The 72,089-nt window shown below is 44.6% G+C and overlaps 2 long non-coding RNA genes across 3 annotated transcripts; one reads left to right on the top strand and one right to left on the bottom strand.

Annotated features, from left to right (window-relative positions):
* Positions 1–12,333: 12,333 nt before the first annotated feature.
* LOC110743658 lies at positions 12,334–24,606 on the bottom strand. 2 transcript variants are annotated; one of them, XR_004185234.1, is made up of 3 exons: positions 24,272–24,606; positions 19,989–20,089; positions 12,334–12,416 (listed from the first exon to the last, which is right to left on the bottom strand). It is a non-coding gene; the product is annotated as an uncharacterized LOC110743658 (long non-coding RNA). The 2 variants fall into 2 exon arrangements; XR_002522981.2 differs by lacking the exon at positions 12,334–12,416 and having other exon boundaries at positions 19,902–20,089.
* On the top strand, positions 22,608–71,574 carry LOC108586660. Its single transcript, XR_001904225.3, has 2 exons — positions 22,608–23,069; positions 69,492–71,574. It is a non-coding gene; the product is annotated as an uncharacterized LOC108586660 (long non-coding RNA).
* Positions 71,575–72,089: the final 515 nt, after the last annotated feature.

Genomic DNA, 72,089 nt, shown 5'->3' with positions numbered 1-72,089 from the left:
ACAGAATTTGGAAATTTAGAAAATGAATGCTGCCTCAGCAGATCAGATCACAGCCAGACGGATTGGACAGCGGTAATCATAGTGAACCAAAGGCACTGGTGGAGGGAGAATTGACTCAGCATTGGCAGAATTTTAAAAATATTAATAAAAGACTGTAGAATGTTGGGGGAAAAAAAGGCTGGCCAGAAGGACAGGTATTTCAAGAACAGTCAGTTTCTGCTGCATGAAGGACCCCCCAAAGCTGCCTCATTGGCGAGTCCCCCATGCACAAGGCCAGACCTCAGCCTCGTGTGCTGTCAGGAGCCAGTTACCCAGCTGCACCCACAAAGGTCTCCAGGAGGGGAAGCAAAATGTTCGACACCATTTCCCTTATTTTAGCAGAGACACTTAATGGCAAGAGTAGTGGATTTCTTGTCTCTTCTTGTCAGTGTTTTCAAATTGACTCAATACTTCAGTGGGAACATTGCAGTCCCACCCAAACCGTTTAGAGAGCCTGTCCAGGTTTGGGACCTCCACTTGAAGCACAGTTGGTCTGTCTGAGCGTGGCTTTCAACTCGGTTTCCTCAGTCCCTGGCTCTACCTCCTTGCCAAGGCTCTTCACTGTGAGGTTTTAAGAGCTGAGTTGTATTCGTTCTGGATTTTGGACAGAGCCTTTTTAGTTCTCCCTTTCTTTCTCAATTGTTTTTCTCAGCTATGTTTCAGGGAACCAAGTCTCTCTACCCATCTAAAGGGTGATTTAGATAATATCCCACTGTGGGCTAGTGGCTGGAAGCCACACTGCAGAGAGGATACAGATGTTGGATAGCAGATAAAGTGGGTGGCCCATATGCCCTGAGCTTCAGTGAATCCGTATTTCTATTTCAGTAAAGAAATAAGCAACCTGACCTGCAAGGAGAAAGTCATGAGACCTACCCTAATTGGCAGGGAATATGTGGGATAGATGAACAATTAAGTATTCCTATAAGGGAGTTCTTTCTCAAATCTAGGACAGAGTGGGGAGAGAGAATTCCAGAGACCAGGTTCAGCCACAGATCCCAGATCTAGAGAAAAGGGGATGGAGACTCACAGACAAAAGAAACAAGGTAAAAAAATCAAAAGCAGTATGTAAACCTATTTGGTGCCTGATATAAAATAAACCAACTGTGAAATGATATTTTGAGACAATTGGGAACCTTCACATATGGACTGGGCATTAGATGAAGTTAAGAGATTAATGTTAAATCTGTGAAATGTAATTATGTCATGGTGGTAACAATAAAATAGTCATTAGCAGTTAGAGACAATTGAATGAAATGTTTATGGGATGAAATGATATGTCCTTAAAATTCTCTAGCAAGTGATCCAGTACAAAACCAGTCAAAGAAAAAAATGGGGGTGAATGTGATAGGTGATGCAAAGTTAAACACAGTATTGATAATTGTTGAAGCTGGGACATGGGCATATGGGACATTTATTCTATTCTGTTCTTTTGCTTATTTGAAATACCCGTAACAGTTTTTAAAAAAATAGTCCATCTAGAAAGAAAAGGATTGTTACTGTGATCTTCCCTATTAACAGATTTTTATGTTTTCAAATGAATTATTCTTTATATATTGCTCATTGCATTGAGTTCCTACACCATCTCATATTAGGATCGGGCTGACAGAACAAGTAAGGAATCCAATAAGGGCTGACAGTTTGGAAATGCCTGGGGTGAGGGGGCCAAGAGCTAGTGTCTCCTCTGAGAATGGAAATGTTCTCTTTCCTTCCAAAGGCACACCATCGGGAGAGACTATTAACTAAACTACTGGGTTAAATTCAATTCACAGAGAAATAGGGCTTTCCAGAATATCCTCAAATCAATACTGAAAGACTTCTTGGAAAGGGCAACCAACAGCAAATCATAAGAAGCATAGACCCAAGCAGAAATCACATACAGTTAAATGGCTAGGGAAACATGTTTACTCAAAAGGCAATGAGATTTGGAGTTGTGTCCTAAGTGTTGTACTGTGAAATTTCAATTAGGAGCTAAGTGCTGTGAAATGGGCTGTGCTCAAGGACTTTGGCCGACCGTTAGATGTGCACTACAGTTTTCCAAAATATCAGGGTGAGCACTGGTATTTTGTTTGGGTTACATGGAAACGTTTTGATGCCTTTCGAGATGTGTGTTTTCTACCATGGGAGGCGAGATGGGTGCACTTATTCATACACGTGCACAAAATGTACAAGATGTTGGTGTAAAGTGTCACACTGGAAGTAAAACAAGATGTGAGGAAGTTCCCAGCAACTCGGCACACTCAAATTCCCTTAATGAGAAGAAAGAAAAAGACTTCATTATGGTCCCTTCCAGTAGGTTTATCATCTGAAACACAAAGTGAAGGCAGGTTGGAAGAGCACATTGTTTTCCTGTAGATAACTACACTCCTCAAAGCAGCTGCTCAGAACGGAATGTTTCTTTGGCTCCATCTCTGGGAGAGACAGGGGGGAGAGAGTAGTTTTGTTCGAATAGCGTTCTCAGAGTTGGTGAATTTAGTCAAGATTACAGATTTGTCTTTCTGCTTTAGGGTCCCAAAACGGGATTGCAGGAAAGGAGTTAATTTTGTCATCTCACATGGAAACCATTAAAATCCTCTTGCTGGAAAAATCATGGAAGATTGTCAAGTATCGCCAAGACCTCCTTCCATCAATATTCACGAGCCCAGCTTAAACCTGCTCTCAGGGTTCGTGCAGAAAACAGGTGTAGTCAGCATTTTTTTGCCAGGATTTAGAGAGTGTTGGTAAAACAAAAATGATTAACACATTTCCAGGAGAGAGCATGGCACTCACAGAAACATGAGATACGAAATTCAAGTCATCAGAGTCTAGTTCTGTGGTTCAAGAGCTGTGTGGCTCTGTGCAGCTTAATTACTCTTAGCTTCAGTTTTGTAATGCGAAAATAAGAATTATCTGGTTAAATTTGGTGGAAATTAAATAAAATAATAAATACTAGGTCTTTTCTAAGGGAACACTTAATACAAAGAAGACATGTTATAGAATCAGGGAACATTAATGCCTTGTACTGTATGATAGCGACATAAATGAGGTGCGATGGGAGTGAGGGTGACAGCTGAGGTGGTTTTCCAGGCAATGAGTGTTTGTTTTGGGGGACTGAGGTACGGAAGGAGGGCGGCATCCTGCAGGGGGTCTGCAGGGGACGTCGGGGCAGCCAGGTGAGGCTGAATATCCCTTTGTGACTGTCTTGGAGTTGTGAGGCCTCAGATGGGTACTTAATTTCCTGAATCTTCAGCTTCCTCACACAATATTAATGAAGGTTTAGAATTCTGAACTTAATATTTGGTAGTGGCACATTAGCATGGTTCATGCATCAAGAATGCGAGCAGGTGGCCTGGGAAGCTCCCGTTTGCTGGGGTCCCATTGTAGCAGGACGAGCCGCTCAGACACCAAGTTAAAGAAGAAAGAGCTTTATTTGACTGGAAGCATCAGCAAGACTCACGTCTCAAAAACCGAGCTCCCCCAGTGAGCAATTCCTGTTCCTCTTAAGGGCTTACAGCTCTAAGGGGGTCTGTGTGAGAGGGCGGTGATCGATTGAGCAAGCAGCGGGTACGTGACTGGGGGCTGCATGGGCCGGTAATCAGAAGGGAACAGAACAGGACAGGGATCTTCACAGTGCTTTTCCATACGATGTCTGTAATCTAGATAACATCACCAGTTAGGTCAGGGGTTGATCTTTAACCACCAGGCCCAGGTTGTAGTGCCGGGCTGTCTGCCTGTGGATTTCATTTCTGCCTTTTAGGGTTTTTTTCTTCTTTCTTTGGAGGCAGTAATTGGGCATAAGACAATATGAGGGGTGGTCTCCTCCCTTACCATCTTCGCCCTCCACTAGCTGTTGTCCTCCCAGAGGTACTTGTTTTGTTTTCTGTGTTTGTGTTTGCTATTTTTTAAAAAATTTATGAGCCACATATATTTTTTTATTTTCTCACTTTCTTATTTAAACAAAATGGTTGCATAGAGCACATTCCATTGTTCTCCAAACTGCTTATTTCCCTTCACATCTTTTGTGAGAATATTTTAGAGGGAGTTGTTGAAAGCTGATCTCCAAATTCCTCTATGGAGACTTAATGATGAAATTATCTAAAAGTGCTGGTGCTAACCTGGTTTCAGGTTACAAAGCCCCAGGATGGACCTCATCACAACGCTCTGCAACTTGAACATCTCCATTTACCACCTGTTTGCTGTGGAATGTGATCTACACGTGTGTCCAAATACCCACAGTCTGTCCCTGGTCCTACCCCAGCATTCCATCCCAGGGGACCCACGAGGGCTGCACAGTGCCTGGCCATTTCTCACAGGCCCAGGTCTGGAAGGACAACCCAACCACACCTGGTGCTCAGGACCTGCCCAAGGGCATGCACCCCGCTGGGTCTGACATGAGTGATCGAAAAGAGGACTACATGTGGAGGCTTTCTCAGGCCTCCCCAAACAGAATTATTTGCCAGAGTGCTTTGTTCAATGTCTAAGGTAGTGTTGCTAGTGATAGCTATTGTGACTTGTCACGAATGCACCTGCCTCTGTGTTAGACTGTGAGGTTTGTTGATGAAAAAATTTGAAGAGATTGATTCTGAGCCAAGAATGAGGACCATGACCTGTGAGGCAGCCCCAGGAGGTCCTGATGGCATGTGCCCAAGGTAGTCAGGCTACAGCTTGCTTTTATACACTTTAGGGAGACATGAGACATCAATCAATACATGTCAAATGTGCATTGGTTTGGTCTGGAAAGGTGGGACAACTTGAGGGGTGGAAGCTTCCAAGTCATAGGTGGATTCAAAGATTTTCTGATTGGCAATTGATTGAAAGAGGTAAGTTATTATCCAAAGTCCTGGACTCAATAGAAAGAAATGTCTGGGTTAAGATAAGGGGTTGACAAGGGGTTGTAGAGACCAAGGTTTTTTATCATGCAGATGAAGCCACCAGGTAGCAGACTTGGGAGCTCTTATCAGACCTAAAAGGTGCCAAACTCTTAGTTAATTCTCTCCTGGATCAGGGAAAAGATCTGGAAAGGGAAGGTAATTCTCTACAGACCATAGATTTTTCCCCATGACAAAGCTTTGCAGGGCCATTTCACAATACGTCAAAGGAATATTTCTAGGTAAAATACTTTGACTTCTTTTAGGGCCTGCTGTCTGTCATGTGATGCTGTCTCTTACTGCTATGAAGAGTCTGCTCTGTCAGTCTTAAAATCGCTATTTTAATGTTAATGCTGGTCAGTCGTGCCTCAATCCCAAAAGGAGAAGGGTACCATGAGACATGCCTGACTCAACTTTCACTCGTGGTCTGAGCTAGTTTTTCACGTTTCTTTGGAATGCCCTTGGCCAAGAGAAGGGTTCATCAGTCGATTTGGGAGCTTAGAATTTTATTTTTCATTTACAGGTGGTTGAAAGTGGGGCTTACCTGTCTTGTCTCTGGGGAGGTGATGAAGGTGGAAATCAAAGGTATCTTTCAAAGACTCCCCTGGGGTAGGCCAGCACACTCTCAGAAAATAAGCCCTTAACCTCCTATGGTGGGGGACACTCTGCAAAGAGGAATTCAAAGTCCTTTTGGCTCCTCGGGGGTCTCATTCAGCACTAGTTGAATCAATGAATGAATGGCAAGTTCCTTTGGTACACCTGTGGAGTCTGACACAACTTAGGTGTGTGATGATGGCAGAGCAACAAAATACCCCTACAGCAAATACAATGGCTTATGGATACCTGATTAAAGAGATTAGCAAAGGACCTCACATGTTTAGTTGGCTCTGAAGTTTGAATAGTGTGCTCATGGAAAAGGATCTTCTCTTCTGAGTTGGGTAGATCTTCAATATGGCCACAGATCTGGCTTGTTTTTCATTCTCCCTGAGTAATGCATTTATGCCTTCATTATCTGTAGGAAAAGCTTTTGCGTTATAAATCTGGGTCATTTCACAATACATTCTTGACACAAACCCCTGATGCTGCACTTGCACCATACTTTCTGTAGAAGCATCGTGACAACTGACGTGATGTTAAGTTAATCCTGTGTCTGCTTCATGGTCTACCCATCCTTTACACATGCTGGCTACTCAATGCATGCTTCTGAATAAATGAATGAGTGAACTAATGAATTAATGAATAAATGAAAGCTGAAGAAGTGCCTACACCCTGCCAGTCAATTGTGGATACAGAAAATTAGGGAGAAGAGGCAGTCACTGTCTACCCTACCCTGTAATTCAGATTCAGGAGACAGATCGCCCCCAGGACTCCCTCCCATCCACTGCCTCAAGTGATTTTCACTCTGGCTAACATGGCTTGGATTTGAATATCACAGCTGACAAGCACAGGCCAATAGGATGTTCTTCTATATCTATCTAACATGAAGAAGCACGACTGTATTTTCTACCATTTGGTTTTATAAAACAAGAAGCATTCCTTACTGATGATGGTGTGCGGTGTTTATAATGTTCTGGGTGATTAATTTGTTTTCATAAAGTGACAGTCCTACAAATGAAAGGAAAATCTAACTGAAGGCAAATGCTAAAGATCATGTGAAGCAGGCTTTAATTTTTGATATAAATAAATAATCCACAGACCATAAACACATCTCTAGCCTTGAAAAACCATCAGGAAAACATTGCTTACGGCAACCAGAAGACCCTGCCCTTTCAGAACCAGAGCTTCTCTCCTCCGTTTCCATGGTGACTGAAGCTCTGCCATCCAAACACACCGTGGTCCCCAGGAGCTGATGAACAAAGGCTGCAGAGGGATTACTAGGGAAAGACAAAAGTTCCTTCTCTCTCCTTTACTCTCACATTTAAATTCAACCTAATCCAAGAGGAGAATAGGAATAAACTGAATTGGAAACGTCCTTTGAACTGCAAATCATAGTCTACTGTGATTTTTATTTATTTTTTAAAAGTTTGAGGTTTTGTCTCCAATTTATACATTTAGTCTTTACGATTCCATGATAGGTTTTGGAGATAAATGGTGGCTACTTGGGGAGATAAATTCAGGTCTTCCTGGTGGCTGCAGGAGGAGGCTGTCAGCGAGGCCGGGAGACTGTGGCCCGGTAACTGTGCTGGTTCACTCTGTGTTTGTTCGCCTGAGAGCTGTGCCACATCAGTGCTGAAACCCACCTCTCAGAGGGGCTGCATTCTGGTGTTGCATCTGGGGGAAAGAATAAAGCTCTGTTTTACCAGCACAAAGATATGCTTAAATTGCAACAGATTTTTATATATATGTATAATTTAAAAACTTTTTTATAGAGATGGGGTCTCACTATGCCACCTGGCTGGTCTTGAACTCCTGGGTTCAAGTGATCCGACCACCTTGGTCTCCCAAAGTGCTGGGATGACAGCGTGAGTCACCACACCCAGTCCAGAGCAGCATTTTTAAGCTGTATACATGTGTGGTCAATAATAAATGTTTTCTGCTTAGGTAATAATGATGACCACGTGGAACACAGGACACCAGGCATTTCCCTGAGTGCTTTGTACGTGCCACGCCTCATTTAATCCTTACAACAACCTCGCAATAACCCCGAGACGGCCCTAAGACAGACGTATGATTAGCCTTGAAGAACAGAGATGATGAAAGTTAGAAAATCTGGCAGGAGTCACTCCAAAAGACCCTGGTTTCTATGCCTAAGCCGATGCTCTGCTCTGAGATGTGCCACCTCCCACATCATGACTATCCTTTGAAACACTCTAAATGTCAGGAGAATGTACAGTACAGAAAACGTATTCATGGGCCCTGGATGCCAAGGGACCCTCTCACACCAACCACAGAGCAGCTTCTGTAATTTCCAGGTAGGAGTGAGATTTCCTTCTCATTGGAGTGCCAGATAAGGCAATGATGTAACCAAAGTCTGTCTTGGACCTTGATGCCTTGCTTACCAGAAGGCCAGGAAAGATTACCTTGTAATCATAAAATGTAGTTGTACATTCACAGCACATGGTTGCCAGAGGAGCTATCGCTGGTCCCAAGATCGAAGTGTCTTCCTCCAGCTTCTAGGATTGTAACCATAATAGGTCCACTGCCCGATGTGTGCAGCAACTCGGTACGCCAAGACACTGCGTTGCAATAGAGAAGGTTTAACATCGGGCTGCCGAATAAGGAAATGGGAGGAAACCTCAAATCTGGTTCCCCAAGTGTCAGGCCTCTGAACCCAAGCTAAGCCGTCATATCCCCTGTGACCGGCACGTATACGTCCAGATGGCCCGAAGCAACTGAAGATCCACAAAAGAAGTGAAAATAGCCTTAATTGATGACATTCCATCATTGTGATTTGTTCCTGCCCCACCCTAACTGATACAATATATTCTCCCCCACCCTTAAGAAGGTACTTTGTAATATTCTCCCCCTCCCTTAAGAAGGTACTTTGTACGCCTATCCCACGCTTATAAGAACTAATGATAATCCCACCATCCTTTGCTCTCTTTTCAGACTCAGCCCGCCTGCACCCAGGTGAAATAAACAGCCTTGTTGCTCACGCAAAGCCTGTTTGGTGGTCTCTTCACATGGACGCGCGTGACGCCAAGGGGGTAGCGATCTTCAGGATTTTGTAGTGGGTGAAATGAGGAGGTGGTTGATTGGTGGAAGAGTGCAAGGTGAAGTCATGGGTCAGGGAGATGAAGAAGCTGTGTTCCTCCGCCTATTCTGTTCCCCTGCAAGGGTCTTCAAACTGGTTGGCCTCAGCTGTTTCATTGGAATTCAGAATCTGGAAAACATCTTAAGCAATTCTTAAACAAAAGCCTTATGATTCTAATGTCAGGATCCTACCTGTGGGAACAATGGGGTGGCAAATGGTCAATAACTAATGCTGTTTGACTTTCAGCAACAAGGAAGTGGGTCCAAGTGCACCAGATTCCTGCTTAATTATAACTGGCATGATATTCCTGTCAACCCTTGTGGGGATGGTTTCAGGATTACAGATGAAGACCCTCTCTCTTGAAGATAGATGGAAAGTCAGCGACACATGGTCAGTTTGGAAGCACGGACTCAAGAAGCCATCAATCATTTCAGCTCTCCCTTTCCACTAGTCCTTAGAATCCATAGCTTGGGAACATCTGGGTCATTGGGCAGGTGTGCAGGGAGTGTGCAGTCACTGATACTCGGAATGCCTTAGCCAGATGCACAGAGAAGCCAGGAGTGGGTGGCCTGCAGGGAAATTCAGCTTCCAGAGTTTCTGTCACTGAAGTGCAGCATGGCCCACTCAGCCATCGAACTCCTACCTGTTTGTTTCATTTGCATTCACGTTGTCTTCCCAACCAGACTGAAAGGTCAACCACACAGACGCAGCTCCTCCCACCCAGCCCTCCCGGGGCCCACCCCAAAGCTGAGTGTGCTTCAGTTCAGTATGTGCAGTTTGGCTGCATGAGCATGGAAATTTGCAGAATGGTATTCTCAAACGTCCTTGAAACATCTCAGTGAGAAAGGTGTGTGCTCCCTTCACTCATTAAAGTGATACATAATGCTTGAGGACCTAGCTTAGACATGGTCCTATTTGTGAAAGAAATAGACATTTTGTGATATAATTATCAAAACACAACATTGGGGCTAGAAGTGGCTTTCAAAATCATTTAAATGAATTTCATAATTTCACAGATAAGTTCACAGTTAGCTCATGGTATTTGGATATATTACAAATAACGTGCCATCTAACAGCTGGGCTCTGGGGCAGCCAAATCGGACAAGTTTTTGTAGTGACCACATAAACCAGTCTGCTGGCCAGCTGCCTACCCATGTCCATGGAGCCCAGGGTTGCATGGAGTAAATTTCCTTGGGCTTTCAAGCATGCTTTTCCTCTTTATAAGGTCGATAAGTGGGAGTAGTTTAAAGGACATACAGCTGAATCTCATTATTTGAGGTGTTTATGTTCTGCAGAGTTGTTGTGAATACTGAATTCGCGAATTAGTGAATACCAAACCGCTGCTTCCAGGGGAAATACAAGGTTAGGTTCCTGTGAGTGAGCCTCTGGTCACAATTTCATCAACCTTGTTTTGTGTGTGTGTGTTTGTTTTTGAGGCAGAGTCTCACGCTATTACCCAGGCTGGTGTGCAATGGCATGATCTCTGCTCACTGCAACCTCTGCCTCCTGGGTTCAAACGATTCTCCTGCCTCAGCCTCTCAAGTAGCTGGGATTACAGGTGTGTACCACCATGCCTGGCTAATGTTTATATTTTTAGTAGAGACAGAGTTTCACCATGTTGGCCAGGCTGATCTTGAACTCCTGACCTCAGTTGATCTGCCCGCCTCCACCTCCCAAAGTGCTGGGACTACAGGAGTGAGCCACTGCGCCCGACCGTGTGTTTCATAACTTTGTTTTACGTGTGCTTCTGCCTAACGACCCCTTATTTAGTATACACTGTTGATTCATTAATATTGAACTCATGGCTAACAAAACCAAAACTGAACAAAACTTACCTAAGGCACGTATTTTCTCCGTAAGGCACAGCACATGAGCCAGCCCTTCCACACTATGCTTGGGGCCATTTTAAACAGAAACTACCAACAAAAAATGTGAGAAAGCTGGCACCAAGTAGACTGCACAAAGGACCATTTCTGCGGCCTGGAGTCTGTAATTTGTTTCCTCACAGTTCTGGAGCCCGGAAGCCCAAGATCGAGGTGTGGGCAGAATCGGTTCTTTCCAAGGCCACTCTCCTTGGCTGGCGGAAGGCCACCTTCTCACCCGCTGAGCTTGGGTTCCGGTGGGTCCTCCGACCCGCCAGAGCTGTCGTTTGTGGAGAGTCCATGCCTGGGGTTCTGAGCCCTCCACGTGTCACCTGGGCGTCCTTTAAGAACCCTGCGAGTGGGGTTGAATGTGAAGCCCGCCCGGCCAGCGCGGGAGCCAAAGAGCAGGGAGGCCGAGGTGGGAACGCTGGTCCTGGAACCGGAGGCTCTACCCCAAGGCCTGCGTGGTAGCCGCTCAGGGGCTGCAGGCTGAGGGTGGAGCAGACCTGGGGAGGCAGCCAGGCCAGGGGCAGCCGCCTCCGTAGCGTGCGGAATGAGGAGCGCAAGGCGGGCAGAGCGCGAGACCTTAACCAACTGCGCCTCCGCCCGCGCTGCGCTCCCCGAATGCCCAGGTGGGAATCCGCTCCCAGTCCGAGATCCTGGGCTCGCGGGCTCTGGCCGGCCCCAAGGACTGCTGCACCTGGTTTGGGCTGGGTGGTCTGAGTTGGGGCTTGGGAGTTTTGAACACTCCCCGCTCGCTCTGATAGGAAGCCAGGATTCAGTGAGGAAGGCAGTCCGGGAGTTCAAGACTCACGCACCTGCAGCCAGGTGAGAGCAGGAGGCCTGGGGCAGGCAGGGCGGGGCGCGTCCACATACGCGCTTCTGTGTGTCCGTGTGCGCCCTCCCCACAGAAATGCGATCTATTTCGGGGTCGCTTGATGCCCGATAACATTGCCTGGATTTGCTGCTGCCCAGGGTCTTTTTATTTTTATTTTTCCCATATCCAAACAGCAACTCGAATGCCCTGGATTTTGCAAATAAATTTTCAATGAGAAAAAGGAGAGTGATGTCCCTCAGAGACTTCACTGGTGCGTGGCTGGAGGCCCTGCTCGGTGGCTCCCCCAGTGCTCCCAGGGAATCTGGGATCTCAGGCTTTCACTGGAGGCGGACCCCCAATTCCAGTTGTCCCCCAGTTCCCCCCACCCTCCATCCTTCCTGCCAGCTTCGTATCTGCGCCATAAATCACTGCGTTATGCAAATTGAAAAATCTGCCTGTAGTTCTTGCTAGGAGAGATCACCCACAAAAGTGAATTTCCATGGAAACCAAACGTGAAAGGCAACAGAAAGGAGACGAAGTACAAATTAGACCTGCTGCCTAGTTTTCAGCTGCCAGTCGCTGCTTCCTGTTAGCGCCCCTCCTCCATTTATTTTAGCGTCTGCACTTTTAGACCAGAGCGGTGTTGTTGTTGTTTTTCTTGTGGGCTTCAATTTATTCAGTTTGGGACAGGATGATTTATTGAGAGTGCTTACCTCTGTGAAAAGCTATTATATGGAGAATGGTGGCCATTTTCTCTCTTTTACTAAAGAAAGGAGAAAAGAAACCTTCATCCTAGTCAGAGGAATGAGGATATGCTTTCAAGAACTTCCCAATGGAGATGGCTATGAAATACTATGTAGGGATTGTAGGGATGACTGAGAACCCTGCTTCTTGGAAACCTTTTGACTGTAGGATAGCATATTAGTTTGATCAAGCTGCTATAACAAACAGCACCCATAGCCGGGGCCTCAAACAACAAAAATTCTTTTATTCAGTGTTCTGGAGACCAGAAGTCCAAGACCAAGGTGTTGGGAGAATGCGTTCTTTCCGAGCCCTCTCTCCCTGGCCTGTAGAAGGCTACCTTCCCACTGTGTCCTCACATGGTCTTTCTTCTGTGTCCACACATTCCTGGTGTCTCTCCGTGTCCAAATTTCCTCTTCCTGTAAGGACACACCAGTTAGATTGATTAGATGAGGGTCCACCTTAATGGCCACATTTTAACTCCATTGCCTCATTAAAGGTGCTATTTCTAAATATAGTCACATTCGGAGGTGCTGAAGGTAAGGACTTCAACATAAGGATTTTTGGGAGACACAGTTCAGCTCATAACACATCACTTCCATTTGGAGAACATGATTTAGACTCCAGCACGTGAAAGTGGGGGGAACTCTTCCTGGGAAAACTGATTCCACAAACGGGATACTGAAGCCTAAGGCGAGTTACGCAGTGTGGCCAACCTGATGAGGAGGGCTGAGGGGACCTCTGTGGACACCCTGTCCCAGCCTGTAAGTCTGTGCTCCAGAATGTGTGGAACTCTCCAGAAAAAACATGCTCCCATCAATGCAAGATAACATTGCTGCTGTGGCCAGTGGCACAGGATATGCTTCTGTCCTGCTGACTGTGATCTGGGGAAGGTAATTCCTGGGGCTTCCAGCCTCTCCACCCTCCAAGTGATGAAGGAGAGGACCTGGGCATCCTGTAGCTTGGGACCACCTGCAGACCCATTCAAGGGCTCTTGATGCAATCCACATGGGTTTGGTTTAGGATGATCTCTTTCTTTCTTTTTCTTTTTTCTTTTTTTTTTTTTGAGATGGAGTTTCGCTCTTGTTGTCCAGGCTGGGCTTTGTGGAGTGCGATCTCGCTCCCTTCACCTCCTGGGTTCAAGTGATTCTCCTGCCTCAGCCTCCCAAGTAGCTGGGATTACAGGCATGCACCACCACGCCTGGCTAATTTTGCATTTTTAGTAGAGACAGGGTTTCTCCATGTTGGTCAGTCTGGTCTCCAGCTCCGGACCTTAGGTGATCCACCCGCCTTGGCCTCTCAAAGTGCTGGATGTGAGCCACCACACCTGGCCAGGATGATCTATTTCTAACGTGAACCCAATGTTAAATCAGAATCAGATCAACACTGGAACAATGATTCACACCTTTGCTACTCAGAGTGAGGGCCACAGACAAGGAGAGGCAGCACCACCAGACAGCTGTGAGAAATTCAGAATCTTAGCTCTGCCCCATATCGACTGAGTGAGAATCCGAGTTGTCATTCAAGTTTGAAATTCTGCTTTAGCAGAATTGCGTCTGTGTGGAGTTACGGGTTCTGTTTAGTTCACTAATGGTAGTGATAGAATTGTTCAAATCACTACTTAATGGCAGTTTCTAAGATGCCCAAATGCTTCAGAAACCAAGAATAAACACCCTGAGAATGTTACTGTCAAGAACTGTGAAGAGTTTATGCTACTTTCAAGGTGATAAGTTAGCCTACCGCCATTTCCTAGATACTGCCAGAAGACATGAAACTCCTGGGTCAGAGACAAAAGACTATTGTAGCATAGAAGGCAGCAGGAGCTTCAGGTTCATATCAGTTCCCCCTACCCTCCACAGGCCATGAGGATGACACAGAGGGCCCAGGTGGACAGGACAGGCAGAGAGTTTGCATTACAGCTAAGGACCCCTGAGTTGAGGAAGCCCCAACCAATGCCACAGAAAAAGGCATTCTCTTTCTTATCCTGGTCAGGAAATAAATGTATCCTCTGCCCCAGAGGGAGTATCTCTATCTTCTAAAGCTATTTGCTATAAAAATATCCTTGAAATGATAGTCTGGAACAAAAACTGATTCAAGAGGTGCAAAAAGACCATGGGGAATTGCCTTCCAAAATTTGCTTTCTCGAATGTCCTTTTGTTCATCCGAAATCTCTTTCTCCTTATCCTTGCTTGCAGAGAAACCCAGATATGTCAAAGTTTATAGTTCAGACATAGAGCAGCAATAAATAGGACTCAGTTTAAGCCTATCTCGAGCCTTAAGGAAACTTGCATGTAGGAACTGCATATACTGGAAGGTTGTAATTTCTATTTTGTACGTAATGACCTGTTGGGATCTGTTTTCACAGAAATGCAGTGAATGGGTCAGAAGGCTGTTCAGATTCCTTCTCTTGACTTAATCATGTGATGAATTAGTTAAAAGAATATAAATCAAAATAGTAATAGATGATAACAGTAGTTTCAACTTTTAACATTTACATTCATTAATGCACTTTGACATTCATGATCTAATTTAATTCTCAAAACATGATTGCTTGTCTTTTTCATATGAAGACAGTCAAAGACATTAAATGACTTGCTTGAAATCATGGCTAATGCGAGTTAGCCAGGTCTCACATCCGCAGCTGCGACTTCCTAGTAGGGAAAATTTAGCTGACACACATACTCAGTCAAGAGGAAAAAAAAAAATGGAAGTGACTTTCACAAATAAAAATCAATACCATTAATTCTACCAGGAAAGAGAATCACCAAAAAAGCACAAATGAATTAATTTTTCCCTTCTACAGACATTTTTGTAGCAACTTAGCACTTTCCAGGGAATGTTTTTTGCACATGCAGGATCATTAACAAGATTTAGCTTCTTCTCATGGCATTTACTCCCCTCGAATCAGGAATCTTGACTGAAACAGAATCTATAAGGGGAGTGTTGTTTGTTATATTGGAAGCCTGACTCTGAATTCATTCAATGAATGCTTCCAAAATACTACACAAGAGCCTATTGTGGTATCACATTAGCTACCGTAAGCTTACTGTATGTGAAGCCCTCGTCTAATTGACTGTACTGCGTAGTGCCAGGCTTATTAACTCATATTGAGGAGCAGACTTGAAGGGAGACTTTACTATTCCATTCAGTATATTTTGGAGCATTTTAATGACAACTTTTTCTTTTTTTTTTTCTATCTTTGTTTTTAGTCTACACATTATTGCCTGGACACCAAGGCTGCCTGTCTCCCGTCTTTGTCTTAGTGCTTTGCAGGGATAGGCTTGGATTGGCCTATGGGTTTCTACCTATTTAGACATTCTCCTCATTTATTCATTCATCCTTTCTCATCCCTTCACAGGCATTGCATAGGTGCTTGAGAAGCTCGCCTGACTTCTGGGGCTTCCAGCCATTGGAGCCCACATGGCCCATTGATGCAGTTCCTGCTCTGTGACATGCCCGTCTCTGATGTTAAAAAACTTTTTTTGGAGGGAAAACAAATGGTATTTTTTTTTTTTTTAGAACTTCTTAGTTGTAGATCACACGATTAGGTTTTTAGCCGACATCTTCTTAAACATATTTCCAACTGTGTTTTCAAACAATACAGTTGCTTGGAAAATCTTCGGCCGAAAGAATCTAGTCTCAGTGTTGCTGACTTGAGATTTAAAACTATGTCAGACAGAGGCCAGCCCAGGTGAGGTTCCCTTTGTTATTCAGTGAAGGAGAGAAAACTAAAGAACAAAAAGGCAGGTGTTTGGACCCGGCATGACCGTGTCACTACTTTGATGGTGGCTGTCATTTTGGAGGGTACCATTGTTCCATGCCACTGTCAAAAAGCTGTGGCCCATATTGAGGAGGAGGGGAGGAATCTTTTGCTGATTCCACAACAAAGAAAGTCAGAGAGAGGGTGGCTCTGTGTGGCTGGTGCTACGGTCTCACTGGTTTTCCTTCAAGCCTCCTGCTGGGAGTAAAAGGTGCGGGAAGTAGGGTCTTCGAGTGGATTTAGGGTGGGATGATTTTGTGTTTGGGGGCATACAGAGGATAACTGAGGCAGGACTGCTAAGCCCCCTTTTCAGTGGTTTGAGATTATATGCAACATACTAGAATCCAGGCTGGAACTGGTGAAATTGTACCAGCTTCCCTCAGCTGTATCTCCTCAACATCCCCCCGGCACACCGCTCTGTGGGCTGCCAGGGCTTTTGGAAAGGGGAACCTTGAACTTGACATGCCAGCTCCCTGCATTGTTCATGGGAAGGGCACACATTCTTTTCTGCTTTTCCGGGCCATGGGGGCCCCATGAGGGAGAGCGAAGAAACAGGTGCAGCTCCCACATCCTCATGGACAGGCCCTCCCTATGTCATGCTCCATCAGCTGCACTGTGTCTCAAATTTTAATGTGCCCTCAAGCCTGTGGGGACCTTGTTCAAATGCAGTTTATGTTTCAGTGGGTATCCATGGGACGTGAGATCCTGCATTCATTACAAGGTTCCAGGAGACGCTGGTACTGCTGGTACATGGATATTTTCAGTATCAGGGGCCTGGAGAACCATTACCTCTACTCTCTTAACATTTGTATTTTAAATTTAATTTCTAAAAGATATTTATAGCATTATAATTGACATACAATAAACTGCACATAAAGAATATAATTTGATATGTTTGACATATGTATAATAGTCAAGAAACCATCACCACAATCAAGATAGTCAACATATCTGTCACTCTCCAAAATTTCCTGATACCCCCCGTAGAGTCGTTATAATTGCTTCTGACCCTTCCAGGCAGCCACTAGCTGCTCTGATACTATAGACTCATTTGCATTTCCTACAGTTTTGTATAAATAGAGCCATAGAATATGTTATCTTTTTTTTTGCTTTGTCTTCTCTTGTCAAGCATAATTATTTTGAGATTTATTTATGTTGCAGCCTGAATCCATAGTTCATTCCCTTTTCTGCAATGGATGTTTGGGTTGTTTGCAGCATGTGGTTATTGCAAATGAAGCTGCTGGTGAACACTGATGTGCGTGTGTTTGTATGCACCTTGACTTTCAATCCTGTTAGGCAAGTACTTGGGGGTAAAGTGACTGCATCACATGGTAGATGAATTTTTAACCTTTTAAGAAACTGATAAGCTGTTTTCCAAAATGATTGTGCCATTTTCATTCCCCCCAGCAGTGTGTGAGCGTTCCAGATCCTCTGAATCCCTGCGAACATCTGTCACCATCAATCTTAACTTTAGTCATTCTCATGTGTGCCTTGTGGTACTTCCTTGGGGTTTCAATTTGTACTTTTCTAATAAGTCATGATACTGAGTGTCTTTTTATATGGTTATTTGCGATCCGTATATGTTCCTGGCTGAAATGCCTGCTCAAATCTTTTGTCCATTAAAAAAATGGGTTGTTTACCGGGAGGTGGAGGTTGCAGTGAGCCGAGATCGCGCTACTGCCTCCAGCCTGGGCGACAGAACAAGACTCTGTCTCAAAAAAAAAAAACAAAAAAAAAAGTTTGTTGTTTATTTTCCCATTACTTAGTTTTGAGAATTCTTTATATATTCTAGATTTTTTAAGTAGATCTATGATTTGCAGATATTTTCTGTCAATCTGTAGCTTGTCTTTGGGCAAGCAAAATGATTAATTTTGATGAAGTGTTTTTGATGTCATAAATATGAAATCTTTGCCTGACCTAAGGACACAGAGCCTTCCTCCTATTTATACTTGTAGAAGTTTTTCGTCTTAGGCTTTGGGTTTATGTCTAAGATAATTTTTTTAGTTACTTTTTGGCATAGGGTATGTGGTTTGTCTGTTCTCACATGGCTGATAAAGGCATACCTGAGACTGGGTAATTTAAAAGGAAAGAGTTTTAATGGACTCACATTCCACATGGCTGGGGAGGCCTCACGATCATGGCAGAAGACGAATGAGGAGCAAAGTCACATCTTACATGGTGGCAGGCAAGAGAGCTTGTGCAGAGGAACTGCCCTTTATGAAACCATCAGATCTTGTGAGACTTATTCAAGATCCCGAGAACAGCCTGGGGGAAACCGCCCCCGTGATTCAGTTACCTCCACCGGTTTCCTCCCGTGACACATGGGAATTCTGGGAGCTACAATTCAGGGTGAGATTTTGGTGAAGACACAGCCAAACCGTATCAGGGTATGTATATATAATCTGTTATTTATTCCAGTGCCGTTTGTAGAAAAGAACTGCCCTTTCTCCACCAAATTGCCCTGGCAGTTTTGTCAAAAATTAGTTGTCCATATATGTGTGGGCCTGTACCTGGCCTCTTTATTCTCTTCCCTGGATTGAACTGTCTCTATGCTGGTACAACATTCTCTTGATGACTGTAGCTTTATAAGAAGTCTTGAAATCAAATTGTCTTAGTCCTCCAACGTGGTTCCTTCTCAAAGTACTTTTGGCAGTTTCCAGATTGTCTGCATTTCCACGTGAATGTTAGAATCGGCTTGTCAGTCTCTCTGAAAAATTGCCGGGATTTTGACTGGGCGTGCATTGGATCTATAGATCAATTTGGGAAGAATAAGCATCTTAAAAATATCAGCTCTTCTAGGCTGGGTGCGGTGGCTCATGCCTGTGATCCTAGCACTTTGGGAGGCCTAGGCAGGCGGATCATCTGAGGTTGGGAGTTTGAAACCAGCCTGACAAACATGGAAAAACCCCGTCTCTACTAAAAATACAAAATTAGCTGGGTGTCGTGGCACACGCCTGTAATCCCAGCTATGCGGGAGGCTGAGGCAGTAGAATCGCTTGAACCTGGGAGGCAGAGGTTGTAGTGAGCTGAGATCGCGCCATTGTACTCCAAGCTGGGCAATAAGAGTGAAACTCGTTCTCAAAACAAAACAAAAAACAAAACAAAACAAAACAAAAAAAACAACTCTTCTAATTGATGAGCAAAAAACTTCCCTTCATTTACTGAGGTCTTTCATTTCTCTCAGCAAAGATTCAGAGAATCTTTAATCTCTTGTTTAAAAAATCTCATTTCAATTTTTGTTTCTGTTTCATAAAAGAGAAATAAACTCACATGCCATTATCTCTGGAGTCAAAAACCTTACCCTACCTTTTCAAAGTCATCACTTACTTACTTGGGAAGTCATTGCTTACTTGGGAAAAATAATTGCAGTCTTTCTTTCAGCTACAACTTGCCTACAAGTGAAGTGGGTTTTCTTTCTTGCTCCACAGAGACGTCGTAAGTTCAATTATTTATCATAATTGTTTTAAAATCCAAGGTGTCATGGTATTATTCTTGTTTTCATCTATATATCGTAATTTTAGTATTTGCAAAATTACTTTTTAAATTTTCTTTTGCCATTAAGTTGGCAATAATGATAGTCGATTATACAAATACTTCACAATTAAAGAACAAAAACATCATTATAAAGACATGCATTCCTGTGATCAACAGCACATTAAAACCTGCTATTTTAAGACATAATAGCACTTTTAATTAACTTACAGTAGACTTTTTATTATAAAAGATTAAACTATCAGGCCAGGCGTGGTGGCTCATGCCTGTAATCCCAGCACTTTGGGAGGCCGAGGCGGGCAGATCACGAGGTCAGGAGATCAAGACCATCCTGGTTAACACCGTGAAACCCCGTCTCTACTAAAAATACAAAAAACTAGCCGGGCGAGGTGGCGGCGCCTGTAGTCCCAGCTACTAGGGAGGCTGAGGCAGGAGAATGGCGTGAACCCAGGAGGCGGAGCTTGCAGTGAGCCGAGATCGGGTCACTGCACTCCAGCCTGGGCGACAGAGTGAGACTCCGTCTCAAAAAAAAAAAAAAAAAATTAAAAGATCAGATATACATTAAAGTAATACTAAGCAAATAATTAAAACTAAGGAAATCAAGAAATGACATCCTGGCATTAGTAACACCTTATCTTGTGAAATGGCTAGGTTGGAGAGCAGCAAAATTGTTTATTCCACGTCACAGTTAAGGTAATTGCATTTTGTAGAAAAGGAGCGAGATTAGGCACCAGAAGACCTTGGTTTGGAAAGCAGCACTGCTTTCTGTCAGCTGTCTGTGGGGCTGGAATCGATCTCTAGAGGATGCACGGCTGCCTGCGCGTTTTCCCGGGATCGCATCTGTTGGAGAGCATAGACTCAGGGTCAACCACTTTTTGGATATTTGTTTCCTGTGTAGCTTTGAGTAAGTTACACACCTATATAAGCCTCAGTTTCTTCTTCTGTAAAATGTAGGTAAAAATCCATCTATTGAACTGGATATTGTAAAGATTACAGAGTTAGTATGCAAGTAACATACTTAGTATAACACTTAGACAGAAGTACCAATATTATTACTACCACTGATGCTACTTCGGTGCCTTCCTCATAGATCATTGCTGGGGAGAACCAAGCCTCTTCTACTCTCTCTCTTTTGTTGCTAGGGTGAACCAAGCCTCTTCTCTTCTCTCTCTCTCTCTTTTTACTAGGGAGAACCAAGCCTCTTCTCCTCTGTCTCTCTCTCTCTCTCATTGCTAGGGAGAACCAAACCTCTTCTCCTCTCCCTCTCTCTCTCTCTCTCTCTCTCTCTCTCTGTCTTTGCTAGGGACAGCCAAGCCTCTTCTCTCTCTCTTTCTCTCTCTCTCTCTCATTGCCAGGGAGAACTAGGCCTCTCTCTTTTGCTAGAGGGGAACCAGGCCTCCTCTCTCTCTCTCTCTCCTTTGTTGCTAGGGTGAACCAAGCCTCTTCTCTTCTCTCTCTTTCTCTCTTTACTAGGGACAACTAAGCCTCTTCTCCTCTGTCTCTGTCTGTCTCTCTCTCTTGTTGCTAGGGAGAACCAAACCTCCTCTCTCTCTCTCTCCCTCTCTCTTTGCTAAGGACAACCAAGCCTCTTCTCTCCCTCTGTCTCTCTCTTGTTGCTAGGGAGAACCAGGTCTCTCTCTCTCTCTCTCTCTCTCTCTCTCTCTCTCCCCCCCACTCCCCTCCCCCCCCCTCCCCTCCCCCCCCCGCCTCTTTTGCTAGGGAGAGCCAAGCCTTCTCTCCCTCTCTGTCTCTCTCTTTTTCGCTAGGGAGAACCAGGCCTCTCTTCTCTTCTCTTCTCTTCCTTCTCTTTTTCTTCTCTCTCTCTCTCTCTCTGTCTTTGCTAGGGACAGCCAAGCCTCTCCTCTCCTCTCTCTCTCTCTCTCTCATTGCCAGGGAGAACCAGGCCTCTCTCTCTCTTTTGCTAGAGGGAACCAGGCCTCCTCTCTCTCTCTCTCTCTCTCTCTCTCTCTCTCTTTTGTTGCTAGGGTGAACCAAGCCTCTTCTCTTCTCTCTCTCTCTCTCTTTACTAGGGACGACTAAGCCTCTTCTCCTCTGTCTCTGTCTGTCTCTCTCTCGTTGCTAGGGAGAACCAAACCTTCTCTCTCTCTCTCTCTCTCTCTTTGCTCTCTCTCTCTCTCTCTTTGCTAGGGACAACCAAGCCTCTTCTCTCTCTCTGTCTCTCTCTTGTTGCTAGGGAGAACCAGGTCTCTCTCTCTCTCTCTCTCTCTCTCTCTCTCTCTCCCCCCCACTCCCCTCCCCCCCCCTCCCCCCCCCCCCCCGCCTCTTTTGCTAGGGAGAGCCAAGCCTTCTCTCCCTCTCTGTCTCTCTCTTTTTCGCTAGGGAGAACCAGGCTGCCCTGCCCTGCCCTGCCCTGCCCTCCCCTCCCCTCTCTTTTTTCTTCTCTCTCTCTCTCTCTCTCTCTCTCTCTCTCTCTCTCTCTCTCTCTCGTTGTTAGGAAGAACCAGGCCTCTTCTCCTCTCTCCCTGTTTTTGCGTAGATTATGACTTCTCTGGGAAAATGGGTAAGAATTTCTCTGTGGGACTATAAAGTCTGACTTTCTGTTTCAACTATAATTTCTTTCTTTTTTCTATTACTAGAATCCCTTAAACTTCTGGGTTAATTCTTCATATAAGCTGCTTTCAGATTTTGTTCTGCTGTTTTTGTCTTCTTTATCGGGGATGATAAAGGAGGCAAAACTCAGAGATCCTCTATTCAGTTGCAAATGGTTCCTTCTATAATTTTATAGAAAGTGATAATGGGTAAGATAATATTTTCAGAAGCTTTGTTTGATCAGTGTCAATCGATGATGGTATGGATTCATCTGTCATCTGCACTGTAACCCGTAGAACTAAAAGACAATTCAAGTCTCATCGCTGGTGCTGTCATGGGCGGGTGAGAATGGTTACTCGGGTATCCTTTTCTCCCATTTAGGAAGCAAAATGAACCGAAGGAATATGACAAGGGGCAGAAAGATACACTTTTTTTAGTAAGATAATTGCTCGTGACTACAGTAGCAGTCATTAGGCTTAATTTAGATTCCAATGATGTGTCAAAATATGTTTTTAGGATGGGCGTGATGGCTCATGCCTATAAACCCAGCACTTTGGGAGGCTGAGGCAGGCAGATCACCTGAGGTCAGGAGTTCAAGACCAGCCTGGCCAACATGGTAAAATCCCGTCTCTACTAAAAATACAAAAAATTAGCCAGCCATGGTGGCGCGTGCCTGTAATCCCAGCTTCTTGGGAGGCTGAGGCAGGAGAATCACTTGAACCTGGGAGGCAGAGGTTGCAGTGAGCCGAGATCACTATAGCCTGGGTGACAAGAGCAAAATTTCATCTCAAAAACAATATATTTAATTCTTCTTCATTTAGTATGTAGAAGGCAAGTGTTTACCCAAGTTCTGATGCAGAAACAGCTTTTCTTTCTGGAGAACATTTGGGTCCTGCTCATGTGCTGGGACCATCACACTAGGCCTGACTGCAGGATGCCCCCAGACATGGAGCCACCTGGCCCCCGGCCTCAGCCCTCCCAGGAGTGTGTGTCTACACCTCCTGCTCTGGTCCACCCCCCAGCTGTTCTGATTTCCTGGCTGACGTCCCTGCCATGGAGTGTCTGAGAGTGGGAGGCTGCTCATCAACAAAGGAGGTGGAATTAGGAAGGCCGGCCAGATTTTCCCTCTGAATGTGGACAGGGAAATATGGGGAGAATGATTCAGTCATTTTCAGGAGAAGATGCCGAATTGAAGCTGCAAGAACGGCCGTGGGCCGTCGTGATGGAGCAGGACTTTCGACTCGGGAGAAAAAGTCATTGAGGGACTCAGGTGAGGTGTGCACTTGGGGGCAGCAGGGGGGTTATCCACAGAGGGGAGGAAGCAGAGTGGCCACTGCGCACTAAGATAACCCCTTCTTCCTGCTGCCTGGGGCCCTCAGCGGCCTGGGTCAGGCACAGTTGCCACTCGTGCTTTTCTCATAAGGCTGATCTACATAATGATGTTCTGCGTTCCGATGAGGTTTCCCTTCTTTCCACGTTTCTCCTTATGACAAAGGCCCTATTGCTGGAGGTAGCTGAGAAACTTCTCTGTTACCCAAATGGTGCAAGTAACGCAACAGCCATATTTCCATGCAAGAGTCAGTGCAGGGGCAGCTTTGTCAAAGGGAGGTACCCTTGCCTTCAGTGTAGGTGGCAAGGCCTCGTTGCACACTACAATGTTCTCACATTGGCTGGGCATGGTGGCATACTCCTGTAATCCCAGCACTTTGGGAGGCCGAGGTGGGTGGATCACGAGGTCAGGAGATTGAGACCATCCTGGCTAACACGGTGAAATCCCATCTCTGTTAAAAATAAAAAAAATTAGCCAGGCGTGGTGGTGGACACCTGTAGTCCCAGCTTCTTGGGAGGCTGAGGCAGGAGAATAGCTTGAACCTGGGAGGTGGAGGTTGCAGTGAGCCAAGATCGCACTACTGCACTTAAAAAAAAAAAGAGAGAGAGAGAGAGAAAGAAAAAGAATGTTCTCATATCTCCTCTTTGGAGTTGAGTTCAATCTGGTCCCACGGGGGCAAGCTGCTTTTACACGAAGAAATGACACACCTGCCAAAGTCTGTGCGTTTCCTCAGACTCATCTTCACAACCTCCCTGTCGCGGCCATGAAGCAAGTGTAGATGGCCGAGTCATCTTACCCTGAATGGACGTTGGCTGTTCTTACTCTGACCCGTAGTGCAAGGCTGTGAAAATGTCCTTGCAAACTGAGACTATGCAAAACAATCCTAATAATCAAAGGCATGTGTCCGGGTCCTTTAACAACATTTGTGGAAACATTTAGAAGTTCTCTTATTGTGGGTTATAAATGCATAGGGAAATTAAAAACTAGCAAAACTACTACTTATATAGCACATTGTGATTGAAACATTAGAAACTTTGAGGATTAAAATGTTTTACTTGATTGTAAAAAAAAAAAAAGAAAGAAAGAAAACATCTTTCTAAGAGGAGTTTGAGCAGTGCGTGCCTTCTCAGCACATCCCTTACCGTAGGGAGTGTGCGTCTTTTCTAACCCTTGGCGACGTGTCATGCTCCTTTCTGTGGGATCACCTCCTGCATTGTATTCCTTTTGTTTTCAATGAGGCTTCCTATAATATAAAGAGCTTTTGCTGGAGTCACTTCTTCTGAGGCGTCTTCCTCCTCTCTGTCACAGCCACTTTCTTCGTTCATGACAATAAATTCTCCTTCACTCAGTTCCCTGGTTGCATGGCGGCAGTGTCAACATTCCCCAGGTCAGCTATTTCTTTTATGACTCCACTTTCAACTCAGATCTCACTTCCACCAGGATCACTTTTTATTGATTTTTGCACTTTCATCTTTTCTGGCCAATCCCTCTTGTGATTACCCATTGTTGTCCTCAATGGAAGGTCCTGGCAACCTTGTTGAAAATCACTTGGCCCAAAACGTGAGGGTTTATTCCTGGACTCCCATTTCCACCACCTTGGTCTATATGTGTATCCTATGGCAGCTATGGTTTGTGCCTCAGTCTTGAGCCGGTGGTTTGTGCCTCTCTGAGCCGTGGTTTGTGTCTCTCTGAGCCATGGTTTGTGTCTCTCTGAGCTATGGTCTGTGTGCCTCTCTGAGCCGTGGTTTGTGTCTCTCTGAGCCGTGGTTTCCTGATTTGGAAGCAACTCCCTAGAGGATGTTTTTGAAAATGAGAAAATCTGTGAAAAGCATTTCGTACTGTGCCTAGAAACATAGCAAATGCCGCTGGGCTTGGTGGCTCACGCCAGTAGCCCTTTGGGAAGCCAAGGCAGGCAGATCACCTGAGGTCGGGAGTTTGAGACCAGCCTGATCAACATGGAGAAACCCCATCTCTACTAAAAAACAACAACAACAACAACAACAAAATTAGCTAGGCATGGTGGTGCGCACCTGTAATGCCAGCTGCTTGGGAGGCTGAGGCAGGAGAATCACTTGAACCCTGGAGGCAGAGGTTGTGGTGAGCTGAGATTGTGCCAGTGCACTCCAGCCTGGGCAACAAGAGCGAAACTCTGTCACAAAAAAAAAAAAAAAAACCACAAAAACAAAAAAAACCCTCATAGTAAATGCTCAATAAATCAGACTTCTTATTACTGAATCATTGATGACATAGGGCTACGATTGGCCATTGTCAACAACTTTTCTGCCCGCTGCCTTTGAACACACCACTCAAGTTGCAGGTGACAACTTTTGTAACCTTTTCTCCCTAAAACACATGGTGCAGTATTCATTTTGGCTGTGTCATCAGAATAAGACATGTAAATTGTGATGCCCCAAAGGGTGACTTATCCCAGAGTGAACCTCCCAAGAAAGACCGAGACAGGCTCTAACCCCAGGATAAGCAAGCTGGTAGTACCCGTCTCCTACTCCCCCTCGGGGAGGTATAGCCGCTCAGAAGCGTGACACTGTCATTATCATGTTCTCTGGCATACAGACAGTTTTCCCTAGCTTGAGGACACCTGCTGACTTGCAGATTCTTAGTATCACCCCAGGTCATGTCTGTTGTGATGGTGAACCTGGCAGTGACTGCCTAGAAGGGAACGCTTGCCACCTGGCAGGAAACTACTATATGCTTAACCAAGCCAGCTCTATAACCTTCTCTCAAAACACGTAATTGTCAGGTCACTTCATGGACCAGGAAAATGATAGAACTGCCTAGCAGCACACATTTTTTACAAACTTTTTTTTTTTTTTTAACCTCACTTTACAAACAAGTTCTCAGGAGTTCCTTCAGAGGTTAATTGAGAAGAGATTTGCGACTTCAGCGTAGGTTTGAAGTTCCCAGTGCAGGGCAGTTTTGCCTTTGTACCAATCTACCATTATATAAACACAGGTGAAGTTTTATTTTTAGCTACATTCTATTTAATTGGACATTACTCAATCTAGAGAATCAGTAGGAGGTTGCTTCCTTGCTGTTTTCCATCAAAAAACTAAAAATTTAAAGCCAACATCCCTTGATTCATTTTATTCCTTACCCATCTGGTTTAATCAGGAGGTATTTCTGACTCAGTTATTGAGAATTAAAGATTATATGATATTTCTGGGCAAAGCCTGGCTACTCTATAAAAAGTTTTTAGTTGTCCTTAAATTGAAGATAAAATAGATTTTAAAAATAGTATTATAAAATCTATGTAAGGTACAAAAATTATATATAATACAAATTTATGTTTGGGTGCAGTGGCTTTTTTGCATCTGTAATTTCAGCACTTTGGGAGGCTGAGATGGGATGATCACTTGAAGCCAGGAGTTTGAGACCAACCTGAGAAAAATAGCAAGACATACAGCTCTAGAAAAATAAAAGCAACTACCTGGGCATGGTGGTGGATGCCTGTAGCCCCAGCTACTCGGGAGGCTGAGGTGGGAGAATCACTTGAGCCCAGGAGTTTGAGGCTGCAGTGAGCCATGGATGGAACCACTGCACTGAAACTTCAGTGACAGAGTGAGACCCTGTCTCTAAGAAATAAATAACAACAACAACAAAAAAAATTATGCACAGACAACTTGGTTTAAGAAATAACGTGAGGCCAGCACAGTGGTTCACGCCTGTAATCCCAGCACTTTGGGAGGCTGAGGCGGGCAGATCACCTGAGGTCAGGAGTTTGAGACCAGCCTGGCCAACACGGTGAAACCCTGTCTCTACTAAAAATACAAAAAATTAGCTGGGCGTGGTGGCAGGTGCCTGAATCCCAGCTACTTGGGAGGCGGAGGGCAGGAGAATTGCTTGAACCCTGGAGGTGGAGGTTGCTGTGAGCTGAGATCACACCATTGCACTCCAGCCTGGGCAACAAGAGCGAAACAACAACAAAACAAACCAACCAACAGAAAAATGGAAGAAAGAGGAAAGTGAACCATACCTGAAAAGTCTTCTAAGAGGCTCTTCTTGCTCTCACCGCATTCCCCTTCCCAGCCCCCAGAGTCAGAGGAAACTCCTGTGCAGAACTGTGTGATCATGCTCTTAATTTTATTTGTATCCACAAATAGTGCATTGCTTAGCTTTGCATGTTTTTAACCAATATAAATTCAAGCACACTACTTGTATTGTTTATAATTTCATTTCTTTCCTCAGCTAATTCCCGAGATTCACTGAGGTGTTGTGGGTTGGGGTAATTAACTCATTTGTTTTTTTTTTTCTTAAATAGTAGTCCTAAATAAATTAATACATTGTAATACATCCACTCATTCACCTGTCGATGGCTACTTGGACCGTCTCTAGTGTTTTTTGCCTTCACATAAAGTGGGGCTATGAACACTTTTATATGTGACTCCTGACATATAAATTGCAAAATGTTTCTGGTTCGTATATCCAGCTATGGATTCGCTTGTCCGTAGATTATGTTATGCACATTACCGAATCACTGACCGTTATAACAATTACAGTTGTGCAAGCGGCACCCGGGGGACTGGCTGCTCGTGTTCTTGTTCATGCTTGACGTTGTCATAGCTAGTCTGGGATGTGTGAAGTGATAGCACCCGTGGTTTTAGCTTGTGTTTCCGTAAGTACCTGTGAGGCTGAACATCTTTTCATGTGTTTATTGGCTTCGTGTCCTCTCTTCCTTCCTTCCTCCCTCCTTCCCTCCCTCCCTCCCTTCCTTCCTTCCTTCCTCCCTCCCTCCCTGTCCTTCCTTCCTTCCTTCTTTCCTCCCTTCCTTTCCTTTCCTTTCCTCTCCTCCCCTCCCCTCCCCTCTCGTCTCCTTTCCTTTCCTTTCGAGACAGAGTCTCACTCTGTCACCCTGGCTGGAGTGCAGTGGCACAATCTCCACTCATTGCAACCTCCACCTCCCAGGTTCAAGCGATTCTCCTGCCTCAGCCTCCCAAATAGCTGGGATTACAGGCGCCCGCCACCACACCCAGCTAATTTTTGTATTTTTACTAGAGATGGGGTTTCACCATGTTGGCTAGGCTGGTTTCGAACTCCTGACCTCTGGTGATCCAGCCACCTTGGCTTTCCAAAGTCTCGGGATTACAGGTGTGAGCCACTGCGCCCAGCCCTCGTGTGCTTTCTTTTCCAGGAAATGCCTGACTTGTAAGGAGTTCTTTTGTATTCTGGGTGCTATATCCAGAATATATAAGATGGTGAGATATTTTGGCCCCATTTTGTGGTGTATGTATGTCTTCATGCCCCTTTGTAGATACATATCCTGTCATGTGATGTATACATTCATTCTCTGATGTCTTTTAATAATCAGAAGTTCTCAACTGCAATGTATGTGTCTCTTCAGGTATAGTCTGTAGTGTGTGTGTGTGCATGTTTTGTCAACCTGTCCTCCGGTCATAAATGTGTTCTCACACATGGTCTTTTAAAAGACTTATATTTTGCTCTTCACATTTAATTACCTTTAATCTACCTTCCCCTGACTTTTAGTGTGTGTGTGTGTGTGTGTGTGTGTGTGTGTGTGGTGTGAAGTAGAGGTTCAGTGTGTGTGTGGGTGTGTGGTGTGTAGAGGTTCAGTTAAATTTTTTTTTTTTTAATCAAATGCAGCGTTTATTTCTCAGTGGTCTGCAGTGATGACTGTGATAAGTCGGGGTTCCGGGTATGGATGAGTCTGATTCTAGGCGATGCACTCTATGCCACTTGTCATGTCGTAAGTCCCTCGTCAGTCTCCTTGCCTGGCTCTCCTGCTTTGGGAATGTCAAGGACATCCTTGGCCGTTGCTCCTTTCTGGAATGTTAGAATCAGCTTGTCAAGGCCAGGCATGTGGCTCACATTTGTAATCCCAGCGCTTTGGGAGACCAAAGTGGGAAGATTGCTTGAGGCTAGGAGTTCAAGACAAGCCTGGTAGCATAGTGAGCTCTTGTCTCTACCAAAAATAAAAAAAATGTAGCCAGGCATGGGGGCAGGCACTTGTCTTCCTAGCTACTCCGGAGGGTGAGGAGGGAGGATCACTTGATCCCAGGACGTCTAGGCTGCAGTGAGCCATGATCGTGTCACTATGCTCCAGACTGGACTACAGAGCAAGACCCTGTTTCAAAATAGCAACAGCAACAAACCCAGCTTCTCAAAATCTACATTAAAAAGAGAAAATTGCTGGAATTTTGATAGGCATTGCATTACATGTATAGATCAATTTGGGAAAAATGGACGTGTTTATGATATTGAGAACTCAAATTTACAAACATCCATTTATTGGGGTTTTAAAAAATATCTTTCAAAAAAGTGTACTAACATTTTTCATAAGGATCTCAGACATCCTTTGTTAGAATTATTCCTGAGTATTTCTTATTTTTGAGACTATTATATCTTCATAAAATCATGTTTCTTTGTCACTAATGTATAGAAACTGAATCAAGTTTTGTATCTTGCTTTTCATTTCAGCAACCTTGCTAAATGCTCTTGAATAATGTCAGTTTTGCTTGTTCCTTTTCATTCCTCAAATATTTTCTCCCTCTTTTGTTGCCTAAGTCCTCCAGCACAATTTTAAATAGTAATAGTAGTAATGGGCATTCAGCTGTTGTTATTCACCTTTTAAAAAAGGTGTTCAAGATTTTATAATATGTAAAATATTCTCTGTAGGGTTTTGATAAATTCACTTTTTCTAAACATTATAGAAGATTATTTTTCTGGTTTGTTGTTTTAATACATTAATTGATTTTATGATTTTATTCAATCTTGCCTTCCTGGAATGAACTCAAATTGATCAGGATGCATTGTCGTTTATTGATGCCTGGGATTTGACTCTAATTTCCCTTTCTCATGCTGTTTCTGTCTGATTTTGGCTTCTTAAGGTTATGGTAACATTATAAAATGAATTGGAAGCATTCTCTTTCTCTAGAATTTGGAAATCCCAGAGTCTGACAAGTTTGATATGTGATTTTTTATTATAATTTAGTCTAAATATTTTCTAATTTTAATTGATTTATTTATGAGTTATTTAGAAGAGTATTTCATACTTTCCAAATATATGTGGTTTGTCTAGCTATCTTTTTGTAACAATTGCATTTTGTGGTGGCCAGTGTGGTTTGTATAATACCAACCTTTTGGAATTTGTTCAGGCTAGCTGATTGCCCACTATTTGGTCAATAAATGTATTTTTGTGCTTGAAAAAAATAAGTACTTCATAGTAGTTAGGTATTTTATACATGTCCTTTAAGTCAAGCCTTTATTTTTTTTTATTCAAATGTTCTATTGCCTGGTTATTTATTTTTATCTCTTTGATCTATATCACTGAAAAAAAGGTATGTTAACACCTGTTGCTATGGTAGATTTATCCATTTCTCCCTGTAATGAAGTTAACTTGGCTTAATATACTTTGAAGCTATGCTATTAATTACATATAAGTTTACAGTTATTATACCTTTTTTATTTATTTGGATATTGTTGCATTATTTAATGACCCTCTTTCTCTCTGGAGATGCTTTTTGTTTTCAAAATATATTTGTTCTGATTTTCTGTTTGTTTGTTTTATTGAGAGGGAGTCTCACTCTGTCACCCAGGCTGGAGTGCAGTGGCATGATCTTAGCTCATCGCAACCTCTGCCTTCCATGTTCAAGCACTTCTCCTGCCTCAGCCTCCCAAGTAGCTGGGACTACAGGCCATGCCTGGCTAATTTTTGTATTTTTAGTAGAGGTGGGGTTTCACCATGTTGGCCAGGCCAGTCTCAAACTCCTGACCTCAAGTTCTCCACCTGCTTCGGCCTCCCAAAGTGCTGGGATTACAGGCATAAGCCGCCATGTTCTGATATTAATACAGCTATTCCAGCTAATATGAATGGAATATTATTATTCCATTCACTTTGTGCTCCAATTTCCCTGTCTGTCTCCAAAATGGGTAGAATAATAAGACCAGGCTCACAGGGTTGTTCATTCCTTCATTTCTTCATCAACTTAATGCATATTTATTAAGCACCGACTATGTGTCAGGAATTGTTTCATGCTGGAGAGAAACGGTTGCAAACAAACATCTCTGTCTTTGTGGAACTTAGGTTTCAGTACGGGTTCTTGTTAGAATTAATTGAGTTAATATTAATACATACAGTGTTTAGAATAATACCTGGCCCATAGTGAGTATCTACTATAATTATTATTACTTTTCCCCATAGTTATTCCTAATATGTATATGTCAGTATATGTTGTTGTGTTTGGGATATGTTCCTTAAATTGCATACAGCTGGATTTTGTTATTTAACCAGTCGGATATTCTTTATCATTTAATTTATCATGAGTTTGGTACATGTATTCCATTTCCATTTATCTTTTGTTGTTGTTGTTGAGACAGAGTCTCGCTCTGTCACCCAGGCTGGAGTGCAGTGGCAAGATCTCAGCTCACCGCAACCTCCACCTCCCAGGTTCAAACGATTCACCCACCTCAGCCTTCCGAGTAGCTGAGATTACAGGCATGCGCCGCCACACTTGGGTAATTTTTTGTATTTTTCAGTAGAGACGGGGTTTTGCTATGTTGGTCAGGCTAATTTCAAATTCCTGGCCTCAAGTGATTTGCCTGCCTCAGCCTCCCAAAGTGCTAGGATTAGAGGCATGAGCCACCATGCCCAGTCCCATTTATCATGATTATTAATAAATTTGGATTGATTTTTACTGTTTTCTTTAAGCTTTCTTGGTTTCTTCTCTTTCTTTTGGACTATTTTTTTCTTATTCTGTACATATTTCCCCTGTAACAATTAGGAAGTTGTACATCTTTATCTTTTCCTTGAGTGACTACTACTCCAGTTACTGCTGTTTCATAACAAACATCCCCTAGTCAGTGGCATAAAATAGTAAGAATTAGTGGCTCACTGATGGTGCAGGTCAGGAATTTGGACAGGCAGGGCCCAGTGGGGATGACTGGTCTTTCTTCTCTGTTGTCTGGAGCCATAGCTGGGAATACCTGAAAGGCTGGGGCCAGAATCATTAAGCGTCTTCTTGACTCACACCTGCCCTGCAGGCAGGACTGACTGACTGCTCGGCTCAGCTGGGGCTGGCCACCAGAGCTCCTACAAGGGACCTTCCTACAGGGCTTGGCTTTTCACAGCACAGCAGCTGGGTTCCAGGAGAGAGTGACCCTAGAACAGGAGGGCAGTGCATTGCTTTCTCAACCCAGAAGTCTTCACAACGTCATTCCACCACATCCTTTGATGACAAGAAAATCAGAGTCAAGACCAGGTTCAAGGCAAAGGGAATTAGACTCCACTTTTGGAAGGGCACGCGGAGGATGAGAACACTGTTGCAAAGCTATTGGAAAACAAGTTCAGCACAACTACCTTAGAAATTCTAGCCTAACTTCATAAAATCTAAAGTTCACATCTTTATTTTCATCCTAAACAACACAACTCACTTTTTCTTTCTTTTTTTTTTTTTAATTATACTCCTTTAAGTTCTAGGGTAATAAAGATATCGTGCAGGTTTGTTACATATGTATTGTTATGTTGTTGTGTTGCACCTATCAACTCGCCAGCACCTACTTCAACTCGTCATTTACATCAGGTATAACTCCCAATGCAATCCCTCCCTCCCTCCCCCGTGATAGGCCCTGGTGTGTGATGTCCCCCCTTCCCCGAGTCCAAGTGATCTCATTGTTCAGTTCCCACCTCCATGAGTGAGAACATGCGGTGTTTGGTTTTCTGTTCTGCTATAGTTTGCTGAGAATGATGGTTTCAGCTGCATCCATGTCCCTACAAAGGACACAAACTCATCCTTTTTATGGCTGTATAGGCATTCCATGGTGTATATATGTGCCACATTTTCTTAATCCAGTCTGTCACTGATGGACATTTGGGTTGATTCCAAGTCTTTGCTATTGTGAATAGTGCCGCAATAAACATACGTGTGCATGTGTCTTTATAGCAGCATGATTTATAATCCTTTGGGTATATACCCAGTAATGGGATGGCTGGGTCATATGGTACTTCTAGTTCTAGATCCTTGAGGAATTGCCAGACTGTTTTCCATAATGGTTGACAACTCACTTTTTCTGACTTGTGTGCTGTGATTAATTTGCCACCTATTTTGATTTTACCTTTGATCTTGTAGTTTTAAAATCTCGCAGTGTTATTGTTGTCTTCCAAATGAATATTTATTTAGATTTTATGACATTTAATACTTCTTTTGCTCTTCAATTCATTTATCTCTGACCATCTATTAGAAATTCCTTTAGTTATGGTCTGTAGGTGGCAAAATCGCTCAGTGGTAGATTTGAAAATATCTTTATTTCTTCTTTGTTTTGAAAGATATTTGTTCCAGTGTATAACATTCCCTCTGCACATAGATGATATGATGTTACTGTCTAGGAGTAGGCTCCTTTTAATTTATTCTGTGTGGGATTCATTGGTCTTCCTCATCCCGTGGATTGTGGTCTTTAATCAATTCTGGAAAATTGTCAGAATTATCTTTTAAAATATTGCCTTGATCTCATTTTCTCTCTCCTTTTCTTCCTGAACTCTGATACGTTAATGCTTCTCCTGGTTTCCACCTATATCTTGGCTCCTCTTTTACGTGTCCTAGTTCTTCCTGTTTTTGTAAAATACTTTCTGAATAATTTCTTCAGATCCAAGTCTTAGGTCATACATTCTCTAGCCTAATGTTAAACTTTATTTTTAGTTTATATATGTTTTATTTCTACACATTTGATTAGATTCTTTTTCAGACCTGATTGTTTAATAGATACATAACGTCTCTTGCTCCTTATTTGTATTTTCAGTCTTTTAGTTCTTTAAACATAATAAGCTGGTCTTTTTTAATTTTAATTTTTTGTGGGTACATAGTAGGTGTATGAGCTGGTCTATCTTTTTTTTTTTTTTTTTTTTAGGTGAAGTCTCGCTCTGTCGCCCAGGCTGGAGTGCAGTGGCGCAGTCTCGGCTCACTGCAAGCTCCGCCTTCCGGGTTCACACCATTCTCCTGCCTCAGCCTCCCAAGTAGCTGGGACTACAGGCGCCGCCGCCTCGCCCGGCTAATTTTTTTGTATTTTTAGTAGAGACGGGGTTTCACTACATTGGCCAGGCTGGTCTTGAACTCCTGACCTCGAGATCCGCCTGCTTTGTCTTCCCAAAGGGCTGGGATTACAGGCTTGAGCCACTGTGCCTGGCCGAGCTGGTCTATTTTTAATTCCAGGTCTGATTTGCCCACTGTATGAATTTTTTACATGTCTAACTTTTCCGTTATCCACAGGAATTCTTTGATGCCTGCCTCTGTGGGTCCTTCTGCCGCCAGGCACCAGGGCACCTCAGCCAGAGATTAACTTAAGCTGGATCCTCAGCTTGAGGTTTCTCTGACCACCTGGGTAATTCAGATTCGAGCTGAAAACTCTCCTGAGGGCTGGCGAGTGATCATGAATTATCAGCAGGAATGTTTTTCCGTTCTACTCAGTGCTCAGGATTGATGCAGCTAGTCCTACGGACGGTGGGTACATTTCCAGTCCACTGGGACGCCCCAGGAAAAGCTCCTCCCTGTCCCACAGGGATGGAGAGGCTGTGTCCCAGGTCCCCATGTGGGCCAGCTCTGCACTTCTGCTCCGTGCACCATGGGCCTGACAATCCGCGGCTGGAGATCCCTGGGTTTGCCAGATGCCCTCAAGGCAAAATCAGCTCTTCTCCTGGGTTCCAACTTTCACTGGAGTTTCGGTCCCTGAATCTTCTGCTTCACTTGCCAAATTATTGCTGCCTGTAAAAATATCTCTGCCACATTTCTTTGGGCAGTTTTAGTTGTTTTCAGCTGGGCGATCTGCCACAGTATCTAGATTGCCTTATTGTACCAATGTAAATTTTGGGAGACTGCTGGCAAAACAGTCAGCAAGCCTTAGTTTCTTATGAAAATGGAATTTTAAAGTACAGTTGGCCCTCCATATCTGTGGGTTCTGTATCCACCAATTCAACTGCAGATTACAGATAGTCAAAAATAAATAAAAATAATAATAGGACCATAAAACATAATAAAAATAAAAATACAGTATAACAACTATTTGCATAACGTTTATATTGTATTAGGCATTGTAAGTTATCCACAAATGACATAAAGTATATGAGAGGATGTGTGTGGTTTATGCACAAATGCTACATCGTTTTATATAAAGAGCTTGGGCACCTGCAGCTTTTGGTATGCACTCGGGTCCTGGAACCAATCTTCCCCCAATACTGAGGGATGACTGTATATGTTAAATTTTAATAGGTAATGCAGCATTTCCTACTGTCTGTCTTCCCATTCATAGTGGTTCATGACAGTAATAACCATCATTTGCAAATAAGAAAGACAACGCTGGGTATTAATCATTTTTAAAATAACCTCTTAAGCAGCCTGCTCTATGTTTGGCTACATGGAGAGGGATATCATTGGCTGGTGTTTGACAGGCAGATGATTCTTACGAACTCTGAGTTGGTAGATTTGTCCTGTTAAATGCTCTTACTAGGTCACGTGTGTAATTAACTGGAACTTTCTGTTTTATGTCTAAAAAGTCTTTCGATAATTGCCCTTGGAGTAAATGTTTGCATGTTTTAAAAATTGGGGTCATGGAAAAACGTATGTATTGCAAGAGTTGTATAAAGTCGAGTTGACTGAAATTTACCTCACAAGTAAAAATAACTAATTTCTTTACCAAAAGGAGCCCACCTATTTGTATTTTATAATTTCCTGTTTCTGTATAACTACATACAAACATAATAAACATACTAAATATAATATAATAAATTAATAAACACATAAACATAATAAAATTAATGACAGTTTACTGCCATATGCTGCGTAGGAGTAACAGATGCATCTGCCCAATCTGGTTTTCCTTTTTCTTTTTTTTCCTTTTCATCCCAAAAACTACTTGAAAATTACTCATATCAAAACAAGGGCATCCATGAACCAACTTCTGAGAATTGCTGTTGCAGAGAAAGGCCTAGTGAGCCCCTGGTTCCTCAGGCCACCTTCCTCTTCCTGCCATTGCCAAGGGCTCCTGCCGCCCCCATCTGTGTTCTCCTGCCTGGCGCTCTGTCACCTCCTGTGGAGGTCCCACGTGTTCGTCTGAGAGCTGCTGCTGCCCTTCCAGTGTTACCCACACCTGCCATTGTCACTGGGTCTTGCTCTCTGACAAAGGGGCTACAGTGCTCCTTCCTGGCACACGTGCAGCCCTCCTGCCCTTGTTCAAGGACTGCACCTCAACAGGGCACTTGCTCTATCTGGTCATCACTTTGGCATAGGTAGCTCAAGAGAGATGTTCAGTCCCAAGCTTCGTGGCTGACTAACCCTGTGGAACTTAAAGGTCAAAGACAGGGCTGCCTGGATTCTGTCTCTGCCTCTGCACGTGTGTCTGTGCAGGCATCAGGGCTGACCGGCCACAGCTTCCTGCTGCTGCAGGTGGGAGGCATAGGCTGCTTCTGCACCCCCAAAGCTGACCTGCTACAGAGTTACTTGCAGTCACACACCGAGATGCTGGCTAAGGGAGGAGAGCAACTCCAATCGAACAAAGCTAAGGAAGATAGCACGCAAACTGGCAAGAAATTCCTGAGGCTTCCTACTTCCTATGAAGGGGACAAATTCAAATGATAGAGCTGTGAGAGAAAGGGGCTGTATGGAACATGGGGTGCCTGCTGTGAACTGCTTTTAGAGGTGAGGCGAGTACAGATTCACATAGTGAGACATCTGCAGGAGGGACAGGTGGACCCCACCATCATCTGGAGGAAGAGGGTTGGAGGGGCCCGAGCTGAAGCAGCCCCCCAGGGAGTTGGTGTTGTCTGGGGAAATGAATATGGGAGAGAAGAATCCTGCCATTCAAAGGACGGTGATCCCTGTCTCAACATGCCCTCACCTGCCCGTGACAAAGGACGGTGATCCCTGTCTCAACACGCCCTCACCTGCCCGTGACAAAGGACGGTGATCCGTGTCTCAACACGCCCTCACCTGCCCCCGACAAAGGACGGTGATCCGTGTCTCAACACGCCCTCACCTGCCCCTGACAAAGCAGCAGCTATTGGTTTGATGTCACCGTTGCATTCTTCCAGTGACCTAAAGCAGCAACTTCTGAAGGTGTAGTGGAAAACAAGCAGTGCAGCTCAACAGCCCGTGGGTTCTGGGGTCTCTACAATTGAACTCGGCTATCTGCTCTTTCAGCCTGGTTACTACCCTGTGTGCTTTGTGCTCCACATACTCCAGATGTAGGGGAGGGCAGGGTTACTCCACGCTGCTGGGACTGAACTAATGCATAACACGGAGAACAGAAGACTGGCTGCTTCTTCGTTTTCTTTTTTTTTTCTGTTGTTGTTGGAGACAGAGTCTGGCTCTGTCACCCAGGCTGGAGCTCAGTGGCGCTATCTTGGCTCACTGCAATCTCCGCCTCCTGGTTTCAAACAATTTTCGTGCCTCAGCCAGAGTAGCTGGGATTACAGGCATCCGCCACCATGCCTGGCTAATTTTTTGAATTTTAGTAGAGACAGGTTTTCACCGTGTTGCCCAGGTTGGTCTCAAACTCCTGAGCTCAGGCAGTCTGCCCTCCTCGGCCTCCCAAAGTGCTAGGATTACAGGCATGAACCACTGTACCCAGCCAGAACCCTGGCTTCTGATCATCAGGAAGGAGCGGATCAGACGGAACCAATTCAAGGATTCAGTGAGTTGCCTAGAAGGTTTACAGGGACATGGAATGTTTGGGAATAGATGGTGTGAAACGCAGATTTGCCGGAGCCCGAAGAGAGTAGCAACCGGCACAGTTGCAGATAAAGATTTTCAGAGGCGAGACTGGTAGCTCCCTATAGTTTTAAAAGCCAAATGCACATCTTTATTGAGATTTGAATAAATACGCATTTTGGAAAACACAAGGAACAGGGCTGGGATGCATCTTAAAATAAGATGATGTGAGCTCCAAGCATCTGAACAGAATTAACATTGGCCCTTTCTGGTTTGAAAGCCTTGCCCTCGTGCTCAAACAAGTGCAGCGATAGAGTGTGTGCACACACACTCACACCCACTCATAGACTCCCTGTCAGACACATACACTAATGCACACTCAGGCCCACTCACAGGGACTCATTCGGACTCACACTCACATACTCACGTTGACACCCTGGCGACCTGAGGCCGGGCAGCATCCCTAGCAGCCTGGCTCCAAGGGCAGTCGGTCCACGAGCCAGCCAGCAACACTGAGGGGGCACCAGCCGTGCGCCAGGCATTGGGCTAAGGGCCATGGAGATAGTGTTGCATGGACTAAAAGTGGTTTCTCTGTAGCCTAACAGAATTACAGGGAGGGCAAGCATTAAAGAAAGGGTGACAAGTAAGCAAATGTATCGTTACAAGTATGTGACAGGCCAGCACGGAGCACGTGGGAATGAATTCAAGAGTGTGGGGAAGGTTTCCCCCAGGACATACAAGGTCTTTGTGCCTCCGTAAGAAGTGGGTGTTGAGATTTGAGGGGGCTTGAATAGCACTGGACAGTCCCGGGATAGCCTTGGCCAACCTGCTATCTCCCCACTTTACTTCTTGCCTGTAGTTCTCAGAATAAGTTTTACGTGTGCTGGGAATGCAATATCCAAGATAGGGAGAAACTGCCCAGAACAGCCGGGACTTGCTCCTGCCCCTCCTAGGGAGGGTGACATCCTGGGGAGGGACTGTCTAAGACAGCTGAGGCTTAGTTCCTCTCTCCCCTGGAAGCAGCACGTCCTTCAAAGCTGTTAAAATAAAAACTTCAGCTGAACGAATTAAATAGGAAGGAATGTAATTGAGCAATGAACAATTTGCGAATCGGGCAGCCCCCAGAATCACCGCAGATTCAGAGAGACTCCAGGGGTGCCTCGTGGTCAGAACAAATTTATAGACAAAAAAAGGGAAGTGACGAACAGAACTCAGCAGTGAGGCACAGAAACAGCTGGATTGGTTTCAGGTCGGCGTTTGCCTTATTTGAACACAGTTTGAACACTCAGCAGTCTGTGAGTGGTTGAAGTATGGCTGCTGGGATTGGCCAAGACTCACATATTGTTACAAGCGCACACTCCTAAGTTAGGTTTTCAATCTTGTCTGCCTACTAAGCTGGGTTACAGTTCATCCACAAGGACTCAAATATAGAAGTATGGAGTCCTTCTCAGGCCATATTTAGTTTGCTTTAGCAAAGCTTTTCCCAGCAAGCCATGTGTCCCCTGAGGTCTAGAACCAGGGTAGGCTGCCTACCAGGTTTCCTCAGCTGGGGTAGAAGTGGGGCATGTGTAGTCGAGACTCCATCTGCTCTGGGAAGGCTTCTTGAGCCTCGGGGGACCGGTTCACAGTGGAGCCAAGGTTCTTTCATCCCCTGCTCCCTATCTGTGGTAATAAACCTCTTTCTTATAACCCACTGTGAGTGTGTTCTGTCTCAGGGGTCTCTGGCAGTTGGTAGCATTGCACTCCAGGGAGCAGAGTTGCTTGGACCCCTATTTCTGCTGGTAGCTCTCCTCCATGCAGTGGAGTCCTCCCTTGAGATTGGATGAGTTGTTGGTGAACCTGCTTCACAAATAGGGAGTGGCCAGAGGAAGGGGCAGGAGGGAGATCACGGCTGAGGCGGTGGCCCCGGGGGCTCCCACTGCTGGGAAGCAGGTGGTGGTGGCAGACGCAGCCTGTGTGATGAACGGCAGCCATGATGCCCACCGCCCCCTGTGCTTTGATTTTGTGCGTTGCCGTCACCTAATGCCTCATTGCAGGACACCTTTCTTCTGCAAACAGTGGCATCTTCCAGCTGTGTGGTGGGACTGGAGGTCCTAAAAGCTGGGCGTTGAATACTTACTGGTGTGACAGCTGACCACGGTGGTTGGGAGGTGTCCCTTCTCTCAGTGAGAATAATTTGAGAATAATCAAAGCCCGCTTGAAAGATGTGCCCATTAAATGAATAAATCTGCCTTCATTCATGGCTCAGCTATACACTCAATTGTAAGGTACGAGGCAATTTATGTTTCTGCCTTCAAGCAACTTTGCCTAGTAAAGCAGATTAGGTATGTGAGCATGGTCCCAGTCCATTTTGTGCTGCTATAACTGAATGCCACAGACTGGGTAATTTATAAAGAAAGGAAACTTATTTCTTACAGTTCTGGAGGTTTGGAAGTGCCAGGTTGAGGGGCTCCAGCTGGCAAGGGCCTTCTTGCCGTGTCATCTCATGGCAGAAGGTGGAAGAGCAAAAGAGTGCTCCCTGAAGGAGAGGGGGAGGGTCTGAATTCAACCCTTTTTGTCAGGAACCTACTCCTATAATAGTGAACCCACCTCCGTCATGATGCCATGAATCCATCGGAGGGCAGAGCCCTCATGACCTAATCACTTCCTAAGTCCCCACTTCTCATCACTGTTGCACCAGGAGTTACGGTTCCAACACAGGAAACACAGGACCTTTCGGGGACACATTCCAACCACACCAGCCTGCTTACAAATAACCCTTCTGTCTATGTGCTGGGTCTTCAGGGGCACTCAGGAATGTGTTATATTTATGGATAAGTATACATTATTTTCAGAAATGGGTAATTGTGACAACATGTGGAATTAATGGAACTGAATTTAGGCAACATGCAGAAGAAGAACCGTGGAACGAGAGATCCCAGCTTGCCACCATGGAGTCATTTAGGGTTTTCAATCATGGTGGGTTTCATTTTTTTATGCTTTTCTTCTCATCTGAAATTCCTTGGTCATCAGGTACTGCCCTTGGCACATTTGAAGGTCTGCTTGAAGGTGGTGGCCAGGAACTACCTGCCAGAAGAAGAAAGGCGAGCCCTCTTCCCAGACTATGGGAAAAATATCATTCATCAGTCATCCTTTCATCAGCCATGCAGCTCCCACAGGCCAGGCGTGTGCTAGCAGCTGGTCACACAATCAAGCAGGTTGTGGGCTGTTTCCTGGCAGCTCGGAGTCTGGGGGAGTCAGACACACCCTCTGGACTCTGCCAGTAGAGAGAAGAGCAAAAGCAGAGGGGCAGCTTACAGACAGAAGAGGAATGGAGAGGATTAGGGGAAGAAAACAAGGGTCTGGAGCATGAGGGATGGGCAGGAGACCACCAGACAGAAAAGGGGGAAGGGCGTGCTGGGCAGAAGGAGCAGCACGGGCAACGGTGCAGCGGTAGGAGACACCAAGGAATGCAGGCAAGGCATGAAAGGCAGACAAAGACCTGACTGTACAGACCTTAAGAAAGTGACCTCGGGCCAGGCATGGTGGCTCATGCCTGTAATCCCAGCACTTTGGGAGGCCAAAGTGGGTGCATCACCTGAAGTCAGGAGTGTGAGACCAGCCTGGCCAACATGACAAAACCCCGTCTCTACTAAAAATACAAAAATGAGCCGGGCGTGGTGGTGGGCGCCCGTAATCCCAGCTACTTGGGAGGCTGAAGCAGGAGAATCGCTTGAACCTGGGAGGCGGAGGTTTCAGTGAGCCAAGATGGTGCCACTGTACTCCAGCCTGGGTGACAGAGTAAGGCTACATCTCAAAAAAAAAAAAAAAAAGAAAGAAAAAAAGAAAAACACGACCTCTGCTGCAGCACAGCAGAAGGAGAAGTGGTTTTGCCCCAAAATCAGGAGAGCGTAACCTGAATCATCAACTTAAAGAAGTGGCTCAGAGACAGAAAACAAGGCTGCGAAAGAACCTGAACGCGGAGGGCTGGGGAGATGAACACACTGGGGAGACCAGTGAAGTTTGTCACTGAGTGACTGGGTGTTCAACAGTATCATTCACAGTGTAGGAGACACGCAGGAGCATGATCCAGCTTCGGGCTTGCAGAGCCTGGAGGGCGTACACTACGTTAGAGTTACAGTGACTGGATTCGGAGTAGAAATGTATTCTTTAAGCCTCAGTGAATGAAGTCTCTTGAGTTCTTAGGGGACTCAGACCTCAGTGACTCTGGTTCCAAGTTCTAGATGTATTTGATGTCCTGAGCAAGGTAATCCAATTCCCAGGGTGCCAACTCGGATTAGATGGAAGTTGACTTTTTGCCATAGATGGACATTGTGCCATAGATGTCACAACTCTTTAAGCCTTTTGTCATCCAAAACACCACCAAGATGGCTAAATAGTAGGAAGGAGACCTTTATTGATGATATTGGTTTGCAAGCCAGGAGGAGAAGGTCTCCAGCATGGACTGAAGGTGCTCTCTCTTTGAAGACTGGAAGGACAGTTTGGATTTTATGCTTCACAGGGTCCGCGTTACACAATAGAGTCAAACATACTCAGCAGGTTTGGAGGGAAAGCTGTACATATTTATCGGTACTATGTACACATTTATGCACATGCAGAATGGGTAACATATTTATATGCTAAATGAATACACATATACATGTATATATGCATGCAATATGTGTACATATTAACATACATATGTACATATCCACATATATACATACATAATATATGTAACATACATCCCATGTTCACTTTGGGATGAGGTTTTTGCATTAAATGAGGTGGAATTTGGGTCTTTATGTCAAAAGGTGAACTATAGAACACAGAGACAGTTTGTGCTCAGCCTCTATGAGCTGTTGAAACTGGCTTAAGTTCCGCAGTTGCTTATCAGAAAAGAATGCTTGCAAGGCCGACTCTCTTTCCAGTCAGGGTTGCAGTGGTCTGGGTTGTAAATCAGCCTAATAATTCCTTTTGTTGGGGAGGTTAGCAAGGGTGTGGTTTTTCTTGTAGCTGTAGGAATTTAGAAATTTGCCATGCCAGCCAGGCCCTGAACTTCCATTTGTAAGTAACTTTTTCTTTTTTTGAGACAGAGTCTTGCTCTGTCTCCCAGGCTGGAGTGCGGTGGAGTCATCTCGGCTCACTCCAAGCTCTGCCTCCCGGGTTCACGCCATTCTCCTGCCTCAGCCTCCCCAGTAGCTGGGACTACAGGCGCCTGCCACCACGTCCAGCTAATTTTTTTTTTTAAAGTAGAGACAGGGTTTCACCATGTTAGCCAGGATGATCTCGATCTCCTGACCTCGTGATCCGCCCACCTCGGCCTCCCAAAGTGCTGGGATTATAGGCCTGAGCCACCGCGCCTGGCCTGTAAGTAACTTTGTTTCATTAACTTTAGGGTCCATCTTAATTGGTAAATCATAGCGGGTCGAAGCTGTCTTTTTGTGCTGAATCAGTTCCTAGGTGAAGGTTACAAGACCAGCTGAGTCAATGTCTTGGTATGGGTTACCAGTCCAGGTGGCCACAGCTGGTCCCTCAAAATGCAAGGTCCAAAAGACACCTCACATCCCAGCCCTAGGTTTAAGAATAGTAATGCTCCCTGAAGGAGGTTGCAATCTTGCGATCTTTGCCTGCAAGACTCCTGAATTACAACTCGAACCTTGTGTCTAATTTGTTAGTTTTAGAAAGGCAGTTTCAGTCCCAGAGCAAGGGGGCGGTGAGTTTCAGGAAGGGGATGTTGTCTCTTTGATTCAAAGTTACACTGGAAACTAAATTCATCTGAAAGTGAGTCTGGCCTAGGCACAGGGATGAACAAGGACATCGTGTGAGGTTAGAAGCAGCGTGGAATCAGCGAAGTCCGGTTTCTCTCACTGCCAGAATTTTCCCATGTGAGACTTCCCTCACTGCCAAAGGTGGTTTCAGAGTGGTCTAGAATGTCATAACTGTTGTGCTGAACCCATACTGACTCCCGTAAGGATGGCACTATGTCTGAGAGGCCAAAGAGGAAGTCCAGAGACAACAAGTGAGTCGTGGGGTTTATCTGAAGAATTTACACACACACAGGGACAGGGCAGTGGCAGTGGGCTGGACTGGAGAAATGCTACTGTTTCTAAAAAGCAGGCAGTTTATATCACATTTTCACTTAGCACCTTCCACCACCTCCACCTGGCAACCTCATTTGACCCAAAACAAAGAACCTCAATCCTCTGTGTGGCCTGCTTTCCAAAGGATGGCCAGGGGTTCGGACATCCTTCACGGATACGGAAAGACTCTCCAGATCTGCTACTCCTGGATTCCTTAGCTTGGGACAAGGTACACACATTCTTCTTCGGCCACAGGGTCATTCTCGGGGTAAAGTGATTGCTGTCAGCTGCATCTGCCATACAGCATCCCGGCGGCTGTGCTGACAAGGTCATTTCGCCACAGGTTCTGATCCACTGCCTCTGCTGGGATGAGGCGAGGTGAAGTTGGGTGAGCAGTACCGAAAGGGAGTGATTGTTTCTGCTGGAGGGTCACAAGGTGTCTTGCTCTGAGGAGTATCCCAGTGTGTCCGCTGAGCCTGGCAGGTGCTCAGGAAACACGGGAGGAGCTGGACTCAGATGACACGGCCCGTCAGCAGCACGGTCTCTGGCCTGGGGCTCTGTCACTCCTTGTTTTCTTTCTTTTCCTCTATCATTGTAAAAGTAATATGTGCTCGATAAAGGGATGTGGTAAATAGAGAAAAGTGGGGAGAAAAGAATCATGTGATCCATTTCTATTCAGTGTTTTTTGTTTCTTTTTTCTTTTCTTTTTCTTTCTTTTTTTTTTTTTGAGATGGATTCTTGCTCTGTCACCCACACTGGAGTGCAATGGCATGGTCTTGGCTCTCTGCAATCTCCGCCTCCCAGGTTCAAGCCATTCTCCTGCCTCAGCCTCCTGATTAGCTGGGATTACAGGCGCTCACCACACTGGGCTAATTTTTGTATTTTTAGTAGAGACAGGGTTTCACCATGTTGGCCAGGCTGATCTTGAACTACTAACCTCAGGTAACCCACCCACCTTGGCCTCGCAAAATGCCGGGATTACAGGCGTGAGCCACCGCACCTGACCTTTCAGTGTTTTTTTAAAAATTAATTTTTAAACAGGATGGTTAAAAATATACTGTTTATACTATTTTATTTCTTAATTTTATTACTTAATGGTCTATCCTATCTTTTCAATGCATTTTTCTAACCTTAGCATGAATGGCTGCATGGCATTCCACAGAACAGAACTGCAACATGGTCACGTGTACTGTATAACATGTCCTTATGGTAGTCATAACCTGCAGAGTAAGAGAGACTTTTCAGGGTTTTCTTCTATTTTCTAGGAGAACCCCAAACTCCAGTTCACCTAGTATGTGTATACAATGAGTTATAGGGCAGCTACAGGATCATCTCGACCAATGATGGCACTTCCAAAGGACCCTCTTCTTTCCTCATGAAGCAGGGTTTAGCTGGAACAAAGGTGATAGGGCTCAAGATATGCCATCACCAAATATGCCACTTTGGCATATTCATTACTTTGAGCTAAAATAAGAATCAGCTGAAGCAGAGAAAGTGCTTTACCTCCCCCAACTGCCTAAAACAAAGCAAAAAGTTCCCCTTTTGTAAAGGAAATTTGTACCTACAAAAACATTTCATTAGTAAAGGTGGCTGTATGAGGAACAGAGATAATTTTATAACATGAGATGTTACAGGAAAGAGTCCCGATCCAGACTCCAAGAGAGGGTTCTTGCAAGAAACGTCGTGCAAGAAAGAATTCAGGGTGAGTTTACAGAAGGAAGCGAAAGTAAGTTGATTAAGAAAGTAAAGGAATAAAAGAATGGCTACCTCCATAGGCAGAGCAGCACCGAGGGCTGCTGGTTGCCCATTTTTATGGTTATTTCTTGATGATATGCTGAGCAAGGGGTGCATTATTCATGCCTCCCGTTTGTAGACCATGCAGGGGAACTTCCTGACGTTGCCATGGCATTTGTAAACTGTTGTGGTGCTGGTGGGAGTGTAGCAGTGAGGACGACCAGAGGTCACGCTCATGGCCATCTTGGTTTTGGTGGGATTTAGCCTGCTTCTTTACTGCAACCTGTTTTTGTTCGCTTGTTTGTTTGTTTGTTTGTTTGTTTTGAGATGGAATCTCACTCTGTTGCCCAGGCCAGAGTGCAGTGGCACGATCTTGGCTCACTGCAAGCTCCACCTTCTGGGTTCACGCCATTCTCCTGCCTCAGCCTCCCCAGTAGCTGGGACTACAGGCGCCCGCCACCACGCCTGGCTAATTTTTTGTACTTTTAGTGGAGATGGGGTTTCACCGTGTTAGCCAGGATGGTCTTGATCTTCTGACCTCGTGATTCGCCCAAAGTGTTGGGATCACAGGCGTGAGCCACTGCGCCAGGCCTACTGCAACCTGTTTTATGAGCAAGATCTTTATGACCTGTATCTTGTGCTGACCTTCTATTTCATTCTGTGACTAAGAATGCCTACCCTCCTGGGAGGGCAGCCCAGCAGTTCTAGTCTCATCTTACCTAGCCCCTATTCAAGATGGAATTGCTCTGGTTGAAACACCTCTGACAGAGAGACTTTACCTGTGTAACCAGGCAATGCTTATTCGCCATACATTTCCTCCCCTCTTGTTACCCTCTTGTAACCGCCCAGTGGGTTCTTCTTGCCCGCTGCCTAGACAGAACCGATTTATCAAGACAGGGGAATGGCAATGGAGAAAGAGTAATTCACGCAAAGCCGGCTGTGCGGGAGACCAGAGTTTCATTGTTATTCAAATCAGTCTCCCCAAGCATTCGGGGATCACAGTTTTTAAAAATAAATTGGCACATAGGGGCTCGGAAAGTGGGGATTGGTTAGGTTGGAGATGGAATCCTAGGGGGTCGAAGTTAGGTTTTTTTTAATATCTTCTGTTCCTGGGTGCCATGGCAGAGCTGGTTGGGCCAGATTACCAATTAGGTGGTGTCAGCTGATCCATCGAGTACAGGGTCTGCAAAATATCTCCAGGGCTGACCTTAGGTTTTACAATAGTGATATTATCCCCAGGAGCAATTTGGGGAGGTTCAGACTCTTGGAACCAGAGGCTGCATGACCCCTACATTGTAATTTCTAATCTTGCAGCTAATTTGTTAGTCCTGCAAAGGCAGACTGGTCCCAGGCAAGAAGAAGAGTACTGCATCGTTCCGTGGTATCGGCACAAGCAGGGTTGTAGGTATCTAATACAAGAGTATGGGATGTAATAGAAACGGGGAATTCCTTGCCTTGGCTGGCACCACGGTATTCTCAAATAGGAAGGCTGAGTGCTAGGATCTGTCCGCTGTGCTTGTGCGGGCTCACCTGAAGAGTCAGATCACATCCCTCACTTGTTTGGCCAGCTCCGTTAGAACGATGGTGGTGGGTAATTAAATAATACACCAGCGTCTCTCACCTGATGGCTTAAGAGAACGTTCACGTATATTTACATATGTATTTCAGATACACATAGATTTCACGTTAAACCTAAAGGTATCTGAGACAAGTCTCAATCAATTTAGAAAGTTGGTGTTGTCAAGGTTAAGGATGCACCCGTGATGCGGCCTCAGAAGGTCCTGACGACATGTGCCCAAGGTGGTCCAGGCACAGCTTGGTTTTATACATTTCAGGGAGACAAGAGATACACATTGGTTCGGTCGAGCTGCAAAGGTAGGACACCTTGAAGTGGGGAGGGGGCTTCCAGGTCATAGGTAGATAAGAGGAAAACGGCTGCATTCTTTTGAGTTTCTGATTAGCCCTTCATTGAATATGCAATTTACAGGAATAGTCACTTATGCCTTAATCTGGCTTAGTGAAACAGTAGGGCAAAGGAAGCAATCAGATTTGCATTTGTCTCACGTGAGCAGCGGGATGACTTTGAGTTCTGTCTGTTGTTCATGAAAAGAGTCAAACTCTGTGAAATATGTGAAGAGATTTATTCTGAGCCAAAAATAAGTGACCACGGCCCGTGACACAGCCCTCAGGAGGTCCTGAGAACATGCAACCAAGGTGGTCGGAGTGCAGCTTGGTTTTATGTATTTTAGGGAGGCAGGAGACATTAGTCAAATATATTTGAGAAATACATTGGCTTGGTCCAGAAAGGCAGGACAGTTCGAAGCAGGGGCTTCCAGGCTATGGGTGAATTTAAGCATTTTCTGGTTGACAATTTGTTGAGTTTGTCTGAAGACCTGGGATGGATAGAAAGGGAATGTTCAGGGCCGGGTTTGGTGGCTCACGCCTGTAATCCCAACACTTTGGGAGGCAGAGGCAGGTGGATCACCTGAGGTCAGGAGTTCGAGACCAGCCTGGCCAACATGGAGAAACCCCTGTCTCTACCAGAAATACAAAAATTAGCCAGACGTGGTGGCGGCTGCCTGTAATCCCAGCTGTTCAGGAGGCTGAGGCAGGAGAATTGCTCGAACCTGGGAGCCGGATGTTGCAGTGAGCCGAGATCGCACCATTGTACTCCATCCTGGTGACGGAGTGAGACGCTGTCTCGGGAAAAAAAAAAAAAAAGAAAGGGAACGTTCAGGTTAAGATAAAAGATTGTAAAGACCAAAATTCTTTTGAAGTCTCATAGTGGCTGCCCGTAGAGACAGTAGATGACAAATGTTTCCTATTCAGACCTTCAAAAGACTCTCAGTTAATCTCTTCAGGAGTGGGGGGGGCCTGGAAGAAAAAGATCTAGCTATATTGATAGAGATTCTTTACGGACGCAAATTTTCCTCCACAAAGGATGGCTTTGCAGGGCCATTTCAAAATATGGCAAAGAAACATATTTTGGGGTAAAGTATTTTTATCTTCTTCTTTGTCACATAATGTTATGCCAGAGCCAGATTGGAAAGTAAGTCACAATATAGAGGGTTAAATAAAACCCATCCGATGAGAATTTATGGTTTGTAGGGCATGACTCCCCAGACCCCTTAGATAGGAATTTGGGCAAAATAAGAAAAAATCAGAACTTAGTCCTCACTGTCTTTTGTCCACTGGGAATTTCCTTGCGGGCAAATTGTGAGGGAGATATGTAGCTTTTTTGTCTTTGTAGCTGTCTTATTTAGGAATATACTGGGAGGCCGGTTGGCCCTAGCAGCTCCCAGCTTGACTTCTCCCTTAGTGATTTTGGAGTCCCGAGGTTTATTTTCCCTTCACACATTATTACCTTCATGACAGGGCAGTGTAGAGAAGGGAAAAAGGGCTTCCCTTCACCCTTCTAGGTTCTTTGACTGGGCTATGAATTAAATTAACAAAAAAAAAAAAACAGATGAACAGTCCGGGTGCGGTGGCTCACGTGTGTAATCCTAGCACTTTGGGAGGTCGAGGAGGGCAGATCGCTTGAGGTCAGGAGTTCGAGACCAGCCTGGCCAACATGATGAAACCCTGACTCTACTAAAAAGTATTTTAAAAAATTAGTCAGGTGTGGTGGCGGCACCTGTAATCCCAGCTACTCGAGAGGCTGAGGCAGAGAATTGCTTGAACCTGGGAGATGGAGGTTGCAGTGAGCCGAGATTTTGCCACTACACTCCAGCCTGGACAACAGAGCCAGATTCTGTCTCAAGAAAAAAAAAAAAAGAACAGGATAAAAACTATTCTAATTACGTACATGTGCACAGCAGTCCCACAAAAATGTGAGACAATAATGTGAGAAGGGCCAGATGACTGAAACTTAACTGGCATCCTGAGCTCCAGAAAGGAAGAGGGGCTGCGGCCTCGGGTGGTGGAGGCAGGGCATGGAAGGGTGAGGGGAGGACATGTCAGGGAAGTGGCTCTGCCTCGTTGTGCAGATAAAAGTCTGTAAGTGAGAAACTTGTCTGGGAGTAGCTCTCTTCCTGGTGTGCACACGTTTACTAATGAAAATTTCCTTTATAGGAGTAAGCTTTCTTTACAAAAGGGGACTTTTTCAGAGTTACTTTTGTGTTCGTGTTTCCTCAAAATAATCAGCTCAAATTAATCCATATGCCAAAGAGGCACATTGTGAGGTGATGGATTCTATAGTCATATTTTGGAGTGGTTTGTTTTGAACCCCAGTAGCAGGGATTAGTACGCCAGTTTTGCAGTTTATAAAATTAAAGTTGACATCATCAAAGGAAGTTGCCTATGGTCATGGACGTCCCTACCCCACCTCCGTCATAGTCCACTTCTCTGCCCCGGCCCGAACTGAAGCTAATCCTGTATTGAAGTGAGTTCGTTCTTCTACACAGTGCGAGCCCTTCATAGACACTCGCGCCACTCTTCCTCAGCTCAAGACCACTGTTAGCAGCTCCGGTGTGGTCTACTTCCAGCTCTTCAAGGCATCCTGAGTGTCAACAGGGATTACCATTTTTGTCCTGGAGTTGGTGCAAGCTGGGGTTAGTTCTGTGTGGCTGACCTGGTATCACTATAAGACATGGAGGTGCAGCTTCTCTTGGCCCTGTGTCCTAACACCATCACCTCTGTTTTTCTCTCCCCAGTATTTTGGCTCAGTCCCAGGTGCCTGAAATATTTCTGGGTTGTCCAACTTCTCACTGATGAGAGCTCTTACCTACCCCCAGACTTTTTCTCCTGGGTCCTGACACCTGTCTGTTTCTTATAAACTCCCTCACTCATCTCCCTTCCTTCTCTCCTGGCCGGTGACTGGCTGGGCCCTGCTGGGAGTTTGCAGTAATGCTAAACCTGAACAGTGGGGCTGCTCGGTGTGATCTCCTTGGTAGAGGAGGTCCTGCCTCATGGAAATCAGTTCTTGGAATCACCAGAGCCTTTTAGGTCTTAGATAGCATGAAGTCACCTGCCTGGTGGACACCAAGCCTGCACTTTCCCCTTTTGGTCCCACTCTTTCTCCTTCATTGCATCTGCATCCCAGCCTTCTCTCACTGGACTCATCCTCACCTGCCGTCCCCAACCAACACACCTGGAAGCATCTGTACCTACCGTCATGATTTGAGCATCAGTTTTCTATTGATGCACAGCAAATGATAACAAACGTAGAGGCTTAAAGCGGCGCACATTTTTATCTCTTTGTTGTGTGGGTTAGAAGTCTGGGATGGTGTGGCTGAGTTCTCTGCTTAGGACATCGCAAGATTCAATATGAGTGCACCAGGCTTTTTGAATCACGAAAATTTGAGACAGGTCTCAGTTAATTTAGAAAGTTTACTTTGCTAAGGTTGAGGACTCACGCTCCTGACACAGCCTCAGGAGGTCCTGATGACATGTGTCCAAGGTGGTCAGAGCACAGTTAGGTTTTACACATTCTAGGGAGGCATGAGACATCAATCAACACACGTAAGATGAGCACTGGTTCGGTCTGGAAAGGCGGGACAGCTAGAAGTGAGGCGGGGCTTCCAGGTCATAGGTAGATAAGAGACAAACAGTCGCATTCTTTTGAGTTTCTGGCTATCCTTTCCAAAGGAAGCAATCAGATATGCATTTATCTCAGTGAGCAGAGGGGTGACTTTCAGTAGAATGGGAGGCAAATTTGCTCTAAGCAGTTCCTAGCTTGACTTTACCCTTTAGCTTAGTGATTTTGGTGGCCCAATAGATCTTCCTTTCACAGCTTTTATCTGAAGGCTCTGGGGAGAATTAAATTCCTGGCTCACTCAAGCTGTTGGCAGATTTCTGTTTCGTGTGGCTGCAGGACTGAAGTCCCTGTTTCCTTGCCCACCGTCAGCTGAGGCCACTCTCAGACTTAAAGGCCAGTCTCATTCCTTCTTGTGTGTCCTTCCCTATCTTCAAACCAGCAATGGAGCATCAAGTCCTTCTCATGCCTCAAAATTCTCTTACTTCTACTGCCAGATGAAGAAAACTCTGCCTTCAAAGGGCATATGTGATCAGATTAGACCCACCCAGGTATCCTAATCTGCCTTTTCAATATAATGTGTTATGATCTCAGGAGTGACACCAGAAAGCAAAGGTCTAGGAGCCGTCTTACAATTCTGCCACTATAGATAGGAACCATAGATTTGGAGCACAGTCAGAGACAGGGTCTTGCTCTGTCACCCAGGCTGGAGTGCAGTGGCGCTATCATAGCTCACTGCAGCCTCAAACTCCTGGGCTCAAGCCATCCTCCTGCCTCAGCTTCCCGAGTGGCTGGGGCTACAGGCCTGTGCCACCGTGCTCAGCCAATTTTTTTTAAAAAAGTTTTGTACAGATGGGGTCTCGCTATGTTGCCAAGAATGGTCTTGAACTCCTGGCCTCAAATGATCCACTCACCTCAGCCTTTCAAAGCGTTGGGATTACAGGTGTGAACCACTGCACCTGGCCTGAAGCACAGCTTTCTCATGGGACTACTCCAGATGTCCAAAGATTAGCTTGTCTGGTTAAGATTTTTGCTACCTCCTTCCCTTCAAAAATCCAGTTACATGTTGTAACTGTTACATGTTACATCTCTCTTTCATATTTTTCAGACTGACCCACCCCTGCCCATTTATTTTATTTTATTTTATTTTATTTTATTTTATTTTATTTTATTTTTTGAGACAGAGTCTCACTCTGTCACCCAGTCTGGAGTGCAGTGGCACCATCTTGGCTCACTGCAACCTCTGCTTCCCGGGCTCAGTTGATTCTCCCACCTCAGCCTCTTGAGTAACTGGGATTACAGGCGCCCGCCACCACGCCTGGCTAGTGTTTTGTATTTTTAGTAGAGATGAGGTTTCACCATGTTGCCCGGGCTGTTCTCAAACTCCTGAGCTCAAGCAGTCTGCCGGCCTCAGCCTCCCAAAGTGCTGGGATTACAAGCGTGAGTCACCACACGTGGCCTACACCCCTGCCCCATTCCTAACTCCTCGAACTCTCTGTACAATTATATTTGCGATTCCCACTCACTTCCCTTGTTCATCATTTCCTTCCTTTCTATACCCTTATCATTTTCCATCTGTTTTCAAAAAAAGAGCAGAGGTGCTCCCAGATGTCATCACCTAGGACTTCTAATTAAGTGCCCTTTGAGAAATTAATATGATGAGTTGTAGGAGTTAATATGATGATCTGTACAGAGCTCCATGGTTGTCTATTTCCCTGGTCCTCATCTCTGCAGTAGATCATTACAAAAATAGGCTTCAACCCACTGGGCAAAGTATTGCATTAGTCAGGGGCAAGGCTAAGTGGCTGCAAGAAAGAGAATAATAAGAGTTCAAACCTTAAGTACAAAGAAGTCTATTTTTTTCTCACATAGAAACCAGGAAATACAAATAACTGTCACTAAGTATCTTTGGAGGATTGGTCCCAGGACCTCCCTCAAATACCAAAATCCAGGGATGCTCGATTTCCTGGTACAAAATGATGTAGCATTTGCATATAACCAATGTACACCCCCACCGTATACTTTAAATCATCTTTAGATTATTTATACCACCTAATGCAAAGTAAATGTCATGTAAATAGTCGTTATACTGCATTGTTTAGGGAATAATGACAGGAAACAAGTCTGTATATGTTTAGTACAGGTGCATTTTTGTTTCATATTTTCAATCCAGGGTTAGTTGAATTCAGATACAGGAGGGCCAACTATAGAAACTCTTGGTTCCGTGTGGCCATTTGAGGAGCAAGCCTCCTTTTCTCTTGCTTTCATGCCATCTGGAACTTTCTCTGTATGTGTCTGGTGAAGTGGGACTCCCGATGTGCCTGTACCCCCGCCCTTGGGAGAGGAACAGCATGGAGAAGGCTACGACGCTATCTGGCCTTTCTTTGCATTGCTTTGTCTTTCTGTAAATGCAAATGAGAATATTGCTTTCCAATTAGAAAATGCAGATTGCTCTGAGTTCCATTTAACGTGCTTTGAATTCTGGCCCAACATTTTGTAGTTGACCTTTGAACAGTGCACAGGTTAGAGGCGCCGAACCCATGATAGTCAGAAATCCACATGAAATTTTGATGCCCCAAAAAACTAACCACTGATAGCCTACTATTGACAGAAAGCCTTATCAATCACATAAACAGTTGATTACCACATCTTTTATATGATTTATGTATTATGTACTGTATTCTTACAATAAAGTAGGTTAGAGGGAAAATGTTATTAAGAAAGTCATAAGAAAGAGAAAATGGATTTCCTATTCATTACATGGAAGTGGATCGTCACAGAGGTCTTCATCCTCCTCGTCTTCACATTGAGTGAAGCAGGCTGAGGAGGAGGAAGAAGACGAGGGCTTGGTCTTGCTGCCTCGAGGTGACAGAGGCGAAAGGTGGAGGAGGTAGAAAGGGAGGCAGGAAGGATTTATTGAGTGTGAATGGACTCTCTCAGTCCAAAACCAAGTCGCTCAAAGGTCAACTGCAGATAAGAAAAATTGCTCCCAGGTTGAATTCCAATGTCTAGTAAGCTGGTGTCTACCGTTGTGCTTCCAGAGGGAGATGAAATAAGAGCATATCCTTTGGGTTACGTGGAAAAACCTAATGCTCAGAATGCACCGCCACCGAGCTCTGTTTGCCTCCCTCTCCCACCATCTGGAGCAGCCTGTCTACTTATGGGAATTGCACCTCTCAAATATAATTTACTGCATGGAGTTCTGCCTTCAGTCCAGAGGCGGAAAATTGCAGGAAACATTGCCTCCATGCTATCACAGAGGAAAAATTCTGATAAGTTGTAAGATCATGGTGGTGGTGGTTGTTTTAAGCACACCAGAGAACTGAGGACATAAAGAAATCTAAGTTAATTAATTTCTAGAAAGGTATAAGATTTTTCCAGGTGAAAACAGCCCCAGGAATGCTTTTATCCCTGGGGACAAAGTGAAATGAAGAGCGAACTTGCAATAGGATGAGGGTCAGGACAGAAAAGCTAACATTTTAGCTAATGTTTAACATCCATGCATGATTTGTCATGATGGATTAGAAACCCAAGCAGTATTTGCATAACAGTAGACATATACATCCAAAGAACAAGACAGAGAGCCCATAAATAGATCCACACATATATGGCCAATTGATTTGCAACAAAGCTATGAAAGCAATTCAATGAGGAAAAGAGCTTCTTTTCTATAAATGATGATAGAACATTTGGATGCGTGTGTGTCTATATATATATATGTATGTGATATAAGATGCATTATGTTTATAAATAAAGATGAAACTATAAAGTCTTAAGGGAAATATAGAATATCTGCATATGCTTGGAAAAGATTTCTAAGACAGGACACAAAATACATTAACCGTTTAAATAGATGATAAATTGAACATGATCACAATTAAAAATGTCTGCTTATCCAAAGGCAGCACTTTAAAAAATGAAAGGACAAGTCATGTTTTGGGAGAAAATAGTCACTTCCTGTTAGTGCCTAGTCTCAGGACAGAAATGCTTCAAATTGCATGTTTCATTATATTGCCTTCCAAATGCTAGTTCCATGATAAATCCTCATGCTCATTTGTGGCAGCCTGACTTGGAGAGCTGATGATTCTATTAGAGCAACTGACAGCCTTTCCAATCCACATAATGTCTCAGTTTTTCTTCCATGTTGTTAAAAATAATCTCATAAACCAGAAAATCCAGCAGGGGGGTGTAGAATTCCAGTTTCTGGGATATTACACATTTATTTGGAAAATGAGCTTTCTCTTTATTGCTGCAACTCAGGAATCCTGCTCAGTATTGACCACAGAATAGACAGAACTTCTTAAATGTCACTGTGACTGAGGAGTGATTAAGCAGCTTCTCTCTCTGAGCCGGGTCAGCTTCTTTTCTGAGTTACTGGTAACAAGGGTGTTCTTGTGGCTGCTCTGTAAGCAAACCTTGGTCAGACTGAAATGTATTTGAAACATTCACACCACGTCAATGAGTAACCAATATTATCACAAATGTTTATAAAAATAATTGAGTGCAACACCATTTTTATAAGCAGAAATCTTTTCAAGGAGGAAAGCCTATTTTCTCGAAATTATGCAGAAATACCAAGGTGTTATGGACACATGTTGTATACTTAATAAGAAATACCAAGTATGTATATGTACACTTATAAAATTAAATATACATGTGTAAAATGACTCCCAAAAATATTTACAGAAGAGAGCATCAAGTATCCTTCAGAAATACATACAATTTTCATAATAAAAGCAAGTTAGAACATTATGAGGCAATGTGGCCGTATTGTTCAGAAACCAGACTGCCTATTTTTATTTTATTTTATTTATTTATGTATTTGTTTTGAGTCGAAGTCTTGCTCTGTCACCCACTCTAGAGTACAGTGGTGCGATCTCGGCTCACTACAACCTCCATCTCCCGGGTTCAGGTGATTCTCCTGCCTCAGCCTCCCAAGTAGCTGGGACTACAGGTGTGCATCATTGCGCCTGGCTAATTTTTTGTATTTTTAGTAGAGATGGGGTTTCACCATGTTGGCCAGGCTAGTCTTGAACTCCTGACCTCAGGTGATCCACCCACTTTGACCTCCCAAAGTACTGGGATTACAGGTGTGAGCCACCACGCCCGGCCTCCATTTTTATTTTTATTTTTTTTAGAGTCAGGGTTTTGCTCTGTGGCCCAGGCTGGAGTGCAGTGATGCGATCATGGTTCACTGCAGCCTTGAACTTCTGGGCTCAAGAGGTCCTCCAGCTTCAGCCTCCTGAATAGCTGGGACTACAGGTGTGGGCCACCAGGCCTGGCTAATTTTTTTTCTTTTTTTTTTTGTAGAGATGTGGTCTTGCTCTGTTGTCCGCTCCAAGCCTTGTGCTATCCTCTTGCTTTGGCCTCCCAAAGTGCTGGGATTGTGGACATAAGCCACCATGCCTGGCCCAAACTGCCCATTTCAGAGAAATCCCTTCCCTCTTTGCCATCAGATCTGTTATATTTCTTTTTAGTCATTTATACTTCTGGATCAACAGAACTTAACTTTATGGACTTTCAACAAGAGCTGGGAAAATAATACAGGAAGCTGAGCCAAGAGACGAAGTTACACACACCTGAAGCACATGCCTGGAACCGTAAGGTGCATCTTTAGTCGCCCCGTGTTTTTGGTTCACACCTCTTTCCCTCTCTCTTCAAAACACACATGTGTGCAAGAAGAGCAATGATGAGTTCCTGGAAGAGGCAGTTGCTACCCTATCTTTGGAATCAAAAGGCCTTCCTCAGGCTTTGCTGGGCCACTTTCCCGCCCCTGTAACCAACTGCAACCAGGCTTCCTGCACTCACTTCCCACCTCTGCCATCTGCCTGCCAGGGAAAGGGGATGGGCCTGGCCTCACATGGGAAGAAGGAAGAGGCATCTGCAGAGGAGAGGCATTTGCAAGCAGACCCAGAGAGCAGGATTTGCGGGCGGGAAGCCTGTGGTGAGGAACAATCTTCCCGCCAGGCCCACAGGGCTGAGGCAGTCCACCGCTTAAAACCCAGCTGCCCCAGACTTGAGGCAGGGTTAGGAGGGATCTTGATTCCTTGGACATCTTTAGGAGAAACATGGTATTTTTATGCTGCATTGAAACAAATGTATCTCTGTATGCCTTACAATTAATGAGGCAGATTTAAGGCACTTTCAATAGCTAGTGTCACATTTTCAACTACTTTTCCCTTTGGTCCCTGGGCTGCGGCTGGGATGTGCCCTGATCCTCTGTCATTCTGCCCTTGTTTATTCCACTGTCTCCTGTAAAACTCCCGAAGGGTCTTATATGAAGGTGTTTTGTTATTGTTGTTGTTGGTTGTTTTGTTTTTGAGACGAAGTTTCGCTCTGTCATCCAGGCTGGAGTGTGGTGGCTCAATCTACGCTCACTGCAACCTCTGCCTCCCAGGTTTCAGTCTCCAGAGTAGCTGGGAATACAGGCGTGTTGCTACCATGCCCAGCTAATTTTTGTATTAATAGTAGATAGAGGGTTTCACCATGTTGCCTGGGCTGATCTCGAACTCCTGGCCTCAAGTGATCCGCCTGCCTCACCTTCCCAAAGTGCTGGGATTACAGGTGTGAGCCACCATGCCTGGCCAGAAAGTTACTAAAATTTCTCTACACCTTGCTTTCCTCGCCTGTGAGCAACACCTTTTCATCTCACAGGTGTCAGAGCTCCAGTGAGAGCGTCCTGAATGGGAAGCCAGTACAGGGATGGCAGCAGGCCAACTGTGGTAATGGTGAGGTGAGTTTCCCTCCTTCTTCAGGAGTCTCCTTGCAGGGGGAACATGCCTGTTCAAAGAAAGCCTGTATTTTGCTTTTTTAAAAAATTATAAATGTTTTTTAATTTTTAATTTTTGTGGGGACATAGTAGGTGAATATTTATGGGGTACATGAAATATTCTGATACAGGCACGCAATGCATAATCATCACATCATGAGAAATGGTGTATCTATCCCCTCAAGCATTTATCCCTTGTGTTGCAAACAATCGAATTATATACTTTTACAGTTATTTCAAAATTAACAATTAAATTATTAATGATTATAGTCACCCTGTTGTGCTATCAAATACTAGGCATTATTTATACTTTCTATTTTTTGTACCCATTAACCATCCTTACCTCCCTGGCAACCCCCACTCCCCTTCCCAGACTCTGGTAAACATCCTTCTACTCTCTATGTCCATGAATTTAGTTGTTTTGATGTTTAGATCCCACAAATAAGTGAGAACATGTGACGTTTGTCTTTCTGTGCCTGGCTTATTTCACTTAACATAATGACCCCTATTTCCATCCATGCTGTTGCAAATGATAGGATCTCATTTTTTGATGGCTGAATAGTACTCCACTGTGTATATGTACTATATTTTTGTGAGTTCATTCATCTGTTGATGAACACTTAGGTTACTTCCAAGTCTTGGCTATTGTGAATAGTGCTGCAATAAGCATGAAAGTGCAGATATCTCTTTGATATACTGATTTTCTTTCTTTTGGGTATATATCTAGGAGTGAGATTGCTAGAGTGTAAGGTAGCTCTATTTTTAGTTTTTTGAGGAAACTCTAAACTGTTCTCCTTAGTGGTTGTACTAATTTACATTCCCACCAATAGTATACAAGGGTTCCCTTTCCTCTACTTCCTTGCCAACATGTGTTACTGCCTCACTTTTGAATAAAAGCCATTTTATCTGGGGTGAGATGATATCTCATTGTAGTTTTGCTCTGCATTTTTCTGCTGGTCAGTGATGTTGAGCACCTTTTCATATGCCTGTTTGCTATTTGTCTTGTTTTGAGAAATGTCTATTAAGGTATTTTGCCCATTTCGAAGTCATATCATTAGATTTTGTTTTTCCTGTAGAGTTGTTTGAGCTCCTTATATATTCTGGTTATTAATCTCTTATCACGTGGGCAGTCTGCAAATATTTTCTTCTATTCTGTGGATTATCTCTTCACTTTGTCAATTGTTTCCCTTGCAGTGCAGAAGATTTTTAACTTGACGTGGTTCCATTTGTCCATTTTTGCTTTGGTTGCCTGTGTTTGTGGGGTATTTCTCAAGAAATTTTTGCCCAAACCAATGCCCTAGAGAGTTTTCCCAATGTTTTCTTGTAGTAGTTTTATAGTTTGAGGTCTTAGATTTAAGTCTTTAATTCATTTTGATTTGATTTTTGCATATGGCAAATCTAGTTTCATTCTCCTGCATGCGGATATGCAGTTTTCTTAGCACCACTTGTTGACGACACTTTCTTCTCCCTGTTGTACATTCTTGGCAACTTTGTTGAAAATGAGTTCACTGTCAGTGTACAGATTTGTTTCCAGGTTCTCAATTCTATTCCATTGGGCTATGTGTCTGCTTTAATGCCAGTACCATGCTGTCTGGGTTACTATAGCTCTGTAGTATAATTTGGAGTCAGGTACTGTGATTACTCCAGTTTTGTTCTTTTTGCTCAGAACAGCTTGGCTATTCTGGGTCTTTTGTGGTTTTGTATAAATTTTAGGATTGTTTTTCTATTTCTGTGAAAAATGTCACTGGTATTTTGATAGGGATTGCATTGAGTCTGAAGATTACTTTGGGTAGTATGGACATTTTTACAATATTGATTCTTCCAATCCATGAACATGGAATATCTTTGCATTCTTTGGTGCCCTCTTCAATTTCTTTCATTAGTGTTTGATAGTTTTCATTGCAGCAATCTTTCACTTCTCTGGTTAAGTTAATTCCTAGGTATTTAATTTTCTTTGTGACTATTGTAAATGAGATTACTTTTCTTATTTCTTTTACAGATTGTTCACTGTTGACATATAGAAATTCTACTGATTTTTGTATGATGATTTTGTACCTTACAGTTTTACTGAATTTATCAGTTCTAATAGTTTTCTTGTGAAGTCTTTAGGTTTTTCCAAATATAAGATCATATCAGCTGCAAACAAGGATAATTTGACTTCTTTCTTTCCAATTTGGATGCCCTTTATCTTTCCTGATTGCTCTAGCTAGGACTTCCAGTACTATGTTGAATAACAGTAGTGAAAGTGAGAATCCTTGTCATGTTCCAGATTTTAGAGGAAAGAGGAAGCCTTTATTTTGGAGCGCAGTGTGTGACAGTGGAAAGAGCACAGAAATTGGAGTCACACATCCTGCCCACATCCTGCCTCATTGGCTTTGTGACTTTAGAAATGTTATTGAACTTTCCTGGATCTTGGTAGCCTCACCTTTAAAATGGGTATAATAATCCCTGTTTGAATGGCTGTAGTGACTTTGAAACATGCCAACTTGGCTAAGCCACAATGCATTTCCCCAGAATTATTGTTCCTGTATGTTTCCAGTTAAGATGGGCCTTGAAGGACATTTTGCACGGATTTGGAGAGTGGAAATGGAGTAGCAGCTGTGTTGCTGTTAGTATTGAAAGGTGGGTATGTTATCTATATAACAAACCTGCACATGTACCTCTGAACCTAAAATAAAAGTTAAAAACAAAAAAAAGACAATTAAAAATAATAATTTTTTATTATATGCTATTTTACATTTGATATGGGTCTATATTTACACAAATACTCCCCAATATGATGGCCACTAGCCACAGTGTGACTCTCGAATATGACCACTTAAAATTGAGATGTGCTGCAATTTAAAAATAATATACATTTTATTATTTTTAATATTATTTATTATTATACATTTATTATCACACGCAAAGTCGCTCTCTGCTGGCTCACCTCATGGGTGTGCAGAAGCAGCTGGGCTTGCAGCTGTTCAACCTTGCCCTCATGCTCCTTCAGCTCCTCCAATGCTTGAGTCAGAGATGTGTTTAGCTCCACAATGAGGGGCGTCTGCTTCTCTTGCAGATCACCTGCATTGTCAAAGTTGGGGGCCAGGAGAGACTGACACACAGAGACATGTGGATAGGTTCTAAAACTACCTCTCTGGAAAAAGCAAAAGCCCTGGGTTATAGTGTTTGCCAATTGATGCGGTGTAAATACTCCCTTTGTGGCTGATTTCAAGCTCTCAATGTGATGTCATTGAAAGCAAAGTTAGGAAGAGATCCGTACAGTAGACTCTTGTGAGGATAGGAAACGGCTGCAGTGCAGCACTGATGATGGGTCCAGTCAGTTTTGATGAACTGCAGTGTGTGCTTGTGGGTTCTACATTGTCCTTGCTCTTCCCAATTTACAACCATCTTCCCCTCCTGACAGCCTTTTCTGCAAACTTCAAGTTGCAGATTTATATGCAAAGGTACCTGCCTATCAGAGAGTTTTTAAGCAGTTGCCATAGAATAATCCAGTTACATCTCCATATTTTTTTTTCCTCTAATGATTTCCTCTAATGATTTTACTTATGTGACTGAACCCTGCCCCCTGACAGATACGGGCAGTTTAATTGAGATAATTTATGTGAAACACCCAGCAGTGCTAGGCACAGAGTAGCCACTACATAATGTCAACTTCCTTAATGAGCGATTGTCAACTATTTGAAATTAATAGTATGTCATTTCCTCTCCTGATATCATGGGACTCAGAGATATTCATCATATTTATGGAATCATGTTCCTTTTCTTTCTTTCCTAAGCAGATGAATCATACAGACCAGCACTATTCAATAGAAACATAATGCAAGCCACATATGTCATTTAAACATTTCTAGTGCCACATTAGAAAAAGCTAAAAAAAGGTAAAATTAATTATAATAATATATGCAATGTAATCCAATATATTAAAAATATGATTTCAACATGTAATCAGTGTAAAATAATATCCATTAGGTATTTTAAATTCTTTTTATACCAGTTATTTAAAATGTATATTATTTTTAAATTGCAGCACATCTCAATTTTAAGTGGTCATATTCAAGAGCCACACTGTGGCTAGTGGCTATCATACTGCAGAGTATTTGTATAAATATAGACCCATGTCAAATGTAAAATAGTGTATAATTAAAAAATTATTTTTAATTGTGTATTTTTTTTTGTTTTTAACTTTTATTTTAGGTTCAGAGGTACATGTGCAGGTTTGTTATATAGATAAACTCGTGTCACGGGAGTTTGTTGTACAGATTATTTCATCATCCAGGTACTAAACTTAGTACCCAATAGTTATTTTTTTTGCTCCTCTTCCTCCTCCCATCCTCCAGTCTCAAGTAGGTCCCAGTGTCTGTTGTTACCTTCTTTCTGCCGATGTGTTCTCAACATTCAGCTCCCACCTAGAAGTGAGAACAGGCGGTATTTGGTTTTCTGTTCTTGCGTTAGTTTGCTGAAGATAATGGCCTCCAGCTCCATCCATGTTCCTGCCAAAGGCATGACCTTGTTATTTTTATGGCTCCAGAATATTCCATGGTGTACGTGTACCACATTTTCTTTATCCAGTCGAGCACTGATGGGCACTTGAGTGGATTCCCTGTGCTTTCTGTCAGCACCGGCTTCCAAAATCCCAGTGCTGTTCACTTCTAGGGATACTAGAGTTACTAGTAACTAGTAATGGGCTGTCTTGGTTTCAGGAGGGCTGCTTCTATGCGCTCATAGCTCACTGGTGTGAGAAATTAGAGACGCGAAGTTTTCTCATCACTCCAACTCTCTTGAGCTTTATGTAATGTTTTTAAGACAGGGTCTCGCTCCGTCACCCAGGTTGAAGTATAATGGCACAATGACAGCTCACTGCTTCAGCTTCCCGGGCTCAACGACCCTCCTGCCTCAGCCTCCTGAGTAGCTGGGACCATAGGTGTTTACCACCGCGCCTGGCTAATTTTAATTTTTTGTGGAGCTAAGGTCTTTCTCGCCCAGGCTGGTCTTGAACTCCTGGGCTCAAGAGCTCCTCCTATCTCAGCCTCTTAAAGTGCTAGGATTATGAGGCATGAGTGGCCAGCCCCCTCCATACTTCATGTGCAGCAATTCACGAGGCTTGTCAGGTGCTGCACGCCAGCAGGACAGAGCTGTGGACACCAAAGTCATAGCACCCTAGTGTGAGTTCCTATTAACCTCAATAGTGTTCTGAAGGTCGCTTAAAAACCAACAACAAACTACAACTTCAGATTCACATGCTACTTTGAGTTGAAAGTTTAATACACTAATTTTTGTCTGGTTTTACCACCATAAAATATGTCTATACATTTTTCTGATTAGTAGTATAATTTGGAATGCAACTAGGAAGTATGCCAATAAACATGTCATATCGTGTCCAAAATCGGTTCCTTCCGGGGGGGTCTTGGTCTTGCTGACTTCAAGAATGAAGCCCCAGACCCTCATGGTGAGTGTTACAGCTCTTAAAGATGGTGTGTCCGAAATTTGCCCCTTCAGCTGTTCAGATATGCCCAGAGTTTCTTCCTTCCTCCCCGTCTCGCTGACTTCAGGAGTAAAGCCACAGACCTCACCAGTGAGAGTTACAGCTCTCCAAGGTGGCACGTGCATAGCTGTTTATTCCTCCCTGGGGGTTCATGGTCTTAGATGACTTCAAGAATAAATCAGCAGACCTTTGCTGTGTTACAACTCATAAAGCTAGTGCAGACACACACAAAAAAAGAAGCAGATTGCAAAGAGCAAAAGAATAAATCCTCCACTCCCTGAAAGGGGACCCCAGTGGATTGCCGGGAAGGGGCAGGTGGCCAGCTTTTATTCCCTTATTTGGCTCCACCCACATCCTGCTGATTGGTCCATTTACAGAGCGCTGATTTGTCCATTTTACAGAGTGCTGATTGGTCGGTTTTCACAGAGTGCTGATTGGTGCATTTACAAACCTTTAGCTACACACAGAGTGCTGATTGGTGTGTTTACAATCCTTTAGCTAGACAGAAAAGTTCTCCAAGTCCCCACCAGACCCAGAAGCCCAGCCGGTTTCACCTCTCAATATCCATGCAGGCCTTCATCTCTGTCATCTCTTTCATTTTTGCTTATGTTGATGCAGAGATCCTACATCCAACAATGACTACAGCAGCAAGACTGCCTCATGGGGAGCTGTCTGCAGAGCTTACCAACTAGCCAGAGGCTCCCTTGTGGTGGGCTCCAGGTTTCATGCCACAAACTTGGGTACAAAAAAGGAAACTGTCCCAGCCAAAGGAGAAGGATTTCTTGAGGCCAGGAGTTTGAGACCAGCTTGGGGAACATAGTGAGACACCATGTCTACAAAAAAAAAATAATAATAATAATTAGCCAAGCTTGGTGGTACCTGTAGTCCCAGCTACTTGGGAGGCTGAGGCAGGAGGATGGCTTGAGCCCAGGAGTTTGAGGCTGCAGTGCACTATGATCACACCACTGCACTTCAGCCTGGATGACAGAGATCTTTTCTCTAAAAAAATGAGAGAAGACTGGGCGCGGTGGCTCACGCCTGTAATCCCAGCACTTTGGGAGGCGGAAGCCGGCAGATCACGAGGTCAGGAGATAGAGACCATCCTGGCTCACATGGTGAAACCCCATCTCTACTAAAAACACAAAAAATTAGCTGGGTGTGGTGGTGGGCACCTGTAGTCCCAGCTACTCGGGAGGCTGAGGCTGAGGCAGGAAAATGGCGTGAACCCGGGAGGTGGAGCTTGCAGTGAGTGGAGATTGCGCCACTGCACTCCAGGTTGAGCGACAGACTCTCATCTAAAAAAGAAAAAAAAAAAAAGACTATACAAAAAACGAATCTGTCCATTTCTGGGTTTTCTGGTGAATTCCAGATCTCCCCTCAGACTCCTTCCCTGGAGGATGGGTTTACTCAGGCAGGAGCTCCCAGTGGCTTGAGCGGCCGGGCTTTCTTCTATATGGTGTGTGCTTCAGGGGCTGGCACCTACCCTGAGAACTCCTCCCCCTCACTTGGGTGTTCGCAGAGCCCTTCTGCAGGGCCTAGTCAGCCCCTGGTCTGCGCTGTGAGGCTTTCCAGGACCTTGGCCCTTAGCCTCAACCTTGCATTTCTCCAGGCAGTGCAGGAACACGCTTGCTGTCCTCCGGTGCCCTTTCAGAGGGCTGAGGAACTCCAGGACCTGCAGTGTGGTGCCGGTGAGGCAGACCTGTGGGATCCTGGTTCAGAAGGACCCATCCTCAGGGTTCCTATCAATACTCACATCTCTTGTTTTCTCGTAAGCCCTCTGCATCTTGCTTTCTAGTTTTAGCGACTATTTTCCTAAAACGTTTCTGTCTTCTGATTGCCTCTGGGTGTAATTGTTTATTTTAAGAATGTTTCATCTTTGTGCCCTGAACTAGCTGTAACCACTCCCTTAGGGACATAGTAGCCTCATCCAGCTGTTGATGCCATAGGAAGTGACCTCATGCTTACTGCCAAGCAATATGATGAAATGATGGGACAGGGTTCGCCAGTTAATCACTTCAAACTGCAATGTAAAGGTATGAAATTAGGAGATTAGTTCATGCTCAGAAAACAGGTGCTGCGTAAATAACTAAGGTTATGATGGCTTTCCAAGGTCTCCAAACTAGAGCACTCACAGTAGCGCACACATACATTTCTCCCATAAGATTTTCCAGTAAACCATGTCATCATCAAATGATTCATACTGATCAAATTTTGAAGAGCAGTTCCATAAAACATGGTAAGATCTACAAAGAGTTGACTTTAACTTGGGAAAAGAAAAGCTATTGGGATGCTTCCACCTTGATTGAAATAAACTTGGACTTGCGGCCAGGCACGGTGGCTCACGCCTGTAATACCAGCACTTTGGGAGGCTGAGGCAGGCAGATCACCTGAGGTCAGGAGTTCAAGACCAACCTGTCCAACACGTTGAAACCCTATCTCTACTAAAAATACGAAAATTAGCTGGGCGTGTTAGCAGATGCCTGTAATCCCAGCTACTCAGAAGACTGAGGCAGGAGAATTGCTTGAACCCAGGAGATGGAGGTTGCAGTGAGCTGAGATCCAGCCTGGGGGCAAGAGCGAAACTCCATCTCAAAACAAACAAGCAAACAAACAGACAAAAAATCTTGGGTTTGCAATAAACGGTGGTTCACCCAGTGTTTCACATGAGCATGAGATTCACCTGAGGACATTTGTCCCCAGAAATTGATCAGAGGAACTCTAAATTCTCTGGGCATTTTGTACTCCCCTGAAACAGCAAGCCTTCTGGTAGTGACATTTAGGTTGTGCGGGCCTAGGTATGGGAGCGGGTACACAGTTGCCTCCCTGGGGCTTATTTGGGCGTTTTTTGTTTGTTTGTTTGTTTGTTTGCTTTGTTTTGTTCTTTGGGGTGTTTTTTTTGTTTTGTTTTGTTTTGTTTTGCCATCACAGATCTTGAGCTTTAGAAACACTAGAACTCCTGAGGGTTGTCTCTGGTGCCATTTTGATAGCCCAAGTAAGGTAGAATTCGTTATCAGCCTAGACTAAGTAAAATGATTTTTGGCTTACATGAATTTATTTGATCCCACATCTGTTTGCAGAAGTGATGTCCCTTTCTGTCCAGTATCCTCATGGCACTTCAACCTACAGGCATGAGGAAGGAAAATGTGGGCTGCCATTTGGAGGAAGAACTGGAAACCAAACACTCCTTTTGGATCCATTTAGGATGTCTGTGGGTTTGAGCCAATTTCAGACTTGGAAAGCAGGGCGGTTTTTCAAAGAGAGTTTGTAGAGGGACCCAGAGAGGAGCCTGGGAGCAGAACATGGTCCATTTGTTCCACCTGGAGAATGACATTAGCGTGGTAAGACTTGCTAAGCTCCCTGCACCTCTGCACAGCCGGGGTGCTACTACCCAGGCTTCATGCATCAGGGCTTTGGTTTTGATGGAAGAGTGGGTTCCTGTGTTCTCTGGGTTCTTTGCTGTAGGAGCCTAGGTTCTTAGGATCCTACAGAAGTATCACATATACTTGTGCTTCCTTTTTGAAAAGATGTGGTGGTTGGTGTCCCTCTCCTCCTCCTAGCTCTGGGCTGTAGTTCTCCTCCCACATCATCCTTGGCCTCTCATCAGGAGTTTGCATCCTTAGGCGACAAGAGAGGGACATTGCTGCAGGCTCAACTCTTCTTCCTCGTGTGGGTGCCCTGCCCTTGGATGTGCTGGGCTGAGCCACCTCTTACTGATGCTGGAGAAGCTTGCTATGGCCCAGTTGGCGCCAGGACCCACTTGTTAAGTTGGGCTTCAGGATGATGTGCTGCCATGATTTCCTTTTGCCTTATTTTCTTCTGTCCTCCTTCAGTTTGCTGCACAGCAGCTTGTGTATCCATCAGCTACCCAGCTTCTTCCTGGGCCCCGGGCCTCAGGGAGCCATGCTGCCTCATTGCTGGGAGAGTGTGCACACGGTGCTTTGGGCACCTGCTCTTTCTTTTCCCAGTCTGCTCTTCACAAAGGCTGCCAGAGGGCCTGATCACATCCCCTTACCCCTCCCATCCCACACATGCCAGGCCTTTAGCCCCGCATCTTGGGCACCCTGCCTTGCCTCACCTTAACCACTCTTTTTAAATTTTTAAATTTTTTATTTTGAGACAATCTCACCCTGTTTCCCAGACTGGAGTGCACTGGGTGCGATCTCCGCTCACTGCCACGTCTACCTCCCGGGTTCAAGCGATTCTCCTGCCTCAGCCTCCTGAGTAGCTGGGATTACAAGTTTGTGCCACCACGCCTGGTTAATTTTTTTTTTTTTTTTTGGTATCTTTAGTAAAGATGGGGTTTCACCATGTTGGCCAGGCTGATCCTGAACTCCTGATCTCGTGATCCAACTACCTCGGCCTCCCAAAGTGCTGGGATTACAGGTGTGAGCCACCGCACCCGGCCACCTTCACCACTCTTGTTCTGAGCCCCAATTTTGCTGGGCTCCTTCGCTGATTTGTGCTCCCTTCCTGGGCCCTTTTTGCTCCCTCTACGCCCATACACCCCTTTCAGGTCACTAACTCTTATCGTGACCAACCAGGCCAGGCCCTCCGTGGCTCACTCTCTTGGAGAGGCTCATTGGAGCACCCACCACTGTGACAACATCACCTGTCGTGCTGTCTTCGCTGGTCTCAAGCCTCTTTGAGGGCAAGGACCACGTCATGTTTGCTCAGGCCTGAAACTTTCGTGCTTGGCTCTGAGTAGGCCCACAGTAATGCCAGTGTGTTCGATGGGAGAAGGAATGAGCTGTACCTTGCTATCCCAGCATACCCTACCCTACCCAACTCTAGTCCTAAATAGTGGCAGAGATGGATAGATCATAAGCAATTCTAAATCAATTGTACCAGTGTGGTTGTACTACCTGCTTTTAGCAGCTGGAGAAGCACTCTGGAACTGTCCATGGAATGCTCCGCTTTGCTAAGATAACCATCAAAAAGGGAAAGTGCAAAGCAGGTATCCATTCCATAAATCACTGGTTTGTCAACTCACTGTCCAGCCCTACGGTGATTGTTTGACAAAAGCAAAAAGGTTCACAAAAGCCTGATCATGCTTTTTGGCATTATATTATCAGGGCCTTAAAAAATCCTCTTCTCTCATTAAAATATAATAGTTCCTATTAGGAGCATCTCAGACCCAGTAGATACCTAATGCTTGTTTATTGATGGTGGTGATGACAGCATCGTTAGTACAGAGGTAATTGATTTTCACAGTGACAAGCCGGAGGCTCGTTGATGAATGAGCAAATGAGGCCCTGCAAGACACCGAAATGCCTTGTGAATGAAAGCTGTTATTTCAGTGCAGTTTTACTGTTAAGTGCTTTTATTGGATTTCAGATTTTAAAAATGAGTAGTTCCTGGAGGGTATACACAACTGTGTGGAACAGCATGTGTGACTGACAACTCGCAGCACCCTTAGAGAAGCTCGGACTTCAGGAGCTCGAGCTTCTGCTGCTGATGCGGCCCTGCTCTCTGTTCTCTGAGGCATGATCAGGCTTTTGTGGATCTTTTTGTTTTTGTCAAACATTCACTGTAGGGCTGGACGGTGAGTTGACAAACCAGTGATTTATGGAATGGATACCTGCTTTGCTTTTTCCCTTTTTGATGGTTATCTTAGCAAAGCGGAGCATTCCAAGGACAGCTCCAGCCTGCTTCTCCAGCTGCTAAAAGCAGGTAGTGCAACTCAGATCCAGATTAAATGTCCATTTATTCAGTCACACTGCTTGCTGGGTGCTTTCTCTGAATGCAAGATTCAGTCCAAACCTCTGGGCACCCTGGTGGCTTGAGGTTCACTGTGCATATTTTTCACATGTGGAAACTAAGACTCAACTCGGGGAGGTTGCAGAACTTCCAAGGTCATGTCCAGTATTCTTATCTGCATGTGCCCAGGCCCACTCCACTCCTTGCAATATTTTGGTCATATCCTGGGGAGGCAAGGCCAGCAAACCTTTTGAAAATATTTGGTTGAGAGAAAAAGCAGCCCGGGGCAGGGAAGGTGACTGCGATTGCCACACACAAACAGCATCAGAAAATCTGAAACCAGTCACAAATAAAATGCAGTTGAGCAAATCTTTCTAGGATCTTAATTGTTTATGCAGTAATGGGTGGCATTTGTCTGCTATAATTTGTCAATTGAAAAAGCAAACAGTTTCAATTCAGTAGTGGAAAACTGCATGCAGGAACGAGTGACAGAATAATCGCTGGAGGAAAATGTTATTGGAAACCATTAAGCAAGAATTTATGAGAAAATGAAAGACAAGCTGTCCCCTCATCCTACGCTGTTGAACTTTCCCTGGAAACTGCAAGCTGCCAATGAGAAGCCAAGTTGAAATGCAAGGCCAGCCAATCAAACAGCTTATCACGTAAAAGGCAAGGTAGGTGAACCAAAGATACTATGGCTGAAAGGGAACAGGGAGGAAGGACTCAGGATGTCTGTGTGCTGAATCTAAACACCTGGCTACCCAGCAAAAAGCAGGTATATTTCCTCTAAAAATTAGGTCAGAATACAAGTCAAATCCAATTATAAAACACCTCCTTTTTTTCCCCTTCTGCAAAACATACTTCACGATACAAGGCAATAACCCTAGCCGTTATCTGCCACATGATTTAAGAAATAGAGAGGCTTCTAGCATTCCTCCTTCTCCTTCTCTTCCTCCCTGTCCTCCCTCTGTGCTGTACCTGCTTCCATCCATCTCTTTGTGTAACTCCCCCTTCCTTTCTCTTTCCCTCCTTCCCTTCCTTCCTCCTGCTCTCCCTCCCTCTGTTCATTCATCTGTCCATCCATTTACCTACCCACTAGTGTACACTGAACGCATATTTTCATTGGCTGTGATGTTCCAGGGACAGTGCTAGGTTCTGGAGGTGCAGTCATTTATAAGAGCATCATGGTCTCTGTTTCTCATGGAGTTCACAGTCTCAGGTGGGTACAGACACCTGACCAAACCATTACAGTCCTCCCTAATAAGTGCAGGAAGCACCTCCTCTGCAGAGATTCGCAGCGCTAATGTGAAGCTCCTAGCTAGTACTACTACTGCTGCGTCTGCTGCTCGTGGCTGTGCTTACATAATGCCTGCGAAGTGCCTCCCTGTTTTAAAGACTTCACGTATAGTAACTTACTTAATCCCGTAATTACCCTGTAAAGTTCATGCTGCTTTTATCCCTTTGCAGAGGAGGAAACTGAGCTGCAGAACGATCGAATGACCTGCCTGAGGTACCCTATCTGTTGGCACAGGCCTGAGCACATAGTGGACGCAGGAGCACCCCCTTCCTTTTTCCTCCCCTCCGGCTCTTTGCTGTCAGGGGTTCTCTCTTGCCTTCTCTGGTTGTGCCTGTGCTGCGTGCCACACCTTTTCCCTCAATGAATTTCAGGTGTGCACACTCCCTGCAATAAAATACTGTTTACATCAAGGAGCTTGGGCTATGTTGAGAAGTAAATGAAATATCTCCACCGTTGTGGTTCCCCCTAACTCACTGTGTTTTCTTATTCTTGTAAAATCTTCCCTTGCAGGCAGTGGAAGGGGCCGCAGAAGTTCCTTGACTCACGAGGCAAGGCATTCAGAGGCCTCGTGACACCTCCCGGGATCTGCAGTCATTGGTCTGCACTTGCCAATAGCAACATCTGGCAAAAATAGCCAAGCAGCAGAGCGGCCTGGGCTCCAGAGCTGAGCAACCCCTGACTGGCCACATGGAGACTGTGCTGAGCTCTGCCCAAGCCCTGTGATCCTGGAAAACAGTAAAGTGAAGGAGCCATCTGCGTTCTGGGGAATGGCCCACTGCAAAAAATACCCTTCCTCATAGGACGTCGAGGACTCATGATGTCCCCTCATTTATGACGAGCCCAGACACAGCCCTTCCTAATTCCAATTCTTTGCGTCATAAGTGATCGACTGTTTTGTTCCCACTGGTCAATCAGAACAACATTCTTGCTAACCAGACTTCGGTTCAGCTCTTCTCCCTCCCCATGTCCCTGCCCAGTGTCCCATCCTCATCCTGAGCCAGCCCACGCCCCTCCTTAGCAGCTCCTCCTGCAGCAGGCTGACCTCAGACTCCCCCGATCCATTGTCCAAATATATCACCCTTTCACCCTACGTCCTTACACCCCATTCTTTCTAGTTTTGTTCATCCCTCCCTGTGAAAGATGAACCCTCTTTTCCTAACCCCGGACCTGCTTGCAGACTGCTGTGATGGCCAAGTGTCCCCCCTACTGCAAGAGTCCCTTTTCTCCCTTGCGATATCTTTTAAATAAAATCCCTCCTTACCAAGCCTGGATTTGTGTTTTATTTAACTAGAGAGATCCCAGCTGGAAGCTCCTGCATTAATAATGTGGGAACCTGTTCGTGAGAACTGAAGAGCTGGTCTCTAGTCAGAGCTGCTGTTGCTGGGGTCAGAGGAGTGGAAGTACTGAGTACTGGTGGGTACGATTTAAGAAAGAAGAGAAAGAGGGAGAAAGGGAGAGAGGGAGAGAGAGAAGAAAGAAGAAAGAAAAAGAGAAAGAAAAAGAAAAACGAAAAAGAAAGAAAGAGAAAGAAAAGGAAAGAAAGAAGAGAAAAGGAAAATAAGGAAAGAAGAGAAAAGCAAAATAAAGAAGGAAAGAAGAGAAAAGGCAGATTCTGAGGAACTATGTCTTATATTCCAAATGAAGTTCTGAGATCTGTAATGTGGAGAGTTTCATAGAATCAATCCTTTCCTCCAACTTTATTGAGATGGTTTAATGAGAGTCCTTTCCTACTGGGACCCTGAGAAATACATCCTGCGACCGCAGTCACGAAGCACGGAGG

Source organism: Papio anubis, chromosome 7 (genome assembly GCF_008728515.1).
Source record: "Papio anubis isolate 15944 chromosome 7, Panubis1.0, whole genome shotgun sequence".
NCBI lineage: Eukaryota > Metazoa > Chordata > Mammalia > Primates > Cercopithecidae > Papio > Papio anubis.
The sequence above is the reverse complement of the archived record's forward strand: the minus strand, read 5'-3'. Positions and strand labels throughout refer to the sequence as shown.